The 51,211-nt window shown below is 44.4% G+C and overlaps 1 protein-coding gene across 1 annotated transcript; it reads left to right on the top strand.

Annotated features, from left to right (window-relative positions):
• The first annotated feature begins 236 nt into the window (after window positions 1-236).
• SPATA6L (spermatogenesis associated 6 like) lies at window positions 237-37,775 on the top strand. Its single transcript, XM_088018936.1, has 12 exons — window positions 237-1,065; window positions 1,558-1,695; window positions 4,437-4,485; window positions 7,956-7,997; window positions 17,933-18,057; window positions 22,339-22,416; window positions 25,537-25,779; window positions 28,640-28,742; window positions 31,525-31,559; window positions 32,308-32,507; window positions 36,595-36,688; window positions 37,686-37,775. The coding sequence occupies exons 1-12, from the start codon at window positions 796-798 to the stop codon at window positions 37,773-37,775; spliced, it is 1,467 nt and encodes a 488-aa protein (XP_087875062.1). The 5' UTR covers window positions 237-795.
• The last annotated feature ends 13,436 nt before the right edge of the window (window positions 37,776-51,211 follow it).

Here is a 51,211-nt window from a genome sequence, read left to right on the forward strand (position 1 = left end):
CCAAAATTTACTTTTGTCAACTTTTAAAAAACAGCAGGATTATAATCACCCCAGCTTGTTTTCTTTGCAGTTGTCCTGGAGATATAAATAGTTGTTGAATAAATATATAATAGAGGGCTTTTTTTTTTTTTTTTTTTGCTTTCTGTAACATGGCTGTGGTCATAATGGCCAGCATGTTCTCCAGCGTAGCAACCCATCAAGACGGAATGACACCTGAAATCCCAAACGAAGCCTGAAATGTCCTTAGAGGGAGAAGCAGAATTGTCGCTGGTTTACGCCGGCTTCATCGCATGTGGAAACCTTCAGATCTCCCGGTGCCATAAATGAATGAGATGGTGTCATTGTTGGTTCCACAGTACGAAGAGGACCGGGGCATTGTGGGGCGAAAGCCAGAAATAGTCCACGATGCTGTACTGCGTGTAGCCCAGAAAAAAGCCAAAAGCCACGTCAGTGACATTGTGCCGCCCCAGCATGACCCTGGAGAAGCCCACGATGAAGGCCCATAGGACCACAAGCACCCTCAGCGGAATGGCCAGCACCAAGTGGTTCAGGACGAACCGCGACACCAGGGCGGCCCTGGTGGCGTGGCCCGAGGGGAAGGAGTACTTGTCCACTGAGAGGGTGACAAACATGTCCATCTGGTTGTGAGCCGGGCGGCGCCTGCGCACCAGCCCCTTGATCAGGGCCACCAGCAGCAGGTCCAAGAGCAGGGCGAAGAGCAGGTTCATGAGCACCTCGCGCCCGGCCCAGCTGTCGCTCCTGGACAGGCAATAGAGGGTCCCCAGGAGCCAGGGGATGCCGTGTCCCGAGATCTCCAGCAGCTTCATAAGAGGCCGCATGCTACCCCAGGACGAGCTCTCAACGGCGCACACCCCCAGCTTCTTGGACAGCCACAGGTCGATGGCCAGCAGGGAGCGCAGGGCGATGCCCAGGAAGGACGGGTTCAGGTCCATGCGGTCTTCCTCCGGCAGCGGGGCGGGGGCTGCCTGCGGGGGGCCGGCCCCGGCCAGAGGGAAGGAGCCGCGGCGGTGCACCGGGCTCTCGGACGCGCGCAGCCGGGCGCAGGTGGGGTCCGCGCCGGGCGCGCGGCTGCCGAGCAGGGACTGGAACTCGAACCGGCCGCCGCCGCCGCCGCCGTGGGCCGGGCTGCCGGGGCTGCTGGTGCTCGAGGCGGAGGCGGCCAGCGGGCGTCCGTCCGCGTTCCTCCGGGGGCTCGGCATCGCGGCGGGGGGCACGGACCCCAGGAGCCGACCGGCCTAGCGAGAGGCTCCCGGCCCTGCAGCCTCTTCCGCTTCCGCACTGCCCTCCCGGAGGGGCGGGGAGAGGAGCCGGCGAGAGGACGAGTGTGACACCTGGCGGAGACGTGGGAGGAAACTGGAATTTCTACTCGAGGAGGGCGACGACAGGGGGAGATGGAGGTGTGGGAGGTCCAGGCGAAGGGGTGCGGGGGTGGTGGGGGGGGGTTGACGGCGGCCGTGGGAGTTCAGGAAAACCAGAGCTCCGCTTAAAAAACGACACCAAACAAACCCTGTTCTCTGTTTTTTCTTTGTTTTTAAGATTTCTTGTCCAGGGGTGTTCCTTCCTGACAAGCAAGATGTGTACCTTGGGGTGTACCTCCTAAATCAATACCTGGAGACCGACTGCTTTCCCTCTGTGTTCCCTATTATGATTCAGCAGAGCATGAGGTTTGAAAAGGTGATCCTGACTTTCTCATTGCCAAATAGAGAAGTTTAAATGTTGTTGTCTGGAGATCATCTAATGGGTCTTATAAAGTTATTTTGTACATTTTCTTAAAAGAAAAAAATGACCTGAAGGCACCTCAGAACAGTACAGAACCAGAGTTGGAGGACTTGCTTTTGCATTGTAGGTCTGAGCCAAGTTCTGTCAACCTAGCGCTAAATGCCCTGGTGGATGCTTTCTATTCTTGGAATTCCCATGGCATTTTCTAACTGGAGCAGAGAGAGCATTTTCTGAATGTTCTTGGAGGTGTCAGAGGCAGCTGCATTACATTTCTGACCGAGATTATCAGTAAATTAGTGGACCTTAGAAACAAACTATTGTAGACTCAGAATGAAAAAAACTATATTCAAATTAGTAAGATCCTGTATCTGAAATCCTGTAACAAAACAAGCCTCTTCAGATTTATTGAATTTTCTTAGGTCGTCCCTGGTTTATTTAGCTACAGTGATAAAGGCTAGGTTCTATTCCAGTGAGTATGAACGTGATATTAAATGAACATTACAAACTTCTTCCCACTTTAATTTAGAATATTAGGTTTCATTATTATGAATCATGCACAGTTCTTTGAAGTTTTCGTTTTGGAATTTGGAGGCGGAATCACTTTTAACCTTGATCAGTCTAATGATTTTTCCCCAAACAATATCGCTGAGCTGCTCTTTGGAGGAGGGGATGAGTATGGGAAGGCTAGATAAGGTAGAGCCCATCATTTTTAAAGATTTTATTTATTTATCTGACAGATAGAGAGACAGTGAGAGAGGGAACACAAGCAGGGGGAGTGGGAGAGGGAGAAGCAGGCTTCCCGCTGAGCAGGGAGCCCGATGCGGGGCTCGATCCCAGGACCCTGGGACCATGACCTGAGCCGAAGGCAGATACTTAACGACTAAGCCACCCAGGTGTCCCGAGCCCCTCATTTTTAAAGGTCTGGATGGTGTTGCCCAGAAAATGACCTGTTTCCAACTGAGACTGGGAGAGGAGATGAGGATTGATTTTCTAAAAGGCTAGGCTGTATGTAATGTTTTTGGAAATCACAGCAGAAATTTAAATAGAGTCTACAAAACTGTTTGGATAAGAGAGGAGAGGAATAAATGGATATTACCTTGGGACATATAGTCAGAATCCAGAGGAACCCATTTCTGCTATTTAGATACTGGTAGTGGTAGGAAGTGGGTGGTGAAAATCCAGTCTGTGTTTTCCCCTGGGAATATCCTTATTAGTTTTTCAGTTTTCCTTCTATAGAAGACTTTAAAAAGACTTCCCTTTTAAGAGAAGCACAAGGATACAAAATCACAGAAGCACAGAATGATAATTCCGTGAATGACCTTGGAGGTCATCTAGTCCAACGTCCTTGACTTGTAGAAAAGGGGGGATCAACCTCAGAGTTAGACTCCAGATGCCACTACTGCTCTGTTGCAAAGCTGTGCATTTGAAGATTGCTAGTCAAACATGTATCACGGACCATTTTCCTTTTTATAAAATGCATTTATTTAAAAATTTTGAAATATTGCCCTCGTGTGTGAGCTGCTTGGGTTCCTATTCCAGCTTTCTCCCACCTGGCTCCAGTTTTCTTGTATTTGTTCCATTCTCTAGCTGCAAATACTTGCAGCAAGTATCGAAGACATTTTCTCCTCCTTGGACCTGCTGTGTAACCCAGAAATGAATGTTCTAAAACATTTGGATAAATAAGAAATCGCTTATCAAGAATGTATGAGACATTGTGTTTGAGCAATTACTCCCCAGGATCACAGTTGAGAAAATCCGTAGCCATGGATGAAGTGAAGGTGAAATAAGCAAGCAAATGAAGCAAGCTGAAATAATTCAGGGGAAAAAAAACCCCTCACCTGCATTTGCTTGAAAAATCTAAGTCAGTAAGACAAAAATAGATTACAGGGGACAGCCTCCACTTTTGTACTTAAAGGTGAACTGGCTTTGGATCAAGAGCAGATGTTAACCATACTTAAATTTAAACACCATTTATATCAGAACTTAAATGCCTGAAATCAAACTCTGATGAAAACTTTCGTTTCTTAGCGGCTTCCAGAGTTCAGGGAGAAGGGCGTGTTATGCTTTTAATCTCAGTCCTCTCCCAGACCCTTCAGCTCAAAGACAAAATAAGCAGATTTGGCATTGGCTAGACAGATATCACATTTGTCTTGTGCTTCACGATATACTTTAAGCTTATGAGGCTCTCCCTCGCTCTGGTTATTTTGGGTTCTGTAGAAGTATAGCTTAGTAGTGCCTCATTTTCTTTTGTGTTACACGTAGATAGAATTTTTACTTATGTTCCTTTTTAGCACAACCAATTGCTAAGGTCGTTTATTCAGTTAACATCATTTAATGAGTGTCTGTGGTATGCAGAATGTATTTCTAGGTACCCAAGCAAGACTCTGAGGCTTGACGCCAGATGTGCTTTTAGCAGCAAACTGTAGGGCTAGGTCAAGTTGATGACATTTGGAGCATGTGGTAGATTCAGCTAACTCAGATTTTCCTTGTGCTTGGTACTGTGTTCTCATTCTATAGTCATTCATTGAACTTTTAACACATACCTGTTAAAGATACTCCTGTTGAATTTCAAAATATTATATGGCTGGAATTGGCTGGCATGTGTTAATTATTTGGAAGAATATAATCTACATTTTCTACAAGCATCTATTAATAAATGTTTGAAAATTTATTTTCACCATTTTTTTTTCCTGCAGGTGTTTGAAAATGCCATAGATCCTGGCGCTGTAGCAGACATTTTAGAAAGTAGGTACTCTCAAAACAAAACAAAACAAAACAACTGTTGTGTGTGTAATTGTGTGTACAGATATAAAATTCTACGATATTCTATGTTGTAATATTTCCATGTTCGATCCATATTTATATTCAGGAGAGTCTATGTCAAATTTGAGTCATGTTTTTCGTTCTCTTACAGACTCTTTTCTAGATAGAGATGGGACTTACTGGATGGTACACTTCTGTTTGTTTATTAATTTATTTACAATTAAATGGTTTTTGTATCTTCACACAGTTGTGTGACCATCACCATATTAATTATAAAACATTTTTATCATAGAATGAAGCCTTAAACCCATTCTTCCTTATCACTCCCAGCCCTAGCTAACTGCTAACCAATCTTTCTGTCTCTGTAGATTTGCTTATTCTGCATATTTCATGTAAATGGAATTATACAATACGTGCTCCTTTGTGACTGGCTTCTTTCCCTGAGCATAATGTTTTCAGGATTCATCTTTGCTACAGCATGTGTTAATACTTCATGTGCTTTTGTGGCCAAATAGTGTTTCATTGTATGGAGATACTACATTTTATTTAGTCATTCATTGGTTGATGGGTGGTTGGGTTGTTTTCACGTTTGGGCTGTGATGAATAATGTTGCTATGAATATTTGTGTACAAGTTTTTTTGTTGACATATGTTTTCATTTCTCTTGGGTATATACCTAGGAATAGAAGTATGGGGTCATATGGTAATTCTTTTTAATCTCTGGAGAAACTTTACCAAAGCAGCTGAATTATTTCACATTGCACCAGCAATATGTGAGGGTTCCACTTCTGGCCAACACTTCTTATTACCTGTCCTTTTGATTGCTAGCCATCCTTGTGGGTATGAAGTGAAATCTCATTGTGGTTTGATGATGTTGAGCATTTTTTCATGTGTTTATTGACTCTATATCTTTTTTGGAGAAATGTGTATTCAGAGCTTTTGCTTATATTTTAATTGGGTTATTTGGTTTTTTATTATTGAGTTGTAACATATAGTGGACTTGTAATGTATCGAGTTCTTTGTATATTGTAGATACAAGTCCCATATCAGATGTATGATAGATAAATGTTTTCTTCCATTCTTTGGATTATCTTTTCATTTTCTTGATGGTGTTCTTTGAAACACAAAAATTTAAAATTTTGATGAATTCAATTTTATCTGTTTTTCTTTTGTTATTTGCACTTTTGATGTCATAACTAAGAAAGCATTACCTCATTCAAGTCACAAAGATTTATGTCTATGTTTTCTTCTAAGCGTTTTATAGTTTTAACTTTTACATTTATGTCTATGATATGTATTATTTTGATTTTTATAAATAGCATGAAGTAGGGGTCCAACTTGCATCTGGATATCCAGTCATCCTGGTACCATTTGTTGATAAGAGTATTTTACCCCCATTGAATAGTATTGGCATGTTTGTTCAAAGTCAACTGAGTGTAAAAATGAAGGGTTTTTTAAAAGATTTTTTTTAATTTATTTGACACAGAGAGAGAGAGAGACAGCAAGAGAGGGAACACAAGCAGGGGGAGTGGGAGAGAAAGAAGCAGACTCTCCTCTGAGCAGGGAGCCCGAAGCGGGGCTCGATCCCAGGACCCTGGGATCATGACCTGAGCCAAAGGCAGACGCTTAACGACTGAGCCACCCAGGCGCCCCAGCGTTTGTTTGTTTGTTTGTTTGTTTTTGACTCTCTATTCTGTTGATCCATGTATCTATCATTATGCCAATTCCACACAATTTTGATTACTGTAGCTTTGTAAGTAAGTTTTGAAGTCAGGAAATGTGAGTCCCCTACCTTAGTTCTTTTCAAGGCAGTTTTTGCTATTTGGATTTCCTTTCCTTTCCATATGAATTTTAGGATCAGCATGTCAGTTCTGCAAAGAAGCCCGCTAGGATGTTGAAAGGCATTGCACTGAACCTGTGGATCAACTTAGGGAATATTTCCATCTGAACAATATTAAGTCTTCCAATCCATGAACATGGGATGTGGTGAGAATTAATTGAATGTAAGGAATTTGGAGCCTGAGACAAATGAAGTGCTAAACAACCATTGGAGTGATGGTTGGCAAAGATATGTTCCTTTTTCCTACTTGGAAAACCTAAAATTACAAGCTGTCTTAGCTGTTAAGTTTCTTGGCATTTAAAATTCTGTCCTCATACACTCATATCTTTTTCATAAGTCTATGAAGGGACAATTTTACTTTTTTTTCACATATTTCCAGCTTCTTTGAGACATAATTGATGTATAACATTGTGTAAATTTAAGGTATACGATATGTGGTTTCGATACACTTATATATTGTGAAATGATAACCACCACAGCATTAGCTAAGAAACTCATCACATCACATAATACCATTTCTTTTTTGTTGTGAGAACATTTAAGACCTACTCTCAGCAGCTTTCAAATATATCATACAGTATTAGTAACTATAAGTGTCTAAAATTGTCACCATTATTGTCTATTTTAAAATGTTTTCACTTCTCATATTTTGTGGGAATTATCTTTATTGATTTTTAATTGTTATACCATTTATGTTTAAATTACTTTAAGATTTGAATTTTATTCTTGTCCTTATAGATTTTGTACATGGGCTCACTATTTATAAATACATTTTGGACTCAGGAAGTATAAAAAATGTGATATTTTATGTCTCATTTATATAGTCAGAGAGCATAGTGTTTTTTTTTTTTAAGATTTTATTTATTTATTTGACAGAGAGAGACACAGTGAGAGAGGGAACACAAGCAGGGGGAGTGGGAGAGGGAGAAGCAGGCTTCCTGCCGAGCAGGGAGCCCGAAGCGGGGCTCCACCCCAGGACCCTGGGATCATGACCTGAGCCAAAGGCAGATGCTTAACAACTTAGCCACCCAGGCGCCCCAGAAAACATACTGTTTTAAGCAAGATAAACTTATGTAGGTTAATTGACAACAGTTATATTGTGAATTTTTTAAAAATGATAAGTCAATTATTATGTCAGTGACTTACGAATATGTTAAAAAAATTTTTTTTAAGATTTTATTTGTTAGAGAGAGCACAAGCAGGGGGAGCAGCAGAGGGAGAGGGAGAAGCAGGCTCCCTGCTGAGCAGGGACCCTGATGTGGAACTTGATCTCAGGACCCTGGGATCATGACCTGAGCCAAAGGCAGACGCTTAACCCACTGAGCCACCCAGGCATCCTTTATGAATACACTTTTAAGAGAGAAAATATTGCATTCATTTCATCAACACTTTTCAGGGCAAAGAATACCAATTACTCTCATTCCATGCCTTTGAATTACTGGGCCTCAAAATACCTAAATCATTGTTGGTACGGCACCTATTATTATTATTATTATTATTATTAATATTATTATTAATGTAAATGGGATGTTATGGCAGTCTTAAACTTAGCAATTAATGAACAACTCCAGCATTTTTCTTAAGTATTAAAATCTCATTTTTTTCCCTTTTAGGCTTCCTAACCAGGTTTGAATTAATACAACTAGTACCTCCAGGTAATGTGCCAGTAAATGCATTTCTAAAGTAGTTTATTTTATTTGGAAAGGGTTTTGGGATGACAGAATGGGATTGGTATTTACAAGTTGTGCTTTCTAGAACACTCCCTTTTTTCCCCCACCGGTCTGTTGAATTCTGTCCATTCCCGGAAAAGTAACTTTATGGGTTTGGTGGCAGTAAGCGTAAGCAGGCATTTGACTTTCTATTTTTTCATAACTTTATCTAATTATCATCAAATAATAAAATCGTGGCTCCGTTTCTTTCCAGTTGTTGCCTTTGACTTTGTTCTACTTTATGGGGCGTGTGTGTGTGTGTGTAATACCCAAAACTGTCTTCTGTGTTAGATGCTAGAACAGGGTTGGCAAACTGTAGGCCCCAGGCCAAATCCAGCCTGCAGTTTGTTTTGTATGACTCGTGAGCTAAATTTCTACGTTTTTAAAAATTGAAATTCGTATACTCTATGTTTAATTCATATACTACAAATTTCACTGTTGTCAAGTGTACCATTCAGTTGCTTTAGTATCTTTACAAAGTTGTGCAACCGTCACCACTATCTTATTCCAGACATTTTTATTATCCCAAAAAGAAACGCGTAGTCATGAGGAGTCCCTCTTCATTCCCTGTTCCCATAGCCCTGGCCACAACTAATCTACTTTCTCTGTTGACTCGCCTACTCCAGACATTTAACGTCAATGGACTCAGACAATATGTGGCCTTTTGTGTCTGGCCCCTTTCACTTTGCATGTTTTCAAGGTGCATCCATGTTGTGGCATGTATCATTACTTCATTCCTTTTTAGGGCTGCATAATGTGCTTTTATGTGGATGTACCAAAGTTTGTTTATCCATTTGCTGGTTGAGGGACATTTGGGTTGTTTCCACTTTTTGCATATTATGAATAACAGTGCTATTAACATTCATGTACAAGTTGTTGTGTGAGTACATGTTTTCAGTTCTCTTGGGTGTATACCTAGGAGTAGAATTTTTGTGTCATATATATGGTACCTCCGTGTTTAACTTTTTTTTTTTTAAAGATTTTATTCATTTGAGAGAGAGGGAGCGCACACACGCGTACATGCAAGCAGGGGCAGGGAGAGGGACAAGCAGACTCCATGCTGAGTGCAGAGCCTGACGCAGGGCTCGATCCCACGACCCCTGAGATCATGACCTGAGCCAAAATCAGGAGTCAGATGCTTCACCGACTGACCACCCCAGGCACCCCTCCATGTGTAACTTTTTAAGGAACTGCCAAACTGTCTTCAGTTCTTATATTTTTTTGAATGGTTGGAAAATTTTTTTTAAGTATTTCATGGCGTGAAAATTATATAAAATTCAGACTTCATTGTCCATAAAGTTTTATTGGAACACAACCATGCTCATTCGTTTAAATATTGTCTGTGGCTGCTTTTGTTTATGCTGGAGTTGAGTAGTAATGACCATGTGGTCTGCAAAGCCTTAAAGTATTTACTGTCTTGCCCTTTACAGAAAAAGTGCTTGCTAGAATTGTGGCACTATAGGAGGAAACTTTTCTGTGGTACCTTTGCTTCATGTGTCTTTTTTTTCTTAAGGATTTATTTATTTGAGAGAACACAAGCATGGAGGAAGGGCAGAAGGAGAGGCTGAGCAGGGAGCCTGACAGGGGGCTCCATCCTAGGACCTGGGATCATGACCTGAGCATAAGGTGGATGCCTAACCAACTGAGCCACCCAAGTGTCCCTACCTGGTGATTTTAGTGTGTGTGTGTGTGTGTGTGTGTGTGTGTGTGTGTGTGAGAGAGAGAGAGAGAGAATATTTAAGACTCAAACATTTCTAATTCTTTTTTGATCTTTGCTGTTATAGGTTTTTGCCCTTTTTCTTCCCAAAACTGAAAATAGCTTTACAGTTTTTATTTGTTGCAAAAAGCATCCCCAGATGATGAGAAAACTTTTATAATTTGGTGAACATGTTTCCTGATATATCTCTGCGGACAGAAGAACACCTAGATACAAAATTTTTACATAATAGTGTCACATACATTTTCTCCTCTTGTGGCTTCCCCCGTGATAGATCACTGTTGCATTGTCATTTCTAAAAGCATAGATGTACGTCATTATTTTTAATGGCAGTAAAGAACTTCATCAATTTACTTATGTGTTTTTATAAGTCCATGAAGAGTAGGGACATAACATTTGGGGTTTTGCTTTTCCACTGTACATTGTTATCTGTACTTTGTCATTCTCAGTAGCTATGCGTTTTTCCGTAGTATTATAATTATCCTTAAATTGATATTGTTAAACATTTAGGCTTTGTCTTTCACATATTTATAAAAATTATTTTTTTCTCTTGGTGTATTTGTAAACAATAGAATTACAGGAGTCCCCCTGTATCTGTGGTTCTGCTTCCTATGGTTTCAGTTACCCATGGCAACAACCATGGTTCAGAAGCAGATGATCCTCCTTCTGACATTGTCAGGAGGTCAGTAGTAGCCTAACAACTGAGTCACTCACCTCACTTCTCATCACGTAGGCGTTTTATCAAATCACATCATCACAATAAGGGTAAGTACATGCAATAAGATATTTTGCAAGAGACCACATTCATGTGACTGTTATTACAGTATATTGTTATAATTATTTTATTATTAGTTATTGTTGTTAATCTCACTAAGCCTAATTTATAAGTTAAACTTTACCGTAGGTAGGTATGCGTAGGAAAAAAGCGTAGTGTATATAGGATTCAGTACTGTCTGCAGTTTCAGGCATCCCCTGGGGGTCTTGGAACATAATCCACTGTGGATAAAGGGGAACAACATCCATATCTTGTCACCTGGGAGTAAACTGATCACCGGCAAGTTTCCGTTATTACTGTATTCAATAGTGTATGGCATGCCCCTTGCCCATAGCCCAGCTAATGCCGGATATTATCATTTGAATTTATTGTGTTTGCAAAGTATATAATTTCTTTCTTTTTTTTTTTTTAAAGATTTTATTCATTTATTTGACAGAGAGACATAGCGAGAGAGGGAACACAAACAGGGGGTGTGGGAGAGGGAGAAGCAGGCTTCCCGCAGAGCAGGGAGCCCGATGCAGGGCTCGATCCCAGGACCCTGGGATCATAACCTGAGCCGAAGGCAGACGCTTAACAACTGAGCCACCCAGGCGCCCTGTATATAATTTCTTTAAAATATATTTTACTATATGTGTTGGCCCCTTTTTATATATGATTTGTGACAACCTAAAATTTAAAATTTACTTCTTAAAAATTTCCATTTTCCCATAATTTGTTTTCTTTCTTTTCTTCTGTATAACGTGATTTTCAGTATTCTTTGATTACTTGAGGAGTGATATCTGGATGTTAACATTGCCCTTTGGTATATATTCCTGATATTTTTACCAAAGTTTTTAAATAAGTTATGCTTAATGCATATGTATGTCTCCTGTTTTGTTGTATTCTTTTGATATTTTATTGTTTGAATCTTTTGTTTTCTTAAGAACATGGGAGACGGAAAGTGAGTCTGGCAGCTTCCTGAGCTAAAGCAGAGGTGGCTGTGGAGGCTTTTATGAGGATCATAGTTTTGCCAGCTGGGGCTGTACCTAGCTAGAGCAAGACATGGGCCGCAAGGAGTTGAGGGGACCCGGAAGTCTGTAGCTCTTTCTTCTGCCTCTTGGCCCATTGACAGAAGCAGACCCTGAAGACAGAGAAGAACCCCATTTTCTGTGGATCTTAGGATAGGAACCCTTGTATATATCAGGGCTTTCTTAGGTAGAACAGAGGGAAGATCAGAGATACTTCCTACCTGCTTTTCAGAAATTCTTACTGAATATTTTTCAGCCTAAAAGTGGTAGGCTAAAATCAGGGTATTGAATTTTTTTCCATAGTTTTTTTTTTCTTACTTGACCTTATTTTATGTTCAAACATATATCAATGCAAATTGGCAAGTTATATTTTGGTGTTAATGAAGTAGAAGCAGGCCCATTTTGGTCTTATTTAGTTCTACATGAAGTTTTAAAAAGTAACCCAATACCTGGGGTGCCTGGGTGGCTCAGTCGGTTAAGTGTCTGCCCTTGGCTCAGGTCATGATCTCAGGGTCCTGGGATCAAGCCCTGCATCGGGCTCCCTGCTCAGTGGGGAGCTTGCTTCTCCATCTCCCTCTGCCCCTCCCCCTGCTTGTGCTCTCTCTCTGACATATAAAAAAATAAAATCTTAAAAAAAATAACCCAATACCTAAATACTTGTACTGTAAAAATTTACCACAAAGTTATATAAAATAAAAAGTTAAAAACCACATTCATCAACAACTTCTGACAATAATTACTACTAATAATTTGTTGTTTCTTTTTAGGTGTTTTCAGATATATGTATATGTAATGCATTTGGTGTATTCAATGAAATCTAAAATACATTTATATGTACACACATGTATACATGAATGTACTCTATATATCTAGTATTTAATATATGTATGTTCAGTATACATAGTGATTGAATATACATAATCTGCAACTTGCTTTTTAATATTTGATATATCTTAGATTACCATATGTTTTTCATGTGACCAGAAATCCACCTGTGAGAAGGTTGCAAGAGTAGTTCAGGGCCACGATGACTGGAGAACTTTGAGGCTGGGTGCATGCCTACAGGTTATAACTCAGAAGCTACTCAGATATGAAATGGAGGCTGTATGATACTTATTTTCCTTTTCTCTTCAGTCCTTGTATTGCAGATTGTAGTTTTTAATAGCATTAGATTAGAATTGCTCAAAATAATTTCATTCGGCTTCAGATGCATTACAGATTAGTCCACTAATTGGTCCACCATCCGTGTATTGAGGGTGTGCTCAGAACATGCCCCACGCTGTGCTGTTGGTATCACGCCCGTGGCACCAGGCAGGATGGTGGTGGTGAGCCCTCCTGCTCTGCTGGTTCTCGATACTTGATAATTAAGCAAAAATGATTTGTCTCATGTAGGCAGCACCATGGGGTCACAGGGGCTACATTTAGGTTCGCAGGGACCCATCCTTCACGTGGCTGAAATCCTTCACTTTTCATTTGGCTGCAGATACTATTTTATTGTTTAATGTTTATTCACATCACTTTCCAACACACCTATAGTCTTTTGACCATTGTGTTAATGGCACGAGTCCCTTCGATTTGCCTCTGGCTTTACTGCTAGAGAGGTCCAAGGATTAGGCTTAGAAGCCATGAAGACTCCTCTGGTTCCTGTTTACAAAAGCTGGGAAAAAGCGAATGGACACAGGGGGGCAGCAGCTGATCCTGTCTGCGGGGGCGCTTAGCTTTCTTTCTACCCATCTCTTTGTTGAAAGCCTCTTGTCTGGGAGAAGGCTTGTGGATGCTAACTCAGTGGGCACCGTTCCCTCAATCAGACTTCGTTTGATGCTTCGTAGTGGTGTTCATGAGGCATCAACAGTGGAAGAACTCCTGCCCCAGATAACAGGGGTTTGAAATCCCACTTTGCCACGTGGCATCCTTACGTGCATCCTGCCCGCAGAGCCGGTTTCCTTCTCTGTACAGAAGGCGCCACATGAGACTCCATCACGGGAGGCAAGCTGTCAGTTCTGGTATGCTCTGTAAACGGTAGATTTTTCAAAACAACATTGTTACGAAAATGACTATTTTTCTCGAAGGCTCATTTGTTTTCCTTTTTTCAGGGGAAAAGTTTTTCACTGACAGCATTGATGATGTCCCAGTCTGAGCCTGTGAGAACACTGATTTCTTTCAGACATTTCCCTTGGCCTCTGAGAATCGCTCAGCCTGTGTATATGCTATATGCTCATTATTTACAACTGAGGCTCCTCTGTAGCGTCCCCTTGCTGTGCAGACATTTTTACACTGGGTGGCAGGTTGGATTCCAGAACATGACCAAAGCAGAGAGAGAGAGAGAATTGAGACACATCAGCCTTTTATTTCTCTTCTCCGATTCCAGTCTCTTTATCCCTGTCATTCCAAAGATAGGAGATGATCCTGCCTCCGATTCTCTGGCCTCTTTTTATTTTAATTCTTGCTAAAAACACGCATCATGATTTAGCAGCTGTCATGTTGGACGCAGTGAGAAGAGCTGGCCAAAAACCTATGGGAGGAGAAAGGAGAAGCTCAGTGTGGAGAACATCACACCGGGGGTGTAGGGGTTTATTGGAGTGGGAGCGTATGATTGAAAACACGTGATGTCCAGAGACCAGTGGTGCTGGGACCTCTGCTGGGCTGGTATCATGGAGCGGTCCCGATGATGGCAGGTGTTGTTAGGCAGTGTGCTTGGCACTTTATATATGTCACGTGCCCTCACAGTAGCCCCAGGGGGCAGGTACTATTATGACTTTTATGTTTTCCTGAAGAGGAAGCTGAAACTAGGAGATTATGTCATTTGCTCCTGGTCACATAGCTGGTAAATGGTGGAGCAGGGGTTTGAACCAGCTTTGTCTCCACCTAGAAACAGTTCTTAACCACCGAACCATATGCCTCAGTAGAAAGCTGTGTTTTGTTGCTAGTGATGGGCAAGGAGATTGTCACATCACCTCCCGTTTTCAGGTTGCACTTGTGAGGTCTCTGAGTGGAGGAAGTCTCTGGCCAGCAGAGTTGGGATGTCATGCCCATTCCAGAGGGAGCCTGTCAAAGGAGCACTGATGAAAAGGAGGCTGCGATGAAGCAGAAGATCCATCTTACAACCCCCCCCCCCCCGCCTTCCCACTGCCTCCCCACCTTCGTCTTTATCATCAATGTACATTGTATATTCATTTGTGTAATTGTTCCTCATTTGTGGACTGTAAGCTCCGGGAAGGCAGGAATTATACCCATGGTGTTTCCTGTTATACACCCAGGATCTAGAACTCCTGGCACACGGTAGGTCCTCAGTGCATATTTCTTGAGCATATGAATGAAAAGAGATTGAAAAGATGGAAAAGAAGTGATTGAGAAATGAGTGAAGGGTAGGAGTTGGAAAGATTTTAGAGGACTTTTTGTCCGTCTCCTCCTCTCACAGTGGTGGAAACTGTGTTTCAAAGAGGGTAACGAATGCTAACTGAGCACCTGATGTAAGCGGAGACTTAAGTTCTCTCATGTCATCTGCTTGGAGGCAGCTCCAGGAGGCCGCACGACACCTCTCTTTTCTGACCTCCTCTGAAATGCGGTTGTAAAAGGGTGCCTGGGTGGTTCAGTCGGTTGAGTGTCCGACTCTTGGTTTCAGCTTGGGTCATGGTCTTGAGGTCCTGGGATCGAGCCCCGCATTGAGCCCCACCCCACTGAATCGGCTTCTTTCCCTCTCCCTCTGCCCCTCCCCACCCCACTCTCTCTCTCTCTAAATAAACAAATTTTAAAAAATGTTTAAAATGTCCATCCTTAATGATCTCTCCAGGGGCCTATGAGAGACACTGGCAGATTGGCCCCCTTCCAGGTGAGGCGGTCTTGGCTGGGCCCCGTGCTGGTAACTGCCCCGCACTCACACCCTCTAGGGACGTCCCTGCCAGGGATGGAGTAGTAAACGTACAAGTCCCAGCACTGACGGGAGCAGGTCACAAACACATGTGTGACGCCAGTCTTGGTTCGCGATATATTTTGGGTACAAAGTGAAAAAGGCTGGGGTGCCTGGGTGGCTCAGTCGGTTAAGTGTCTCCCTTCAGCTTAGGTCATGATCCCAGGGTCCTGGGATTGAGCTCCGCATCAAGGGAGCCAGCCACGCAGAGATCCGGGGAAGGAAGATGACGGAGAACGCGGGGCAAGCATCTAAGGTAGAGGCGAGCTTGGTGTGTTTGAGGGACAGCAGGAAGGGCAGCAGGGCGGACGTGGCATGAGCAAGGAGGAGAGGGGTAACAGATGATGGAGGGGGGGTTAGGCGAGGCGGATTACACGGAGTCTTGAAGGCCAGGGTAAGGTGCTTAGGTTTTATTCTAGCAGGATGGGGAGCCTGTTGGAAGGTTTTAATGTGACGGGAAGGTACAATGTGATGTTTTTATAACATGGCAGCGTGTGGAGGACAGGTTTGAGTGCGGGACAGTGGAAACAGGGAGACCAGCTCGGAGGCCGTGGCAGTGGGTGGAGAGACAGGTGGTGGGGCTGGGACCAGCCTGGCGGCCGTAAGGATGGAGAAAGGACACAGATTTTAGATTTATTTTGGAGATGGAGTCAACAGGACTTAGCTAATTTGGACGAGGAGATTGTCACATCACCGCCCGTTTTCAGGTTGCACTTGTGAGGTCTCTGAGTGGAGGAAGTCTCTGAATTCTCTCTGAATGAAAGAGTTCATGTGAGGAGCGAAAGAGTGGAATCAAGGATAAATCCTAGATTTTTGGCTCAAGCATGTGGTATTGGTTCTTCTGATGGGAGGCTAAGGGAGAGCTTACTTGTGGGAAAAATTCAAGAGTTCTGTTTTGGACCTGTTATCTCGGAGACATGAGGAGACGTTTAAAGTGAGACTTGAAAGATGAACGGGATTTCATCGGGAATGGGAAGGAAGAAAGGACGTTTTGGAAAGAACAGCGTGGGCCGAGGAAGGCCGTATGTAGCGGAGTGGGGGAAGATAGATCGTCAGTCCGTGTGGCTGGTGCATGTCTGAGATGACAGGAGAGGAGTGGAAAGACATGATATTGTGATGAAAAAGAGAGAATGGGTTCTTTTTGCACTTGGATCCTTATGAGAACCCAAGCATTTGTGTTGAGTGGGATAAGTAGGAAGACATTAACCCATCACGCTGATGTGCCAGAAATACACCCTATCAGAGTTCTTCTCAAAATCAAATGGCGGTCACCAAACGGTAAAGCTACCTCATTGACTATGGTTTCTTTTTTGGTGGTGCTCTGTACAGGGTCCACTCTTGGTCTGAACCTCTGGTGTAGCACCTGCTGTGTAGACAAGGAGGGCTCCGCTGGTAGCTGCTCAGTCCCCTTAGACCCAAGATCTTCTTTTGGTAATGAGTGTTTTGTAGCATCCCTTTTGCCATACTGAAATAATATTCATGGTTACTATAACCAGCTTACACAAATCGCTGCAAACAATATAATAGTTCAGCTGTAACAAAGGAGAAGTAAAAGGAAAATGGTTTAAAACAAAATATGCATATCAATACACAAACGTTGAGCATAAGGAAGGATTTAGATGTGGCATGATTTTCAAAATAGCCAGTAGGGTCTCAGTAAAGATCTGAACACATTTGTTGCTTAATTTACACGGTAGCTGCATTCCTGAAAATTCCGTGTATTTTAAGATCATGCAAAGAAAATGCTCCGTGTTTGTATGTAACAGTGAGGTTCCAGGCTCAGCCAATTATAAAACAGCTTCTCACCTGAAAGAATGTTGTTATGACATTAGAATGTTGTGCAGGAGTGTCTTGAGCGTTGTGAGACATCTTAGCACCTCTGGCTCCTGCCCATGAAATGTCCCCCAAAGTTTTTGGGAATGTCCCTGTGGCTGGTACCAGCCCTGCTAAGAACCACAGCTTTGGCTGTTCTGTGGGCCATGGGGATGCTGATATCCCTGCATCAGAGGACATGTTGACCCCCCATCCCCCGCCCCCCCCAATCTATGCTGTAACCATTGTGTGAACGGGGCATTGTCTGCCTTGTTCCTGTTCTATCCCTAGGGCTTGGCCCAAGGTGTGTCCTTAGAAAACATGGTTGAAGGAAAGGATGGGTGGATGCATCGAAGGATGGACAGATGGAGGGATGAAAAGGGATATTTCTCTTTGTTCTGTTTCATGGAGCAATCCTTTAGTTTTTTTTCTTCTTCTCTGTTATGAGTTGGGAAGGCTTTTAAAAATGATCCATGAGATAAGAAGTAGTAGAAATCTCTTCTACTCCACCTCTTGAATAACAGGTGCTTTGATCAAAATGTCTATTTTTATCTGAATGCCATCTCAGCTGTCACCTGCCTAAGCTTTTATTTTGTTAAACTCAGGAATGTAGATCATTTTGAGAATGTAAATCTACTTATGGCTTTTCTTCTTTCTTTCTAGTGTGGGAGGAGTTGGCCTGCTATGAAGAAAACACACGGGATTTTCTTTTCCCTGAACCCAAGCTGACACCGTCGCTCCCTGGGATGTGCAGGGAGGTGCTCATGAAGACGATTGCAGGGTTTCCAGTAAGTGGTTCCTGCCCAGCCTGGACTCCTGTGGGGAGAGATTCTTGGGACTTGGACATTTTATTTCTGACAGGGCTTGTTCTTGGGCTGATCACTTCATCTCGGTTAGTACCCCTGTGTAGCAGCCCTGTTTAGATGCCCCTTTCAAAAACCAAATTATACTGATTTCCCCCACTGCTGATCTGAGAGATGGTGGTGGGGGAGGGGTCTTAACCTAATCAGGCCAAATCATTGCCTTATTCACAGTGTCACATACTTACAAGGATGCTTTTCCACCTCCTCTTAATGCAGACTAATGGAAAGATTTAATACCAGTTTATTTCATCGTAGCTATTGTTTTAGTAGTAATAATGGAAGCAAATAGAATCGTGAGAGTAATAATGCCGCCTCTCATTTATTTTGAGCTTTTGGGTTTTCCTTTTTTTTTTTTTAAGATTTTATTTATTTATTTGACAGAGAGAGGCACAGCGAGAGAGGGAACACAAGTAGGGAGAGTGGGAGAGGGAGAAGCAGGCTTCCCACTGAGCAGGGAGCCCGATGCGGGGCTGGATCCCAGGACCCCAGGACCTTGACCTGAGCCAAAGGCAGACACTTAATGACTGAGCCACGCAGGCGCCCCGAGGTTTTGGGTTTTCCTATGGTATGTTATTTCCGTGATGGCTCTCGTCAGCCAAGACAGATGTCAAGAGTTTCCACTTAATGGCAAGGAAAGGGACAGAGGTTCACAGAGATACTACTAAAGGATCTTAAAAGACACAGTAGTTATTCAGATGACAATCTGTTTTGCGGGCATTACCTGAACCCAAATTCAGGACATTCATTTTGCTGGTATCTGTGATAGTTTCTAACCCCACGGCAGCTCTGACAATATTCTCAACCTTTATGTTACTTGGATGGTCTCTGTTGGAAGGGCCACAGCTTTATGAATTTAAAAAGCCTGTTTAATACTCACTTTTCTCTTACTCCCCCGTGAATCATTATAGTTATAATTTCGTAAAATGTTATCACTTCCCGTTTTGTTGAGAGTAAGTGAAGAATATGTAACATGAGGCCCCTTGTTTCTGTGATGTTTATGATGACAGAACTTCTAGTTCTAATATTTCAAGCAGCAAACATGCATCAGAATCGCTAATGAGCATAACTTTAAACCCTCCATAATCTTTGATGGTTTGGTGAAGATCACTGGCACCATTTTTTCCCCTCAGAGATACTCTTTGTCTGTCACTTACATCCGTGGTACTCGTGAGAAGGCTTGCCTTTATTATTTTGAGTTATTGGTATACTGCTCTTCAGACACTAAAAGGACAAAAACTGGTGAGAATCAAGTAGGGGATACTCTTTATATTAACTTTGGTTGATGTAAAGTTATATAATATAACTGAGTTTTCTATGTAGTCAAAGCCATCTGCAAACACGGGGCTGGTATGCAGCTGGGTATGACGACGAGGAGAAACACACGTTCTTGTCTTCTCCCAAATGTTGTCTCTGTTTAACTTCATGAGCATAAGTAGGAAGAAGAACATATAGGAAATTGTGTTTTTACAGTTACTCATAAACGGAGGTAGTCATCAGAGAAAGGGCTTTAAACTGCAGGGAAAGATCCTCACACATTAGAGGTAAAGTATCAGTGAAGTTATGAAAACTATGTTTTAAACCATTTGTAAAAAAGTGGAACTCAATTTCTCTCCAGTGTTCTGGAAGGTAAAACAAAACCAGTCACCACAGTTTTAACGATGGCCGACGTTCGTTGTGTTCTCCCTAGATGCCGGGCACCGTGCTGAGTTTGATACATGACTTATCTTGTTCCACCCTCCTAACCCTGCAAGGTGGCTGTTATTCTTTTTCTGTCCTATGGTTGGGGAAACTGGCAGAGGGAGTTTAAGAAATGTGCTCAAAGCCACAGGGCTGGTGAGTGATGGAGCAGGGTTCTCATGCTTTCTTGTCGGGCTTGGTCACTGCAAGAGGCTGATTCTCTCATGGATTACAGGTTCATTATTCACTTCATTATTTTCCCTTAAGTTATTAATTCATTAAGAATTAGATTTATTTCCTCCACGAGAATGTGACCTTTTCTTGGTATTTCCATATTTCATTTTATTTCACTTGATACTTTGACAGCTTTTTCTCCCTCCTTTTCTTGGCAAGGTCAAGAATTTTGTTTTGTTTTGTTCTGTTTGGGCTTTTTGCTTAATTTTAATTTTTTTTAAACTGGGCTTTATGTGCAACGTGGGGCTTGAACTCACGACCCCAGATCAGGAGTCGCACGCTCTACCACCTAAGCCAGCCAGGCGCCCCAAGAATTTTCTTTTTAATGTAATTTGTTTTCTTGTTAGGTCAAGACTGACTCTGTTAAAGTAAGCAGAAAGAATATTATTATTTCTTAATTAACTTTTAGTTAATAATTTCATTTTTCCTTTAGGGCCGTGATTCTAGAAAAACTGTACTGTTAAATCCATTTGTTGGCCTAACCATCATCACCCTCCTCCTGTTGCTAAGGAAGCTGGGCAAGAGAGAGGCTGTAAATTTCAGCTCTAAACTATTATACTAAAATCAGTACTGCTGTGGAAAAGGAAGTATACATCCCCCCTTATGGTCTGAAGTCATTGTCAGGAGTGGAGGTTACGGGAGGCAGACAAGAATGTGTTACAGGGTGTGGATTCCTTGAAGGTAGAGCCCCCCCTTCCTCCCCAGGCAGACTGGAGCGGGGCTTTGAAGGCTGGCTAGGCAGCCACATGTGCAGAGGTTAAGTGTGGGCCCCGATTGTCTGGGTCCAGTCCTAGTTGTGTCACTCAGTGACTGTGACTTTGGGTAAATTACTTAGTCTCTGTGTACCTCGGTTTCCTCAGCTGTAAAATGCGCTGATAATAGTACTTCCCCCATCAAATGAGGGTTAAATCTATGTGTCGTGTTCAGCATGCTATCTGGCATATAGTCAAGCACACGATGTGAACGGTTACAGTTTGTCGTACTGTCATTCAGGGGTTAACATGGCCTCCCTGCGAGGCGATGAGACGGCGACACAAGTCTGTGCCTCCAGTGGTGACTTGTTCAGGCTCAGACAGCTGGGCCGCAGGGGACCCGGGGTTTGGTACACACAGGCGGTCTCGTGATTCCATCGGTCGCGCTGTGGACCTTGGAGCTCCCCAGCCCTCCTCTTTGTGTGGGCAGTCTCCTGACTGGAGGTGAGGCTGATCTGGCCAGAGGTCTTGTACACTGTTTGACGTATGCCACCCCCCCCTCCGCATCATCGGGCTCTGCAGCAACGGGGCTCATGTGTTTGCACGCCCAGAAATCTTGAGTCACCAGTCCAGGCCTACCACGCGTATGGGCATACTGCGTTCTAGAGGCCAAAAAAAAACCGCCGAGGATCTAGGCTGTACTTGTAAGAACTTGTTTTGCAGACCAGATGAATGCACAGGGATGAACGTGCAGAGGGAGGAATAAACGGGCAGGAAACAAGCGAACTCCTGGCTCTCCCGATCCGCAGCTGTGTGACACCGGAGAGACCCACCTCTCCAAGCCTGCTCCCTCCCATGTAAAATGGGGACATAATTGTGTGCTACCCAGGCTGCGTGTATATGTTTTATTTTTCAGCTTTACTGATGTATAATCAAATAAATATTGTATACATTTAAGGTGTACAACTTGATGTGTTAATATACAATGTGAAAGAATTGCCACAATCAAGCTAATTAACTTATCCATCACTTATTATTACTCGTTTAGCCGTTTCCTTTTTCTTTTCTTTTTTCTTTTCCTTCCCTCCCTCTCTCTCAATCTCTCTCTCTTTTTCTTTGCTTAAGATCTACCCTCATAGAAACTTTCAAATGGACACTATAGTATTATTAACTATAGTCAATTGCTGCACACCAGATAGACCTCTAGAACTTAGCCATCTTGCATAATTTGTGCCCTTGACCACCCATCCTCCAGCCCCTGGCAAACAGCACTGTCTTCTTCTATGAGTTTGGCTGTTTTAGATCCCACACGTAAGTAAGGCACACCACGTTTGTCTCTCTGTGTCTGGCTTATTTCACTCAGCATAATGTCCTCTAGTTTCTTTTATGTTGTCATAAAAGGCAAAATTCCTTCTTTTTAAAGGCTGAATAGTATTCCATCATATATATATTTGTTATGTATATATTTTAGGTAATATGTGTGGATTATGCCAACCGCACAAAAAAGTAATTAGGTTCTTACATGCTTTCAAGTTAGATGGGGTGGGCTGAGCATCTATTTCCAGTAATTTTATTTGCTTCTTTTATGCTGTTTTATTTTTAGGGCATTGCTCCCAAAATAGAGTTTTCTACAAGGACAGCCATCAGAGAACGAGTGTTTCTGCAAAGAAACAGATTTTCTGTAAGTATAACCAAGAAGCCAGTGATAGAACTGTCATGAATTTTCTCCATAGATTTAAAGAATTTCAGCCCAAACTTGGTTACCAAGTTTAGATGGCAACTGGATGAATAGAAACCTGGAGATTTATCACTAGGCTTGAATTTCTATATTCAGACTGTTCAGCTTATCACATTAGACTGAGTGCGTTTGACATGTATTCATCATGGTATAGTTAGTGGAACAGTGGAACAAGGGATATAAAAGCTAAAATCACAAGTTTGACATAAGTAGGCCAATTAGCTTTCTTGTTATTGTTTCACGACTTTTACTCTTGATCTTATGAATAACTGTGTTCCTTCTTTCTTTTGCTGAGGCCGCAGCTCAGAGTTGTATTTGTGGGTCCTCTAGGCCTTGGGGCATCCTTGAGCACCCCCTCCATTTCACTGTCATGTTCAGCCCTAATTTCCCCATCACACTGATTGCTTTTGGTCTTTCTTTTTACCTTGTTGTACATAATTTTTAACGATTTAAAATCCTTTGTAGAACAATATGGACAATGATTGAATGTAATTCGTAAAGCTTCTTCAGGTACTTTGCTTGTCATCCCAAATCTTGCCTGGTGTCTTGGAAAATCCTTGGAAGTGTAGGCTGTGGGTTAAGGGGTACTGAATGCAAAGGTCATTAATCTGTGCAAAGCCATCAATCCTCTGGGCATCATGACTCATAATAGGAGGCAAATGATTAATTTTAAGGAAGGCATTCACTGCTTTTTATTTTTTTAAACATTTTTAAAATTGATTTATTTATCTTAGAAAGTGAGAGAGAGAGAGCATGAGCAGGAGGGGCAGAGGGAGATGGAGAGAGAATCCCAAGGAGACTCTACACTGAGCACAGAGCTGGACATGGGGCTTGATCTCATGACCCTGAGATCACAACCTGAGCCGAAATCAAGAGGTGGTTGCTAGCTGACTGAGCCACGCAGGTGCCCCTGCACTGTTTGCTTTTCAGTTTTTCCCTATTTACCCACTATTTTCTCCAGGCTGATATGGGTGCACAGTGATCTTTCAGTCTGTCTCTCTCTTCCACTCCACCATTTTAATCTTGTTTTGGCCTCTTAATATAGGTCTTCCATTAAGTATTAACTTTTTAAAGTAATAGCTCTTACTGTTTTTTTTTTCTTATAACAAAAGTATTTAGTTTAGAAAACTAGAAAATACAGATAAGCAAACAGGACAAAATAAAAATAAAATTGCCTGTCATTCTTATTATGTAGGGATGGGCATGACTCATTTTTTTGAGTATATTCTTCCATACACACACACACACACACACACACACACACACACACATTATTTTAATTTTAAAAGACTGGGATCATGCAATACTGCATATGATTTTGTATCTTTCCTTTTTGACTTAATATGCCGTGGACATGTTTCTCACATCCTTTTTTAAGATTTATTTATTTTAGAGAGAGAAAGAGCATGAGCAGTAGGAGATGGAGAGAGAGAATCTCAAGCAGACTCCATACTGTGGGTGGAGCCGGATGCAGGGCTCGATCTCACAACCCTGAAATCGTGACCTGAGCCAAAATCAAGAGTCAGATGCTTAACCAACTGAGCCGCCCAGGCGCCCCGTTTCTCACATCCTTAAGTATTGTTACGCCAGGCAGTTTTTCACGGCTTCATAGTTAGCTGTTGTATGGACGTACCATGATTTGGTCAATGGTTTTCCTGTTGTTGGGCACTTCACTGAGACGGTAATCAGAGTCCGGTGAGGAAAACAAACCACACCTGTTCTTTTAGTAAAAAGATTTAATTAATTAAATCTTTTTTTTTTTTTTAAAAGGCCAAACAGGGGTTGAAGGACTGGAGAGTAAAAGGGTCACTGAAGTGACAGACATAGTAACTAAAGGAAGCAGCTTCCATCCCTAGGGCTGGGGAACCAGGGGAAGAGGTGGGGTCATCAAGGACGTAGGAGCCTGAGGAAGAGACCCCACACAGGTGGAACCAGACCTGTGGGGAGGGGCCGCTTGCCTGGGTGCTTCCTCGGGGGTTCAGAGGCAGGGCTCTGATGAATGGGACTCAGACCTCTGTGAGGGACAGTGCTCACTGCTGGGGTCTCTGGAGCTTGGAGGGAGGGTCCTGTGGGGCAGGACTCAAAGCTCTGGGGCGGGGGCACTCTGGCTGGCTGGTGCTGGGAGGTCTGAGCCGGGCACGGTGAGGCTCGGTCTGGGGTTATGAGGGGAAAACTATACACTGGCACCGTGTGCCTCTCTCAAGGTGAAGCCCGGTTGCTGGGGTGATGCTGTCGGGAGTAGAAGGCAGAACTGGGAGTGGGAGTCCTGGCTTCCTCCTCCCAGCTTGCCGCCTCCTTCTAGCGCCTCCTAGTGGTGGAACCTCTACTGAACAGCTGAAAGAGCAGAAGGGTTTGCCCCAGTACCCTCAAGCTGATATATTAGAGCAAGGTGGGTTTGGAGCGCAGTGGAAATTGCTTACTCACCAGTATAGCTGATTTCTCATTTTTTGAATGGTTATAAGAATGTCTGTAGCTGGGGCATCTGGGTGGCTCAGTCGGTTAAGCATCTGCCTTCGGCTCAGGTCATGATCTCCGGGTCCTGGGATCGAGCCCCGCATGGGTCTCCCTGCTCAGCGGGAAGCCTGCTTCTCCCTCTCCCTCTGCCCCTGCTTGTGTTCTCTCTCTCAAATAAATAAAATAAAGTCTTTTTTTAAAAAGGAAAAGAATGTAGCTATACACATACATAATTATTTCCTTATAATAAATTCCTTGAAAAATTGCTGGACCTGGGTGTGGGCCAGATTCATCCCCCCCCATCAATCATCATGATGAGGGAGGAGTGTCTGACACCTTCCAACTTTGTCCTACTGCAAATAATTTTCACTGTTTCTGGTTGAAATATATTACTCCAGCGAGTTATAACTACTAGTGATGTTAAGCTGAGCTAAAGAAAAACTAAGGAGAGAATACCCTTTCTTAAGTTCATGTTTAGCAAATCTGAGATGTTCAGTCTTCTTCCTTAAACAAAGTTCAGTTCAATATAGTTATATTCTGATTGAATTTTTCTTCTTTTTTCTCCATTTTCCATTTTTTAAAAAACAGTGTTTCTTGTTTTGGTTTCAGGAAGAAAAATATAGTAAGTCAAGAAGGCCTTTATCTGCAACAGATGGACCCAAGCTCCCCATAAATAATATGAAGATGAAGCCAAAGGAGAGTAATCTCAACAGACTGCCCCAAAGCATGCAGTCCCGTGCTCCCTCTCCCGTTTCCGCCCGGCGCTGCTTTCACGACCAGCCAGCTCAACTGAACCTTGGAAATAACATCAGAATCTCCGGCGGAAGCAAACCTCCATTTGTAGTTAGACACGTGAGCCTAAAATTATTTTTCAGAGTCTGGAAGGGTGAAGGTGCAAATGAGGATAAAATCCAAGAAGGTTGGGCCATAAAAACAAATGGGTGATATTAAATAAAGAGGGAATTCATTTTGAGCTAGAAACATTTCATTTTTTTATCTATTATTTTTTATGTATTTTTGTATTATGTTCAATTAGCCAACATAGAGTACATCATTAGTTTTGGATGTAGTGTTCAATGATTCCTTAGTCGCTTATAACAACACCCGGTGCTCATCACCACACATGCCCTCCTTAATACCCATCAGCGGGCTAACCCGTCCCCCCACCCCCTCCCCTCTGAAACCCTCAGTTTGTTTCCCGGAGCCCAGAGTCTCTCATGGTTTGTCTCCCTCTCTGATTTCTTCCCATTCAGTTTTCCCTCCCTTCCTCTGTGGTCCTCTGTATTATTCCTATGTTCCGCATAGGAGTAAAACCATATGATAATGGTCTTTCTCTGCCTGACTTATTTCACTTAGCATAATCCCCTCCAGTTCCATCCATGTTGATGCAAATGGTGGGTGTTCATCCTTTCTGATGGCTGAGTAACAGTCCATTGTATATATGAACCACATCTTCTTTATCCATTCATCTGTTCATTTTTTTAAAAAGATTTTATTTATTTATTTATTTATTTATTTATTTATCAGAGGGTGAGAGAGAACACAGCACGGAGGAGGGGCAGGGCCAGAGGCAAAGGGAGAAGCAGGCTTCCCGCTGAGCAGGGAGCCCAATGCGGGGCTCGATCCCAGGGCCCTGGGATCATGACCTGAGCTGAAGGCAGAGACCCTTAACTGACTGAGCCACCCAGGCGCCCCTAAAGAGGGAATTCAAATTGAATAATAACTATGATTAGATGAAGTTTGCTGCCTAGAGTCATTGTCAGGCAAGTCATACAAAGATGTCTCGTGCAGAGGACTTGCTCAGTCAATGTCAGTCATCCCTATTTTTAATTTTTGAAAATTATTAATAGAGTGTGATGCCTGCTTGTGACAACCTGCCATTTTTTTATCAGCAAACTGACGGGTAGAAGACACACATAACAAAGGCCGGCATGTGCTCTGTAGCAATAGAAAAGGACAGCTTCCTATGTTTTAAAGAAAACTGCTTGAGTTTTTAAAATGAGGTTGTTGTTCATTGTCAGGACAAATGTGTCTGCAGGAAGAAGCAATGATGTGCCTACTCAAAGCCCTTCCTTAAAGCTATCTTAGATTTAGCCCCCAGGAAGTAGCGGGTAAATGTAATTACACTAGCCTCCTGACATTGTGTTGCCTGTGAAAGTAATGGAAAATAGAGAAAAATTAAAAAAAATTACCTATTGGCTTACCAGCATAATATGAATAAAAATTTTATTTCATTTAGTGCATTTCCTTTCACTTTTTACAATTTCATAAGGTTTTTTACCCCATAAAGCTGTAATTATACTGGATATACAGACTAGTTTCTCAATATATATATGGTTAATATTACATTAAAAGCATTTCCTATAGCACGTTGTGGTTAATGACTTATTCTCAAAGAGTTATTATAACTTCAGTAGTTAACTGTTGATATTCTTGGCAAGTTGATAACTTGGCTTAAAGTTACCGGTGGTGTTTATGCATTAGACATAAGATGTGAAGCATTGTCAGTCCCGAAGTGAGGGTGCTGTTGATTGGGACGACGGTATGCAGAGGTGGTTTGTAGGTACAACAGATGTTATTTGGCTAGAAACCATAGAACAGCTGTTTTCCTTGTGGTCACCTGGGTAAAAATGGCAAAAGTCTAGCAACCAGTCTTTAACCAACTGAACCACCCAGGTGCCCTAGCAACCAGTCTTTAAACATGGCTTTATAAAAATATTGTTGAATTGAATTTATTGGACAGTCTGCTTCATTCCATTTGAAATAGATTTTTGTGAAGTACACTGTAGTCGAGGCCCCTTGGGCTCAACAATCTTAAAATCTTGGTAGATTTCATAGGGAATAAAACTGGCTTGATATTTATTTTATTTAACAAATTCTTGTACAGCCTCTACTATGTACCATGCTCTTTTCTAAAGGCTTTATACATACTAACTCTTTTATTTAGCCAGATTTCCTGATCGTATGTGATGTTTAGGTAGAAGCATTAAAATTTAGAGGGCCTAATGTCGTGAAGACCAGACATTCTAATCAGTATGTTTCTGAAAGTAGGATGAAGAATAACATTATCACTTGCTTTCTTGAAATTAAAAAAAAAAAGAAACAAGATTAAAAAAAAATCCGGCAACTCTATGTCATAAATATTCTGGAGGAGTCCCTATTTCACGTGTTTGGAACTGCTTACAGATCATGTTATCCGATTCAGGAAAATAAGGTCACATTCATTAAAATAATGCAGTTACCACTATTCTTTTTTTTCAAGGTTCTAGACACTCAGATTGGAAGGGAGTGTGGATGGCTGAAATGTCAGCTGGTGATAATCCCTTGTCTTCAGGGAGGACCCCACCTAGGCCAGCACTGCTCACTGTTTAGGAACATGAAACCTCTGTCCTGTTTTGAAGTATTTTGAAATAAACTTCACTTGCTCTTTTCTGAGCTCGACCCTGAAACTGTGGTTAGAATATAATTTGTGTCCGACTTTATGCTAACATTTAGCCCATACCTACGTGTTTAAGCCTCAGTAAAATAGGGATAAACAGCTTCCCTTGTTGGGATAACATTTAACGTGCATGGAGACTGTGATTTAATTTGTTCCTAGCCTCTTCTTACCGGCATGGCCCACAGGTGAGGGGGAAAAAGGCATTACAGGTAATGAGGAGAGGGTAACGCAAGCGATGGTGGGTTCAAATCTTATTTCTTCCCTTTCTTTCAGGTGGACAGTGCAAAGCCTTTTGGTGAGACTATTTCAGAGTATCAGTCCCAGAAGTCGAGAAGAAAACTTAAGTTTTCAAACTTGCCTTTTCCGGGGAGAAGAGGTACTCGAGTTTCTCATTACCCCCCCCGTACATTCCCCAGTGGGAACGAATGCATCCTCCTTCTAAATCTTCTTTCATTCTGGGGCATCCCGACTTTCTCTGGAAACTCGAGGCCTAATTCTCAAGTAGCGTCCAGCTGTGGAGTTTGCAGGGTGGGAGCTCCCCCGGAGCAGAGCTGGATGAGAAGCTGTCCCTTGTCCAGTTTCCCTAGCTGTTGAAAGAGTGTGCTCTGAGTAATGCCACCACCCATGTGCTCTGCTGCAGGTGCACCCTGGCTGGGCCAGACACCCAGGGGACGGCTTGTTCTGGTGTGAACGCCCTCAGTGAACACTGAGAGCTCACAGATGAGGCTTCCCATTTCTCTAGACGGGCAAGAGTGGGAGCTTGGTGGAGATCAGGAGGTGTAACGTTTGCTTTACAAGATTGCGGATCAGGGAGGAGAGGAGCCAATGCTCCCTGAAAGGAGATTCAGTGTGGCTAAGGCAGGGAATCCCAACCGGGGAGGCGTCAGGACCCTTTTGCGTTCTTAAATATTATTGAGGACCCCAGAACACTTTTGTTTATGCGGATGAGATCTATTAATATTTAGCATATTAGAAATGGAAGCTGAGAAATTTGTAAAATACAGGAGTACACAAGCACACATTCTGTTAGCCATTCCGAGTGGTGATGTCATGACACATCATGTAGCTTTTGGAAAATTCCATTGTACGGTCATGCGAGAATGAGAAAAAGAGTGTTATTAGAAGAGTCTTGACCTTGCAGATCTTCTTGGTGACCCTGGGGAGATCCCTGGGCGCACCATATGTTGTGAGTCACTGAGTTAATGCATCCCTTGGCGGCACTGACCTTATAATTGAACCCCCTGCACCATATCAGCTCTGAAGGTCATGGCAGTGAAGTCCATCCATTCCTGAACTTGATCAAAATGCTGGCCCGTTTTCTTGACTCCTGGTGGAAGTAGACCTAGACCATCCCTGACAACAGGTTCCCTATGTTAGGTTTAAAGTCTTGTACTTTTAAGGGGCTGCACGGTCTCTTTTGGTAACTCAGACTAGTGCTCTTGGTTATGGTGACTGTTAGTAGCCAACTAGGGACGGAGTGCAGTTTTGAGGCAGAAAGTGCTTTATCACCTCTGACATTTAATTTAAGTCTTTTGGGTTGAAAATCACCCACGTAGCCTATTAAAGCAGTACTGCCTTCCCTATTATGGTAAAATCAAACAATGGCAAATGTCCTTTCCGGGGACGACACGTCGGGCTTAATGCTGGCTCGGTTACGATGAGACTGTCACGCATCGCACTGGTCTCGGTCTCTTTGTCATTTCTTAACCCTGGCAGGTGGAGAAGCGAGACTCCAGAGAGCTTACAGGGTGCGCCCTGGTCAGGCTCCCAGTTTTGGCACGCCTACGTTTAGAGAAGACGCTCAGACCCCTGGAGTCCCTGTAGCTTCCAAGCCAAACCTTTGCTTAGGTCACCTGTCAGCTCATTCACCCAGACCTTTGCTTAGGTCACTTGTCGGCTCATTCACCCAGGCCTAAGGTAGAATAAAGCAGTGCTTCTCAAACTTGAATGTGCATTTGAATCACCTGGGGATCTTGTTCAGCTGTAGATTCGGATTCAGCAGGGCTGGGGTGGGGCCTGGGAGCCCTCTTTTCTGACAGGCTTCCAGGTGATGATGTGGCTGGTCCATGGACTGCACTTTGAGAAGCAAGAGAACAAGGGCTAGCCCCCTGTGAAAGGGAGTGCTTCCGATGGTGGCAAGGGGGTTTCTAGGCAATGGGCAGGTTTGTGGCTATAGCTGAAGAGGGCCTTAGTATTGCCAGTCCCCTGCTCAGCTGGGAGTTGGGAAGAAGACCGCTTCTGGGGTAAGACACCCCCCCACCCCTGCCCCCCGCTACACACACGTGCATGCCTGGAGGATGCGATGACTGCCAGGCTTTTAAAAAAGCCCTTTCCGTATCTTCCTTCTGACTGCCAGTGGCGTGGGGGAATCAGCAATCCACGAAGAGCCCCTTGTCACTGCCTAAGTCCCAAGCATAGAGGGGGCAGGCACGGTGGCCTTGGCATAGCCTTGCAAAAACTCCTTCCAGAAGCATTATTTTTTTTCCGAATTTGGAAAAACCCAATTTAATCTTGATGTTGCCTGTGTGTGTTTATCGCTTCACTTCCTAATCACTTACTACTCTCTGGCTTTAGGTCTACTTACTTATGATTGTGTCGGGTACTCATCATGATGTGCACTTTTCCTGCATTTTGCTCTCCCCAGCTCTTGTCTGTTCATTGTCTCCACCTAATATGTGTCTCTATCTTGGACAAGTATGCTTGAGATTTCCTGCCTAAATAGGAATCCATGTAAAGCAGATAGAAAAGGAATGGCAGAAGAGGCAGTGGGTGAATTTTGTCTATATGAGAGCCACACGGTTTTCTTTTAGGCTCTGGGCACCTGGGCCAGTATGAGTTTTGTTTTCCAGGCTGTGTGAGGATTACCGAATTTATGGCTTCCCTTTAAACTCTCCTTTGCCCTTCCCACGTCCCTCTGTGTTGTCGTTAATAATATAACTTCACTGGGCCTCAAGAGGACAGAGACACTCCTAGATAGGATCGCTGTGACTCAAGGGACTTGTAAGAGTTGACAGTGTAACTTACAAGGGAGCATTTAAGTTCTTTAATAATTCATCCCTGCGTAATATTTCTGTGCTCCGTGGAACAAATGTTAACAGTGGTTTTAGGGGTAATTTGTAGTAATTAGTCACTGAAACACCTCTTCCTCTTTCTTCTAGCTTCTTCTCTTGACAGCCTTGCCGCTAACATAAAGGTAATTGTAGAAGTAACATTTGTAAAATGATTTATTTTCAGCTTCTAATGCCAGTTATTGTGCATTCCCCAATGAGTGGTGGAAAGTATATTTCTAGCAAGTGCTGCTTATGGAAGTGGAGTTGCTGTAGGTTCACCAGTTTGAGAGATGCCCAGGCTCCGCTGAATGCTTTGCATTTGTTGGTTTGTTTCCCCTCACCTAAGCTCTTTCCCTCTGTAGAATGAACCCCCATGTATATGGCCCCAACACCTACTTTATGAGTAGGTATTCTTGTTGCTTTTTTTCCTAAATGAATACTTTCATAATACATAGAGGTGGTAAACCACTTGCTCTTGAAGTTTGATTGGTTTGTCAAGGTGAAGGCTCAAACTTCTTTGTTACAACATGAAAATAGACACAGGCAAAGAAATGGAGTATACGGTGCTTTTTATGCTGTGGCATTTAAATAGTTTATTTAAAAAAAATTATATCTTTGCCAAACCCGATAATCCCTTATGCTCACAAATCAAAGCTCAGAGCATGAGTTTATTTTGGCTTGTTAATATATGCCAAATGTGCAGAATTTTGCTTATCTTTCCTTGACCTTGAGCTTCTGAGCATTTTGTCTCAGCGGGACAAAAGCGGGAGCTTTCCTGGGGGGCAGGCCTTCTATCAGCTTGTCCGCTTCCTCATCCTACCCACCCCCAGCTCTAAATTCAGCGTACGAAAACAAAATCACAACTAAAGAATAATGCACATTGTCACTTAGGTCATCAAAGAGCCAGATGAACGGATTGTTTTAAGGAAAGAATCACCATCACCTTTAGATTCCAGTAAGTTTGGAAAACCCTCGCCCATTTACAGTAACCAAGGGGATGCCGATTTCCACGGGGAAGCTTCGTTTGCTGCCTCCCAGCATTCCAGATCTCCCAGCCCTCTTCTGGATCAGCCCCTTCTCTGCGACGAAAGGTTAGTGGCAAGCCCTCATTTATTTGCTTGAAGAGTGTGATGTGGTCTAGCAGGAGGAAATCCTGGTCATTTCATCACTTTGCTTCCTTAGGGATATTCAGCTGGGGATATGAAAAATCACTATTCCTTTTTAAATCTTCCTCGAAGGAAGAGTTGAGGCTTTTCTCTTGCCTGTGGAAAGCAAGCGTATCTCAGAATGTTTGTTGAAAATGGGACAAACAGCTCACTTGGCATAGATGCTATTTATCTATCCATTTTGTCTTTCATAAAAAACAAATGGAGTGAAAAAAAAAATCACCCATAGTCCTGCCACACAAAGCCAGAGATTATTAACATGTAGGTGTATTTTCTCTTTTTCTAGACATGTTTTCTTGGTTTATTTATATGATTGTCACAAATAATACTCCTCCTACCTTCACAATTGCATATATGTGGAAGGCAGGCCAGAAATCGAGAGAGGGACCTCTATTTTCCAAACTGCTCCATCTGGTAAGATGACCAGCTATCCGGCTGGCCTGGCACTGTTCTGACTTTAGCCCTTAAAGTCCTGCATTCTGGGAAACGCCTGACTCTCAGGCAAGCCAGGACAGTTTGGTCACCTTAACTCCAGGAAAATGGCACTGAAGATAATATATATATATATATACGTATATATATATATATATTTTTTAAAGATTTTATTTGACAGAGAGAGACACAGCGAGAGAGGGAACACAAGCAGGGGGAGTCGGGGAGGGAGAAGCAGGCTTCCCGCCGAGCAGGGAGCCCGATGTGGGACTCGATCCCAGGACCCCGGGATCATGACCTGAGCCGAAGGCAGATGCTGAATGACTGCGCCACCCAGGTGCCCCTGAAGTTAATATTTTTAAGACAGTTGTTAAAAATGGATAGTTGACATATTAGTTTCAGGCATACAACATAATGATTCCATATTTGTGTATATTGCAAAGTGATCATCACAGTAGATCCAGTTTACATCGGTCACCATACATAGCTACAGAAATTTTTTTCTTGTGATGAGAACTCTTAAGATTTATTCTCTCAGCAGCTTTTAAATGTGCATTATGGTGTTAACCATAGTCTCCCTGTTGCCCATTATGTCTCCGTTATTTCTTTTATAATAGGAAGCTTGTACACTTTGACTCCCCTCACCCCTTGAGTCCGGCAACCACCAGTCTGGTCTCTGTACCTGTGAGCTTGTTCGTTTGTGTTCTTCCTTAGGTTCCACATATAAGTGAGATCATATGGTTTTTGTCTTTCTTAAGACAGTTGTTCTGAATGAAGGATATGCCAGTCTGCTCTTCTCTGCACTGTTAGTGATGAGAATAAGAGAAAGCCCCATGTCAGAGTGACATGATTGCTCACAAAGGGACTAGGTAGTAGATATCCCAGAATGAAAGTCAGAATGCAATGAAAGCCCTGCAGTTTAAATACAAATTATATTAAGTTTGACTAAGACTAAGAAAGTGGCAGTGCAGTCTTAGTGTTTTGTAGAAATGATAAAATACTTTTATATTAAAATGTATCATGGACTTGAGGAAACCAAATCAAATATTTTAATAAAATCTATTAAAGAATGGAGAATTCCTGATTAGTTACTTTTTTAGAGGAAAATAACATGAAATAGATTTTTAAAAATCAGCCCTGTCACCCTGAGTCAGGTGGTTGAAGACATTTACATCCCTCTCTCTACCTGGTCTTCATCTCCTCCTGGCTTATCCTCTGGACGTAAAGATTTTAAACAGAGACGGGAAAGGACCTTCAGCTGGTGGTAGTCAGGGGACTTGGGCTCTAGTGCTCATCTGTCTCTGACTGCTCTGTGATCTCACAGAAATGCTCAGCCTCGTATAGTCTCCCCATCTGTAAAATGGGTGTGATGATCCAATAGCCATTCTTACAGGTACTTGTTTTTATACATCACCCAAACTCCTCTTTATAATCAGCCTAGCGAGCATTTCTGAGGGACTGAATTGGGGCTGCGTCTTTTGAGCACCTATTAGGTGGAATGTGCATGGTCATGACGAGTCCCGGCTTGCCAGAGGTTCACGCACTAGACCGGGAGGCTGGCACACCCTCGTGCCACTGAATGTGAGACAGCTGGTGAGATGCAGTCCACAGGAGTACGGTCCAAAAGTGGGTGAGAAACAGAGCAGGAGGTGGGTACCTTCCTCAAGAGGGAGATCCAGGAAGGCCTCATTTTTTTTTTTTTTAAATAAATTTCTGAGACGGCTTACGCATTCATTCAGCCAGCCTTTCTTGAGTGTCTTTATGCAGCCGGCCAGTGATTCTCAATTGTGGCCCACTAAGGACTCGCCTGCTATCTACTGAGTCAGAATCCCTGGGGTTGAACTGGGTGTGCAGTGGGCGTGTAGCATCTCTGTGGGTAGAAGAGTGCCTCGGAGGAGACCAGGATTGATAGCCAGTCCGCTAGCCTGGAATGGAAACCCTAACATTTAAGGCATTTCTCCTGATCTCTGGGAACTTGCAACTTAGCAGAGGATGTAAAAACATGTGCATAGAGACCTTCCAACAGGCGGAATTTTGAGAATAGTATGGACCAAATGTTATCAGAGTAGAAAGGAGGAGGAAGGAAGGCACTTCTGGAATGCTTCATGGAGGAGGTGGTATTTCCATGTGGGCCTTGCGGGATGGGGATTGGATTTTGGTAGAGTTAATGGAAGGGAGGGATGGGAAGTGAGAAGGCACAGGGCACCGGCAGCTTCTAGAAGTTAGACCACCTTGGGGGAATAGTGAGTGCCAAGGCTGAGGGTCTGAGGGATGTGGAAGCCAAGCTAAGGAGTTTGGGTTTTGTTGGAAGGCAGTGGGGAGCTTTTGCAAGTTCATTCTCAGGAGTTAGCACATTTGACTGGAGGATGGTAACTCTGGCTGCAGAGCAGATTTGTATCCTCTGCCTCTGATGAATCAGCAAATTCTGTGTGCCCAAAGTCGCTCTAAATGGAGAGCTTTGGAACTAATTTGACCATGAATTTGTAAATAAGGCCATGATCAACTGTGACAAGGGAAAACACAGTCACGGAAAGGCCATTTGGCTTGCCCAGGACTGTCCAGTGTTTATCATACATTAACTAAAGAGAATGATTGTATCCACATTGCTAAAATTCTTTAGGAATCTTTGGAAAATGGTATTTGTGTTTTTCATAATCAAATGGCCAATTCTGCCTCAGAGTTTAGGCCTTGGTACCCACTCCCCTCCCAAAGATGAATGAATGAAGGGATGAATCCAGTCACTCAAGAAATATTAAATACCTACAGTGGTATTCAGTACCTACGAGGCCCTGGGATGAGCTGTTCACCTAGGATTCCCCGTGCCAGCTTCAGTCTAGGGGCATCCACGGACATTAAGCAAATTCTGACCAGGGGTCACTGGTGAAGTCCCGTGAAGGAGGGGGAAATGGACTCCAAGTGCAGGTAGTAGGGTAGCCAACTTCCTCTTCTGTAGGGGGCTTGGGAAGGACTTCGCTGAGCAGTCAGTGATTGGACTGAGCTCTGAAGGTGGGTAGGGGTTCACACGAGTGGGGAATCGGGGTTGGGGTGGCAGCATTCCAGGCAGGGGGAGCTGTGGAAGGGAGTAGATGCCTCCCGTCTGAGGAACCAGAAGGCACTGGTATGATCTGTGGTTAAGTTTGGGTCTGAGCAGCCTGAAGTAAATGAGATGAAAGATATAATGCTTGTGGCGGAAAACAGTCGCGGTTATGTTTTGTGTTAAACATTTGTGGATTAAATTTCTAAGCATAAAAGCAGGATTGATTCTTGAGAGAAGTATCTGAAATGCTCAGTAAAGTACAAAGAAGAATCACTCACAGCCACACACGCAAACACAAGCCATTCTTCACATTGTGGTTGCTTTTATTGTCAGTGTGTATCTTATGTGTAGGGTTAATGAAGACATTGAAAGCACACTATGTAGGGTTAATGAAGACATTGACAGTGCACTATGTATCCCAATTTGCATGTTACTGCTGCCTCTTGCTATTAAGTTATAAATATCAACCCACAGTGTTCTGTATTTGAAGGATCCTTTTTAGCAGCTGCATAATACTCCACCCTGGTTTCCTGTGTTGGGCAGGTTCCACCCTTGCTCTCAGTCCTCGTGGAGGAAGATCCACGAAAGAGCGTGCAGTCTCCTGACATCCCACAGAGATCAGCAACACCCACACAAGGTAGGACGTCATCTGAGATGATGGAATCTCTGCTGACAAAATCATAGGGGAACTGGGACATCCAGTCTGGGGCTGGGGGGCGGGGGGAGGACACAGACATTAATCCAGTAACCACAGAGATAAATGTAAAATTGTGACACTTCCCAAAAAGGGTGCCTGGTGTCCTGAGAGTGTCTGAGAGGGGGTATTTGACTTGGTGGGGAATCAGGGCAGGCTTCCCTGAGGAAGACACAAGGGAGCTTCCGTCTGAGCGATGAGTCCTAGCGAGTTTAGGCAGAGGTCCTGCAGCAAGAGGGAGCACAGTCCTTTCAAGGAGAGAAGACAGTCTCCCCGGTCCAAAGCCCAACTCCTTGCGCTGTGAACAGGAATCCCGGTCCTGGGAAGCTGTGGTCTGTGTGAGGCTACAATGTGGAAGAAAATGTTAAAAGTTGATAAGGTGTTTTGGCTGTTGGACATGTGGGGTGTGGTTTCTAACCCATGGATAGATACACCCAGTGCTTTGTCTACTGCGGATGTGTAGCCATTAGCCAAGGGACCGGTCATCATTTCAAAAGAATTCCATGAAAGGTTAGCAGTGCCCCCAGTGGTTGGATTTAAGGATACTGTGTCATAGTCAAAGGGGTCGTCTTGGTCTTGACTTATTTAAACACAGGCATAGCCCAGATTTATAGGATGACACTTATGAATGAATATTGATTTTCATGGGGCGGGGTTGTAAATTACTCTGCTTCCTCTTGGCAAAGTCGTTGGTTTTGCTTTGTTAATTTCCAATCTTTTCAAGGAAATCCCTTTAAAATGTAAAAAGAAGGAAAAGAAGGGAGGGAGGGAGAAGAACAAGAAAGAAGAGAGTCTCTGTGTGCACACGCATATAGTAAACATCCCGTGTATGGCATGCATGGGGTCCGTAGGCCTTTTAAATGCAAAACCACGCGTCTGAGTAGCATTGATTTATGTGACACTATGAGTAATGCAGTTGCTGGCTTGGCTTTTGTTATAGGAATATTCTATCTCTGAAGCAAAGTATATCTTTGAAAGACCAAGCTACCTGCTGAAGGAATACCCAGTGCATGAACAGAGATATTTTTAAGCTGCTGTCTTATGTAAGTCAGCAGCTTAAGTGCTGCTTCTCATGTTGATTTGCTTAAATAATCTCCTGCTGTCACGATGAAGTAACTAGAAAATGTGGTGGACAGGAGATGGGGCAGAGACCCCAAAAACCACACAGGAGAACGATAGCACATGTGTCTGTGGTCTGCCAGGCCAGTCTCTGTCTCTCTGTCTCTCCCCTCCCTGCCTTCCCTCTTCTTTCATGGTACCTCTTCTAGCTCCTGGAACACAGGCTCTTTCCTGCCACAGGGCCTTTGCACGTGTTACGCTCTCTATCTGGAATACTGCTTCCTGGTCCTACTTGGGTCACTTCTCTTTATCCTCTGGTCTCATGACTTTACAGGACACTTCCCTCCCCTCCACGGTATACCTTTTTAGCGCCCTGCCCTTTTCTTTCCTAAAGCTGACATCATTTGTTATATTTGTATATGGGTTGATGGTTTTATAAAGGGTTGATTGCCCCTTCTATTAATGAAACCTTCTCAAGGTCAGGGACTCTGTCTCTCGTGCTCACTATTCTGTAGCCAGCTTTGGCACCCGGCAGTGGAATCCCATTTAACATAGATGAAGTCAACTCCATATGCCAGGAGTGTGTCCTGAGCGAGAACCTAACTCTCCCTCCTGCCACCCTGCAACCACCCTTGTAGCACGTGACCTGCCACTGTGGTTGGCGCCGAGTAAATATTTCTTCGTGAATGAGTGTGGAATGGGGTGACGAGGCAGCTGTAGAATTCGGGTCTGTGGTCAGCAGTCGGCCATACTGTGGGGTGGCGTCACTCCTGAGGTGTTTTCTTCTTATCCCTTTCTATCCAGGCCTGGAATTATGAGAGCTCTTCCTTATGAAGTGCTTCCCGAGCGCCAGGAACTGGTGCAAACACTTCACATGCATTAGATGAGTTCCTATCTAATTTTCACAACACCCCTATTAAGTAGGTTCTATCATTAGTTCTGTTTCACAGATAGGGAAACTGAGGCATGGGGAAGTTTAGGTGCCTTGCTCAAGGTCACATGGCCAGTGAATGGCATGTCTAGGAATATGAATCTGGGTGGTCTGGCTTCAGCAATCATGCTTTTATTTTTTATTAAAATTTTTTTAAGGATTTATATTTATTTATTTGAGAGAGAGAGAGAGAGAGTGCATGTGCAAGCAAGAGCACAAGCAGGGGGAAGAGGCAGAGGGGGAGGGAGAAGCAGGCTTCCTGCTGAGCAGGGAGCCCCGATGTGGGGCTCGATCCCAGGACCCCGGGATCATGACCTGAGCCGAAGGCAGACACTTAACCGACTGAGCCACCCAGGCGCCCCAACAACCATGCTATTAAACCATTACATCCTGTTGCCTCCCCAAACCTAGAGAGTGTGATAGGGGATCCCTGGGGAGAAAGAGCAGAGCCCTTTGGAATCCGAGCAGGGTCTGTGGATAGCACCCTCGATCATCTCCCGTGAGGAGCCTACGCTGTTGTATATGCAGCAACATCACAATCATCACGAATCCTTTTAAGCCATGAAGGAGTGTGGGATGATATGCTAGGTGTTCATGCAGTCAGGCTCCTGAAAGTCTGGCTCAAGGGCCATTCATGCTTTAGGGCACAAGCCGCCTTCGCCCCAGGCTGGCCAGGACTCCCCGCCATCAGCACTGAGGAATGTGGAGGACAGCTTGGTAATAGCCCATTCTGTAGGCTTCTACCTCAGAACGTTCTGCTTGGTTGATGAAAGGATGGATTCTGGGCCACTTAATCTCCAGTTGCCAAAACAGTAATCTAGGTATTTATTAGGCGGTTTTACGGAACACAGCCCACATAATGACCACAATGGGAACATGGCCCACATAATGACCAAATGCCAAATTGTGTTGACTTTCAGCGTGGGGGACATCAAGTTACATAAAACCAGCTGACACGTGGATGCTCATGGGAGGGGACAGAGAGAAGGGAAGAAAAAAATGAGTAACTTCTGTCTTAGAAAGTGTGTTTCCTTGGGGCGCCTGATAGGCTCAGTCAGTGGAGCGTGCCTCTCTTGATCTCAGAGTCATGAGTTCAAGCCCCGTGTTGGGGGTGGAGTTTACTTAAAAAAAAAGCAAAAAAAGAAAATGGGTTTCCTTCATGACACAAGTTCCCACCCGGTGGTTTGGAATGTGCTCGTAGGCCTTCTCTGGAAGCTCTCCATACCCCCCCCGCACGTTTTGGGTCATGCATTCATGGTGAGGCAGGGGTGCTAGAGGGCCGTGTTAGTGAGAGTGTTGGTGGTTGTAAAGAAACACAGGTGACTTTGGTTCGTCTTAAGCCAACAGGCGTTTATTAGAAGGATGCTGGGTATCTTAGGGAATCCGGGGAGGGTCCGAAGAAGCAAGACCAGGCTGCCAATGGGGCAGCTAGAGCCCCCGCAGGCCAGGAGGGCGACCCTGGGGGGGCGCCTGCAGAAGGCCCAGTGGGCTTCCGGTGCTTGTGCCGGGCCCTGCTTTTCTCAAAGACGCCCTCCTGCTCACAGGTCTAGTTCTTATCTCTTGCCCTTTCCACTTCTGCTCTTCTGCTGTTGAGCAGGCATCGCTCTCCTGGATTCCTAGTGATCTCAAGACTGGGGGAAATGAAACAGAGATTCCTACCCCAGAAGGGCCAGTGACTCTTGAGCCCAAAACAGTGACTCTAATTGTCTGACAAGGGAATGGGTGGAAGAATGGGGAGGTGGGGGGGGCTTTGGAATACATCGATTTCTCCTTATTCTGGATGATTTGGGACTTGGTACTTTGGGTATAAAATAGATGATCCCTTGTACACTTTAAAATGGTTAAAATTTTGTAAACATAAACAAAATTTTGTGTTAGGTGAATTTTGCCACCAAAAAAAAAAAGAAAAAAAAATCCCATAAACCACTTCCTACCTGCCCCCCCCCCCCCCCCGGATTATTCCTAGTTCTCCTGGAAGGAGGGATTGTCTCTGTGTCACGGTCCTTACCAAGGGTGGGGGCTGACTGCCCATGTCTGGCATGAGCTCACTGAGACTCTGCTTTCAAGGATGGGCCTACAGGGCCCCCTCTGTGACACCTCCTGGTCCCTCAGGCAGACCCAGGCCCTCTGCCCTCTGCCCCCAAACCTGCCTGCACTTAGCACCTTATTCCTCCAGCGTTGTATTGTAGTTGGTTTTCCGTATGATGACCCTCCCGAGAAGCGGACAGAGACTGACCAGATGGCCCCAGCTCTGACCCACTGAGTGTCCTGCCACCGTGGCTGGCCTGCAGCAGGAGCCGCTCCCCGGGGCATGCTCCCAGCTGGAGGGTGGCCGAGGAACTCAGGCCTCATGTCCTCAGACGCAGACAAGGACTGTAGCACAGAAACCTCTCTCAAATCAACGAAGAGTGAAATGGAAATAAACCAAGAAAGAAACCAGAAAAGGATAGAAATTAATTAGAATGCTGGTTTCTGCTCTGTCACAGCTCGTTAAGGCCTCCAGGTCCTAAGACAGTGGCTGGCACGGTTTCCACCCTCACTTGTCCCCAGTGGGCAGGCAAGAACCATGGTACCCCCTCTTCCAGGGGTCCCTTCATCTGTGTTACAACCAAAGCAAAAAGCAAACCAGCCTACAGATGCCCAGCTCCGACCTCGGGGTCCCTGGGTCTCTGATTCAGTCACAGCTTCTGAGGGGCCTGTTATTTGGTGGCTTAGGGGGATTGATACAAAGCTCCCTTCATCCCAGGACCTCTGGTCTCGCCAGTCCGACAGACCACACAGGTGGTGGCCGTGCACCCAGATCACGAGGCACATTCCTGGGTCAGCAGTCCTCAGGAAATATTAGAATCACCTGGGGGTCTCTGCAAAATTCTGATCCCTGGGCCTCACTCTGGACCAATTTAACTGGAATCTCTTCGGGTGGTGCCTGGAAAGCGTATTTTTATAGATGTTCTTCGGAAGATTCTGATGCACATTTAGGATTGAGAATCTTGCAGATGGCTGCAAGCACCTTGAGATGGGGGACTTGGAACAACCCCCCAATCGTATAATGACTCTCTCCGTGCTCAAAAATATGTTCCTGTTCCATAGAATAGGATGGGGGCATGCTTAACAGCTCAGCGCAGTTTCTGTGCATTCACTACGACCCAAGGACTGTGTGAACTCCCCGGGACACTAAGAGGTAGCTACTCGGCTTTTCCTCATCCTGATGTGATGCAGAGAGGCTGGTAACTTGCCCAAGGTCACGGAGCTGCTCTGTCCTGCTCCTGCCCTGGGGCTGTAGAGCAGGCTCCGACCCTGAGGGATCCCAGGTAGGGCTACGTGCCAAGATTGGGCTAGAGTGACATCACCTTCTCCCCCTGGGTGCTGATGGCTTGCCTTTTTCTCTGTACCACATGTAGTGTGTGGAATTTCCAATTTCACAAGGGGAACTGAAGGAAAGCTGGAGGAGCGTCGTGGAGAACTCACTCCTGGAGCCAGCTGACACGTCCTTAGAGAAATGAACAACAGTTTTTGTTATGTGTATGGAATCACCAGTGTCTTACCCCTGTCAAATCAAACCCTGTACTCAGTCTTTTGTGCCCAGGTAAGAGTCGTTGATTAAAGTGTTTCCTGTGTGGGGCTCATATTTTCTTGTCAAGTCGGAGAATTTGTGTTATAGTTGGTTGATGTGTTTGTTTTGAGCTCCAACTAGAAAATAACCATAGTTGGGTGGCAGATGCTTTTTCATTTAGAAAGCACTTTTTAGAATTCTAATGAAAGTGTCAGGACGCCTTTTCAGGTGCTTCCTCACTTGTGGCACTGGATGGTTTTTTTTTTTTTTTAAGATTTTACTTATTTCTTTGAGAGAGAGAGAGAGAGGAAGCACAAGTGGGTGAAGGGGCAGAGGGAGAAGCAGACTCTCCGCGGAGCAGGGAGCCCGATGCGGGACTCGATCCCGGGACCCTGGGATCACGACCTGAGCCGAAGGCAGACGCGTAATCGACTGAGCCACCCAGGGGCCCCACTGGATGTGTTCTTGAAAAGTTTCAAAATTTCTCCTCCCATCGTCCTCCTCTCCCCCCCACCTACCCCTGCCTTCCCTCCTTCCCCCTCCTCCTGCCCTCCCTCACCCCATTCCTCCCTCCCTCCCTCCCTCCATCCTTCCTTCCTCAACAGATTTTACACGAACTAGAGGAAGCTGCTATTTAGAGGAATAACCTGATAAATCCTCCAGAAAAAGACTGTCAACATGATTTTCTTTTTGGTAAACCTGTTTTTTTGTTGTTTGTTTTTTAGTGTCAGGTTTGATTTACACAAAGTCCACTGGAAACTTAGGAAGAGGGAGCCTTATGTCTGGAGAATTCAGATCTTGCTCTAAAGGTTCACTTTCTAGGATACATTTGTGAGAGGAGACTTGTTTCTTTGGACTATAGTTTAAACCCCTCCTTCTGTCACCCACCCTGCCCCCCACCTTTTTTCCAGCAGTGCTTAATACATTTATACGAGGAACAAAACCTTCCTCAAATATTTCTCTGAAAGAGCTACTTTAAGTAAATGCAGTCTGCAAATATGACTGCCAAAACCAGATTTAAAATGAGTTAGAAGGGCACCCTGGTGAGATGCTCACGCAGACTGAGGGAGCGGGAGGAGGGGAGGGTGGGCCTGGATGATGTGGGGCTGGAAGCACATTGGTCTTCGTGAGGACAGGCCCAGAGCGAGGGGCCTGAAAACAGAAGCCTTGGTCTTTCTTTCACATTATAACTCGGCATCTTCCTCTACCATGCCCTAAATCCCTTTTAGTGTTTAAAGGATTCAGTGAGAGCCAAATTTCCTTCTCTCATGACCACAGGAATTGGTTTGTGAGGTAAATTAGGAAAACAACATTAATAAATAAAGGAGAAGAAAAACCTTACAAAAACAATAAAACCAAGTTCATTTATTCTCTTCTCAGACTTTCAGCCAAGTAAAGGTGTGCATGTTACAACAAGCATTTCGTCCACTTTGGAAAACAGACAAATGTTTGATTACACCTGCTTATCTCTTTCCGGTGTGTCTGAGGCTATAGTCAGTGATTTTGATGTCAAGTACTCATTAAAAATAAAAAATACTGTGTTACAGGAAGGCTATGACACAAGGCTTGAAAATAACTCCTTGATTCAGTTGAGGTATAAGATCTTAAATGCCCGTTCTTATTTAAAGTCTTTTCTGTTTTTTTGTTTCTGTTTTGCAAATCAGTCTTTTTCTCTAACTCTATTGTTTATTCTTATTTTACCTTTTTATGTCTTAAGGTATTATTTCCATTTTGAGGAATCACCTTGGGGCCAGGATTGCAGTTGAGGTATTTTGCTTTGGGGGTATATAAGAATGTGAATAATTTTGTGATGGATTGGGATTTCTTTGGGAAGATCTGTGTCTTTAAACATGATAAAACATTCCCACCTGTCTGGCCTCGATTTATTATCCTTTTTTGACTCGCACAGTTGCAGATCTGTCAAAGCCTGGAGCATATTTTCCAAGCAGGTGTGATGGGGGTCTGGGTTTGCAGAGGCTCTGGGAAAATCTCCTGGGCCCTCCACGCAAAAGCCACTGTACAAAAAGGCTGTTTTCCTAAAGTCTCTTGACTGACCCAAAGTTCGCCGAAACCTACAGACCCCGAATTCTAAATAAGATCTAAAAAACGAGAGTGCACACAATACTTTTAACATAAAAGGTGGTTGATTTTAAATGTGTAACTGAGAGGATTGATGAGTTACGTGTGCAAGTTCAGTCTAGCTCCTGGGTGCCTGGCTGCTCTTAATAATGGCCATGACTCTTCCATTAGTTCCAGCCCTCTGGCCTGTCGGCGGGGGGGGGGGGGGGCAGCCTGAGGAAAGGGCATGCCTTCCCGTCCATGGGTGACCAGTGGTCCTGCTGGTGCTGCTGTCCTCTGAGTAGGTGACCCATCCACACACTCCTCGGGGACATGCAGGTTTGGAGTTCCCAGGTACTGGGAACCTGGCGGGCCATCAGAAGTGCTTCACCCTGCGGCTGCTTGAGTCTGCTCCCACCGGCCCCTGCACGCTGGGTCCGGGGCAGCTGGAGCTGTTTTGTTCATTAGAGCAAAGAGCCTATGCTAAGTTTTGCCCTCAGAGCTAGGAAACTTGGCATAAACAGCGTCATGCCTAGGACTAGAGCTTTTCCTTGGTGCAAATGGGTCATTTCCAGGATGGGTGGGTTGTCCGAGCTTCTTGAGCAGAGTAAGGAGATCCCAGTCTGGAATTTTCCCCTGGGGGTTCTGTATCTTTTAGAGTGATCCTCCAGCACTCCCCTAAGTATGGATTTTTCTTAGCTTTGTTTTAAAAGTGCCCTATTGCCCGTGGTATACTATCAGCCCTCCTCATCTACCTGTAAGAATCCCCTGCTGGGGTTCGTTTGCTCTCTGTGGCTCTGTGGGGACCACAGCTTTGCCTCTAACGAGACAGGCAGTAAACATAATGGATGGGCTGGAAGGCCTTGTCTGTGTGGGAGGGCCACATGAGGCGGGGGCAGAGAGAACCTTCGTTTCAGCACCAGGAACTCCACGGTGACAGCACTGAAGGCCACCAGGGCCTGCCCCGGATATGGTGAAGGGGATTTGGGGGCTGCCAGACTGCCGAATTACCAGAATCAGGGCTTTATTATTTTTTAAAAGATTTAGAGAGAGAGAGAGCACGAGTGGGAGGGGCAGAGAGAGGGAGAGAGAATCTCAAGTGGACTCGGCGCTCAGCGCAGAGCCTGACGCGGGGCTCGATCTCACGACCCTGAGATCGTAACCTGAGCCAAAACCAAGAGTTGGACGCTTAACCCACTGCACCACCCAGACGCCCCCAGAATTAGGACTTTAAAGGGAAGAGGGAGAAGAGAGACCTCCGGCACGGTAGAGCGTTTGCGCTAAGGTAAGAGTTGAAGGACACGTGTTGGGTTGTGATAGGGAAGCTTCCAAACCAGTGGGGCTGTGTTTCTGCCGGTCCTGCTTAGTGTGAATGGGTGTGGAGGGTGATTTATTCTAGCTTCTTCCACAGAGGAGGCCAGGACAAGGGCAACCTTGAGGGAGAGCTACAGCCTTGTAAAGACCTTACCATCTAACTTTAGGAGACTTGGGATCCCAGTAGAGAAGTGGAATAAAGCATTTTTTCCTTCTTGCTGCCTGGGCTCCCTCATTTTTTCATTCCTTTGTTGAGTGCCTCAGTTTGCCAGCGCTGCATCAGGTGCTTCCCAGGGGCATCATAGTGAGGGCTCTGGAGTGAGAACACCTGGATTTGAATCCTGGTTCTGCCATCTAGTGGGTAAGTGACTGGGACAAAAAGTGACTTAGAACCCCTTTGTGTGTCTGTGTCCGTCTGTGTCCCGGAGGCAGTTACAGTATCTGCTTTGTAACGTTACTGTCCTGAGCGGAGGGAGTTAGCACATTGCAAGCACTTTCTATCAGTGCCTGGTACAAAGGAAGTCTCAGTGAGTACCGGCTGTTATTATCTGCATCTCATTTCATTATTTGAGGAAGGCATTTGGCTTTCCTCCTGCCCACTTTTTTTTTTTCTTTTTTTGCTAAGGACACCGAGGCTCAGAAAAGCTAATGAGTGTCAGATTCAATTTCCAAACCCTGGTCTGTTTTGTCTCTCAACCTCATATTCTTTCTACCACTTTCTGCCACCCCCTTGCTTGTCACCTGATTTATCCCCAAGGCTTGTGCATACTGGATAATTCAACCTAAGGGGGTTTGCAAAAAATGAACTCAGAACACTCCAGTACAGTGACAGGGCAACTAAGGTCTCCTGACAGGAGTTGGAACGAGGCTAACCGCTTCTCGTTTAGGCAGGGGATGCTTTCTGCTCTGATTTCCAGTCACTGGGATATGTTTGTAAATAGCGTGTTTAGGAAGCCAGCTCCCTTCCCCTGCCCCCAATTAGAAATCCCTCTTCTTTGTCCTCTGGGAACTGACACCTACTTAAATTGGTATCTTGAACTGAGATAAATATCACACCTGTTTCAGTGGGATGACTTGCAGGGAAAGACCGTGTGTAATAGGTGTCATTGCTGGAAGTGCTGGGTTCACGGTAAGAAAACGCGCCATCGTGCAAGTTCACGCATCCTTGCATAAGGGGAGTTCAGCGTGGGTGAAGGATACCATCCCATGTTCATTGAGTCCTGAGGTCTCCCAGCCCTGACAGTTCACCAGACTGATTCCACAGTCTCGTATGGAATCACTCGATTTGTATTTATTAAGCTCCTACTATGTGCTCAGTACTGTATCGTGCCCTGGGGGCTGGGGGTAGCGGATGAGCTCTGTAAGGACTAAAAGATACAGCCTGTGCCTTCCTGGAGTCTCTGGACTCGCTAGGGCACTGAGATGTGAGTCTGAGAAGCTGTTGCAAACTCCGATGTCTTCAGGACCAGGCAGGATTCGTGACTGCCAGAAGCAGTGAGTGACGGGGACTGGGTGAAAGGGAGAGTCTAAGTCCACCCCCCTCCAACTCCCGCAAAGTGTTCAAATTGTTCAAGTTCAAATCTAAAACAACAAAAGCCCCTATGGTAACGTAAAACTGGTCTGTAGCTGAAGCTTGTCCACAGCCACGTGTTTTGACTTGTATTTAAGGGTATCAAATAACGAGGGGCACCTGAGTGGCTTAGTCGGTTAAGCATTCCGACTCTTGGTTTCCGCTCAGGTGGTGATGATCTTGGGGTTGTGAGATCGAGCCCCATGTCGGGGTGTGTGCTCAATGTGGAGTCTGCTCGGGATTCTCTCCACCCACCCCCGCTCACTCTCTCTAAATAAATAAAATCTTAAGAAAAGAATATCAGATAATGATACTGAATTATCAGTAGTTTGTGGAACTCAATTTTATTATAATCAAGTCTCAATAAGGCAATATCTGATTATGGACCAAGGTACTGTTACTTCTCTGGGTTCCACGAGGTAAGAAATAATGGGTTAGAAATGATGAGGTCTTGGGGCTGAGGGCCAAGAATTTTTGACACCAAGGAATAGGAAGACCAGGTGGAGAAGAGGTTTGGGAAAAGTGAGGAACCTGGAATCTAATGAAATATCTGTGTATGGAGAAGGAGGAAATATCCTCTAGGGTTGTCTTCTGAAGTGGCTTAAATATTAGGCCCGGGATTTTAGACTTTGTGCTGTAGACAGTAAGAAGCCATTAGAGGTTGGGATGGGAAGGCAGGCTGTTCATCTGATGATCCTTATTCAGGGTGGTTTGGGAGAGGCCGGCGGCAGGGAGGCTAGGACAAAGTCCTTCAAGAAGTTTGGAAATGAGGACAATTGAGTCTGGACTGGGTCAGAGGGTCACAGAGAAGAAAGGGGCCATTAAACCTCGGGGCGGGAAGAAATGATCAGGCAACTTATTTTTTTTTAAGATTTTTTTATTTATTCATTTGAGACACAGAAAGAGCATGAGCAGGGGGAGAAGCAGAGGGAGGGAGAGAAGCAGACTCCCCGCAGAGCAGGGAGCCCCGATGCAGGGTTCGATCCCAGGACCCTGGGATCATGACCTGAGCCAAAGGCAGACGCTTAACCATCTGAGCCACCCAGGCGCCCCTCAGGCAACTTATTTTAACGGTGCTCTGACGGTGCGTGGGGTGCAGGGAGGGGGGGACTGGCACCTTTGAGTCAGCTGGCCGGGGCTGAGTTGCAAAGTGAAGGTGAATTATTTAATCATTGGAATGAAGATTGAGAGAATAATTACTCTGCCAACATCACGACATAGTGTCCTTTATTTTACAGATTTGTGTTCTCCATGACCTGAGTGAGAGGAACTCAGGACTGAGAATAAAGGAGGAGCCCGAGTCAAACCTTTCGGGGAGGGATTTTTTTTTTTTCATGGTGTGTTTTTGGCAATAGGGCCAGAGCAGGGAACATTCAGGATTACTGCGGGGTGGGGTGCTCAGAGGCAGTGGGGGCCTTCTCTTGGATTTAGGTGGGGGTTCTTATTGTTGTGAATAATTCTTCCTGTGAAGGTCTCATTGTTGTCAATAGAATTTAGAGGCTTATCAAGATACGTATTGCTTATTCAAGAAGTCCACGGGAAGAGAAGACGCAGGGATGCACCACGCTCTGTTACCATGTCGGAACAGACCCTAAGTCTTGGGCCGCTCACTTCACAAAGAGCACTGTCGCTCAGGGGCTCCCAACTGCTGCTCCCGCCAAAGTGGAGAGATTTAAATACATGCATGAACATGCTGCTTCAAACCTTTTGAGGTCAAAGAGGGAAGACATTGTTATGATGCCAGGTTTCCTTGGAAATAAAGGGGATTTTGAAAACATGGTCACCAATTGTGAAAAGAGAGATTACAAAGAAATTTACAAGGTTGCTTTTGGACAACCTCAGCTTAAAAAAGGTGCTGGAGAGGTCAAAGGAAAATGCCCAGGGGAAGTTGGGGATGAGAACCTGAAATTTGGCCAGAGGTCAGGGAAGCCACCAAGAATGGCCATAGATTTTGTGGATCCACATTTCAGTAATTATCTGCATAGTAGTGGTACTTGAAGCCATAATAATGAATGAATTTCTGGTGGAGAACGTGGAGAGAGAGACCAGGAGGAAATGGAGTTTGTTCATTCGAACCACAAATGTTTGAGGGGCCCCTGTGTATTTGGCAGTGGGCAGAGGTGATGCCCACAGGAAGGGAGAAGCCAGAGAAGGTTGCAGAGGTGACTGAAGATGATGGGAGAGCATCGGAGCGCACTTGGAACATCTTAGTAGTCAAAGGAAGAGAGCTTAGTGGAAAACAAGCCAGTGAACAGTGATAAATAATGCAAAAGAGTAAAAGTTGGCCACTGAGAAAATGCCCTTTGGGTTTACCTTGGAGTTTCAGGAGAGCTGTGGGGGTGAAGCCAGACTGCAGGGGACTGAGGTGCTGGTGAGTGGGAGGAAGATGAGGCCAAGCCCGAGGACTGCCGTGCAGCCCCTGAAGGTCAGCAAGAAAGGGAAGGAGAAATAGGGTGCCTGGTTTTATTCGGCCGCCTTCCCATCTCTGGTTTCAGGACAGACAGGAACCCTTGGCAAGATTAGGTTTTGAATGAAAGATTTGAAAGTGATCCGAAGCACGGGTCTGATAACACTGTCTCGACTCTAAGGGAGGTCAGGCGGGGTGAGCAGGGCATGTGGGAGATGCTACAGATGCACTCGGATGTTTGCTAGAATGGGAGAATGAGGAGCAGGCAGTTTGAGTAAAAATGGTCCCAACGAATGAAATGACGGATGCTTTAAAGAAAATGAGTAACTTTTCAAGGTGACACGTGGATGCTTTCTTGCTTTCCCTTTTTACTTTGTAGGCAGTTTTTCAGCTTTATTGAGATATAATTGACAAAATTGTAATATACTGAAAGTGTACAGTGTGATCATTTGATAGATGTATACATCAGGAACGGATTTGTATCACTGAGTTAACACATCCATCACCGCACGTATTTACTTTTTTTCTTTTTTCGGTGAGAATTCGTAAGTTCTCTCTTAGTAAATGTGAGTTAGGCAGTACAGGGCTGTCAAGCAGAGTCACCACGTTGTACATTAGATGGAAGTTTGTACCCGTTTACCAACCCTTCCCCATTTCCGCCAACCCCCGGGCCCTGAAAAACCACCATTCTAGTCTGTTTCTCTGAAGTGGACTGTTGCTGTTTTTCAGATTCCACATATGAGTGATACCATGCAGTACATTGATTTTTCTTCTCTGTCTTATTTCACAGCATAATGCCCTCCAGGTTCATCTGTGTTGTTGTGAATGGCAGGATTTCCTTCTTTTTGTTTTCAAGATTGAATACTATTCCATTGCGTGTATATATCACCTTCATTTTACCTGTTCATCCATCCACGGACGTTTAGGTTGTTTTCACATCTTGGCTATTGTGAATAGTGCTGCAGGGAACACGGGAGTGCAGGTATCTTTTTGAGGTGGTGATTTCATTTCCTCTGGATATGTACCCTGAAGTGGGATTGCTGGATCACTGCGGAACCTCCACGCTGTTCTCCACAGTGGCTGCACCAGTCTGCATTCCCACCAACAGTGCATGAAGGTTTCCTTCTGTCCACATCCTCACGTAATTGTTCTCTCTTACCTTTTCTGATAATAGACATACTAACAGTTGAGAGATGATATCTCCGTGTTTTTGATTTTCATTTCCCTGATGATTAGTGATGTCAAGTATCTTTTCATGTATATACTGACTGTTTGGATAGCTTCTTTGGGAAAATGTCTATTCAGATCCTTTGCCCATTTTTTTTTAAAGATTTTTATTTATTTATTTGATGGAGACACAGGGAGAGAGGGAACACAAGCAGGGGGAGTGGGAGAGGGAGAAGCAGGCTTCCCGCCGAGCGGGGAGCCGGATGTGGGCCTCGATCCCAGGACCCTGGGATCATGACCTGAGCTGAAGGCAGATGCTTAATGCCTAAGCCACCCAGGTGCCCCTCCTTTGCCCATTTTTAAACTGGGTTGCTTTCTGCTATTGAGTTGTATGAGTTCCTGTGTAT

Source organism: Eumetopias jubatus, unplaced genomic scaffold (genome assembly GCF_037043125.1).
Source record: "Eumetopias jubatus isolate StellerSeaLion01/CBP00866 unplaced genomic scaffold, mEumJub1_p1.0 scaffold_15, whole genome shotgun sequence".
In the NCBI taxonomy this organism is placed as follows: Eukaryota; Metazoa; Chordata; class Mammalia; order Carnivora; family Otariidae; genus Eumetopias; species Eumetopias jubatus.

Excerpts from the sequence above, each read along its gene's own strand:
- SPATA6L (XM_088018936.1), top strand. The coding sequence starts at position 796 with ATGCCGTGTCCCGAGATCTCCAGCAGCTTCATAAGAGGCCGCATGCTA. Across the intron at positions 4,486-7,955 it reads TGTAGCAGACATTTTAGAAA|GCTTCCTAACCAGGTTTGAA; the intron begins GTAGGTACTCTC and ends TTTCCCTTTTAG. Across the intron at positions 18,058-22,338 it reads AGACGATTGCAGGGTTTCCA|GGCATTGCTCCCAAAATAGA; the intron begins GTAAGTGGTTCC and ends TTTTATTTTTAG.